Source organism: Triticum urartu, chromosome 3A (assembly GCF_056163025.1).
Source record: "Triticum urartu cultivar PI428250 chromosome 3A, HENAU_Tu73, whole genome shotgun sequence".
NCBI lineage: Eukaryota > Viridiplantae > Streptophyta > Magnoliopsida > Poales > Poaceae > Triticum > Triticum urartu.
In genome coordinates, this window is record NC_141875.1 from 58,938,684 (window position 1) to 59,010,772 (window position 72,089).

At 44.1% G+C, this 72,089-nt stretch overlaps 3 protein-coding genes across 23 annotated transcripts; 2 read left to right on the forward strand and 1 right to left on the reverse strand.

The window, feature by feature from the left end:
* Window positions 1-29,053: 29,053 nt before the first annotated feature.
* Window positions 29,054-29,554, forward strand: LOC147978525 (uncharacterized). The gene has a single exon (XM_087514779.1). The coding sequence runs from the start codon at window positions 29,054-29,056 to the stop codon at window positions 29,552-29,554; it is 501 nt and encodes a 166-aa protein (XP_087370905.1).
* Window positions 29,555-30,374: 820 nt separating this feature from the next.
* LOC125542804 (uncharacterized) lies at window positions 30,375-35,816 on the reverse strand. Of its 21 annotated transcripts, XM_048705983.2 has the most exons (13): window positions 35,454-35,813; window positions 34,967-35,093; window positions 34,416-34,531; window positions 34,167-34,314; window positions 33,756-33,871; window positions 33,567-33,662; window positions 33,394-33,476; window positions 33,176-33,234; window positions 32,175-32,296; window positions 31,758-31,927; window positions 31,536-31,697; window positions 31,066-31,271; window positions 30,375-30,762 (listed from the first exon to the last, which is right to left on the reverse strand). In XM_048705983.2, the coding sequence occupies exons 6-12, from the start codon at window positions 33,576-33,578 to the stop codon at window positions 31,241-31,243; spliced, it is 639 nt and encodes a 212-aa protein (XP_048561940.2). In that variant the 5' UTR covers window positions 33,579-33,662; window positions 33,756-33,871; window positions 34,167-34,314; window positions 34,416-34,531; window positions 34,967-35,093; window positions 35,454-35,813; the 3' UTR covers window positions 30,375-30,762; window positions 31,066-31,240. The 21 variants fall into 21 exon arrangements, 13 of the variants coding, with proteins under 13 accessions (XP_048561940.2, XP_048561942.2, XP_087402470.1 ...); XM_048705985.2 differs by lacking the exon at window positions 34,416-34,531 and having other exon boundaries at window positions 33,756-33,875; window positions 34,167-34,268; XM_087546344.1 differs by lacking the exon at window positions 34,416-34,531 and having other exon boundaries at window positions 33,567-33,591; window positions 33,756-33,875.
* An 805-nt stretch (window positions 35,817-36,621) lies between these two features.
* Window positions 36,622-41,711, forward strand: LOC125546648 (putative disease resistance RPP13-like protein 3). Its single transcript, XM_048710825.2, has 2 exons — window positions 36,622-37,225; window positions 38,999-41,711. Exons 1-2 carry the CDS (start codon window positions 36,732-36,734, stop codon window positions 41,397-41,399), a joined length of 2,895 nt encoding a protein of 964 aa, XP_048566782.2. The 5' UTR covers window positions 36,622-36,731; the 3' UTR covers window positions 41,400-41,711.
* The last annotated feature ends 30,378 nt before the right edge of the window (window positions 41,712-72,089 follow it).

Consider the following 72,089-nt stretch of genomic DNA (forward strand, 5'->3'; position numbering starts at 1 on the left):
GGGCCTGGCTCGCCAATCCGGCCGATGAAGACGTGGATTCCGCCGAAGGGGACTCGGTACCCGTACTTGATTGCACCGGCCTCAGGGCCCCAGCCTGCGTCGTCGATGTAGAGCTTGCCGCGATGACTCTTGGTCATCCGGCCCACAGCGTATCCCTTGAGCCCTTCGAAGCTGCCCTTCAAGAACTCAAATCCATCGTGCGCTGGCCCCATGGTGGGTGCCAACTGTCGTGGAATTTTCACGGCAGATGTCCTAGTGAAAGGACTTAGTCGTGGAGCCATCGCAACTAGGAAGCTTAAAGGGGTTAATCGGGACAAAGGACACGAGAGGTTTATACTGGTTCGGCCCCTTGCGGTGAAGGCAAAGCCTAGTCCAGTTGTTGTGGTATTGCTAGGTTTCGATGACCAAGGAGCGAAATACGCTAGCTTGGCCCTCGATCTGTTGTTTCTTGCCCTAAGCCGCCATCGAGTCGTCCCCTTATATACACGGGTTGACGCCTGGCGGCCTACAGAGTCCCGGCCGGCTCATATAACGTGTCCGGCTCGGTGACTTCTTTTACATGCCTTACTTCACAAGTCTTACTAATACATGGCGGTTTATCATTATGGGCTTTAATCCGCCTCTGTGCTTGGGCCCGCTACAAGTCTTATAATGAACCGCCGCCTTGTATACTCGTCGGGCTTCTTTGAGTAACCTGCCATTAAGATTGACCCGGCCCCTCCTGGGCGGGTCATACCTGGTAGTCATATCCCCAACAAGTAGTTTTTTTTCAACAAAGGGTAAATTTTATTGACTCAAAATAAAAGTGTAAGCATGTGTAGATCTTTTAATCGGCAACAAGAGTCGACCGTAGGCTTTGTGCTGCAGAATGGCTCAACCAGCATGTCAGGGACAACACCAACGTGGATCATTAAATGGACGACGCTAAATGTCTGGGACCACATCCAAACATTGTGCAGACAGCTGCAGACGAAGGTCATCCAACCGTATTCACTAAATTCAAACAGTGCCCTATGATTGACAGTGGACCAAGCGGACAGAAAGAAAAAAAATAGATGAGTGGAGTATATGGGTTGTGAAGGTGCGTCCAACTAATATTGACCTGACGGACGTCCGGACTACCTCAAACCTCCTCTAGATTTGGTGCCAATTTGAACAAATTCAGATGTCCAGATGGCCTAGTCCACTGTCCACAAACATTTGGTGACTAACATTGGATGGCAAAATGTGTTTGGACCATCAGATTCGGATATTTAGGGGAGATTTGGTGACCCGCGTTGGAGTTGCCCTCATAAATCACACCACATGCACTAGCCACACATTGAATAAGCCAATAATGCCATGAGGCCACCAGATGTTGGTGTACGTCTTTGAGATGAACATGTCACTGTCAATATCGATGATCCCAATGAATACGAAAAACATGCTACTGGTGTCAATGACCTGATGTTAGCTTCATTTTCTTCATAATAGAAATATCTTATAATATCAAGAGGATATTATTCACACCCGGCCTCTACATCACATCAATGCCATGAGCTAGTAAAAATATTAGGGATCCACACATCCAAATTATTTTAAAAGGAAAAAGATGAAACAATTGCATCAGGCATAAACATAAACCACTACCCGTGGTAACCCGGGAGGTGCTCCAAGAACGAGGCCTCCAGAAAGGGACCGATGTCGCGTCATCATCACTAGAGCCAACCACCGAGGTCAAATCATGGGGTTTCACCCACGAAGAAAAGTCTATGCAAACTCTAGGCAAATGCCTGCAACAAGGGATCACCGCTTGAATAATGTCATTGCCAAGCAAGTCAGACCACATTTTCACCACTAAAACTCGAGCGCCGTTACCCAAGGAGTGCCACATAACTAAAGCCGCATTGTGTTGCTACCATTTCCCGGATCATCATCACACAGTAGCAGGCTTCGCCACTCAACCATCTGGTGTGAGCTGGGACTCAAAGCCTAGCCAGCTTCATGGCTCAATCGGTTTCTCTTCACTATTGAGGCATGAACCAGAATGACTCCACGCCCAAATCCAAAGGGAAAAGGTTCACGTAGGAACATAACTCCTAGCAGTAGTCGGCAGCAACAACACAGTTGTGGAGGTATGCGACACTTCTATAGCCTACATGTCACCATCTCGCATGCAGGGAGACGCATGCAGGTGGCTTAGAGACTGTCCCCTGACCGGGCAGGCAAGATGATTGCCTATGTGGGAGTGTGACGATGCCGCAGTCACCACCGCCATTTCTTAGTGTATTGATCCAACAATAAATTATATGGGGGTAGGGTGCGAGCAACCGATCGGGATGGGTGCACACAAGATACAGAGATTTACCCAGGTCCGGGCTCTCATAGAGAGGTAACACCCTACTCCCGCTTGAGTCGATTGGATTTCTCGTATGAGGGAAAGATGAAGGATTAGGTGTGAAATCGTCAGGTGTGATACTCTAGATCTATCTTGCTACAGTTGTCTTGTGTGTGAACTAAAAGATGTGGGCTTTGGTTTTCACGCCGGCCCCGTTCATCGACTTAGAAATCCCATGTGCGATGGTGCATTCCGAATCCAGTGGATCTCCATAGTACGCCTCGGCGTCGCTGAAGTTTCGGTGGTTAGTAGTTTCATTGGCATCTCCAAGGATCTACACAGACTGAGCACACTTTTCCTTTACTCGGAGTGTCTTCTGCAAAATTTCAGCACATTTTGTATTCTCTCGTGCTTGATGCAATCTTATGAAGAAAAACTTGAGTTGAAAGTTTCTATCCCTAGAAAACTCTATGATGAGTGGGAACCAACTATTAAAATTAAAACTAAAGATTATGAGTTTTATGCTTTGTGTGATTTGGGTGCTAGTGTCTCTACTATTCCCAAGACTTTGTGTGATTTGCTAGATTTCCGTAATTTTGATGATTGCTCTCTAAACTTGCATCTTGCGGATTCCACTATTAAGAAACCTATGGGAAGAATTAATGATGTTCTTATTGTTGCAAATAGGAATTATGTGCCCATAGATTTCATTGTTCTTGATATAGATTGCAATCCTTCTTGCCCTATTATTCTTGGTAGACCTTTTCTTAGAACGGTTGGTGCGATTATTGATATGAAGGAAGGGAATATTAGATTTCAATTTCCATTAAAAAAGGGCATGGAACACTTACCTAGAAAGAAAATAAAATTACCATATGAAACTATCATGAGAGCCACTTATGGATTGCCTACCAAACATGGCAATACCTAGATCTATCCTCGCTTTTATGCCTAGCTAGGGGCGTTAAACGATAGCGCTTGTTGGGAGGCAACCCAATTTTATTTTTATTCCTTGCTTTTTGCTCCTGTCTAGTAATAAATAAATTATTTAGCCTCTGTTTTGGTTGTGTTTTTTTGTGTTTAATTAGTGTTTGTGCCAAGTAGAACCGTTGGGAAGACTTGGGGAAAGTCTTGTTGAACTTGCTGTAAAAAACAGAAACTTTAGCGCTCACGAGAACTGCTGTAATTTTTATTTGAAGAGCAATATTTAGTTAATTCTTTTTGCATATGATTAATAGATAAATTCCTCACGTCCAGAAATTTATTTTAGAATTTTTGGGGTTCCATATCTTGCGATAGCTACAGATTACTACAGACTGTTCTTTTTTTGACAGATTCTGTTTTTGGTGTGTTGTTTGCTTATTTTGATGAATCTATGGCTAGTAAAATAGTTTATAATCCATAGAGAAGTTTGAATACAGTAGGTTTAATACCAATATAAATAAATAATGAGTTCATTACAGTACCTTGAAGTGGCCTTTTGTTTTCTTTCGCTAACGGAGCTCACAAGTTTTCTATTTTGAGTTTTGTATTGTGAAGTTTTCAAGTTTTGGGTGAATTATTTTGATGGATCATCGAACAAGGAGTGGCAAGAGCCTAAGCTTGGGGATGCCCATGGCACCCCCAAGATAATCCAAGGACATCAAAACGTCAAAGCTTGGGGATGCCCCGGAAGGCATCCCCTCTTTCGTCCACTTCCATTGGTAATTTACTTGGTGCAATATTTTTATTCACCAACATGATATGTGTTTTGCTTGGAGTGTCTTGTATCATTTGTGTCTTTGTGTCTTAGTACGCCACAATCATCCTTGCTGTACACACCTTTCGAGAGAGCCATACTTGAATTAAAATTTGATAGAATACTCTATGTGCTTCACTTATATCTTTTGAGCTAGATAATTTTGCTCTGTGTGCTTCACTTAGATCTTTTAGAGCATGGTGGTGGATTTGTTTTAAAGAAACTATTGATCTCTCATGATTCACTTAAATTAATTTGAGAGTCTCTTAATAGCATGGTAATTTGCTTAATAATAATATGCTTGGTATTCAAGATTTGTGAAACTTTCTTTTGAGTGTGTTGAATACTAAGAAAAGATTGAAGCATGATAATTGTTTTGAGATATGGAGGTGATAATATTAAAGTCATGCTAGTTGAGTAGTTGTGAATTTAAAGAATACTTGTGTTAAGGTTTGTGATTCCCGTAGCATGCATGTATGGTGAACCGTTATGTAACGAAGTCGGAGCATGATTTATTTATTGATTGTCTTCCTTATGAGTGGCGGTCGGGGACGAGCGATGGTCTTTTCCTACCAATCTATCCCCCTAGGAGCATGCGCGTAATACTTTGCTTTGATAACTTCTAGATTTTTGCAATAAGTATATGAGTTCTTTATGACTAATGTTGAGTCCATGGATTATACGCACTCTCACCCTTCCACCTTTGCTAGCCTCTCTAATACCGCGCACCTTTCGCCGGTATCATACACCTACCATATACCTTCCTCAAAATAGCCACCATACCTACCTGTTATGGCATTTCCATAGCCATTCCGAGATATATTGCCATGCGACTTTCCACCATCTAGTTCATCATGGCATATTCATCATTGTCATATCGCTTAGCATGATCATGTAGTTGACATAAGTATTTGTGGCAAAGCCACCGTTTATAATTTATTCATACTTGTCACTCTTGATTCATTGCATATCCCGGTACACCGCTGGAGGCATCCATATAGAGTCATACTTTGTTTTAGAATCGAGTTGTAATCATTGAGTTGTAAATAAATAAAAGTGTGATGATGATCATTCAATAGAGCATTGTCCCAATAAAAAAAGAGAAAGGCCAAAGAAAAAAAGAAGGCCCAAAAAAAGAAAAAAAGGGGCAATGCTACTATCCTTTTACCACACTTGTGCTTCAAAGTAGCACCATGATATAGCGAGTCTCATATATTATGCTTCAAAGTAGCACCATGTTCTTCATATAGAGAGTCTCATATGTTGTCACTTTCATATACTAGTGGGAATTTTACATTATTGAACTTGGCTTGTATATTCCAATAATGGGCTTCCTCCAATTGCCCTAGGTCTTCGTGAGCAAGCAAGTTGGATGCACACCCACTAGTTTCTTTTGTTGAGCTTTCATACATTTATAGCTCTAGTGCATCCGTTGCATGGCAATCCCTACTCACTCACATTGATATCTATTGATGGGCATCTCCATAGCCCGTTGATACGCCTAGTTGATGTGAGACTATCTTCCCCTACTTTTTGTCTTCTCCACAACCACCATTCTATTCCACCTATAGTGCTATATCCATGGCTCACGCTCATGTATTGCGTGAAGATTGAAAAAGTTTTGAAAAAGTTAGAGTATGAAACAATTGCTTGGCTTGTCATCGGGGTTGTGCATGATTTGAATACTTTGTGTGGTGAAGATGGAGCATAGCCAGACTATATGATTTTGTAGGGATAACTTTCTTTGGCCATGTTATTTTGAGAATACATAATTGCTTTATTAGTATGCTTGAAGTATTATTATTTTTTATGTCAATATAAACTTTTGTCTTGAATCTTTCTAATCTGAATATTTATACCACAATTAAGAAGATTTGCATTGAAATTATGCCAAGTAGCACTCCGCATCAAAAATTCTCTTTTTATCATTTACCTACTCGATGACGAGCAGGAATTAAGCTTGGGGATGCCTGATACGTCTCCAACGTATCTATAATTTTTGATTGCTCCATGCTATATTATCTACTGTTTTGGACTATATTGGGCTTTATTTTCCACTTTTATATTATTTTTGGGACTAACCTATTAACCGGAGGCCCAGCCCAGAATTGCTGTTTTTTTGCCTATTTCAGTGTTTCAGATAAACGGAATATCAAACGGAGTCCAAACGGAATAAAATCTTCCGGAACGTGATTTTCTCACCGAACGTGATCCAGGAGACTTGGACCCTGCTCCAAGGAACAAAAGAGGCGGTCACGAGGGTGGGGGGCGCGCCCCCCTGCCTCATGGGCCCCTCGTTGCTCCTCCGGCATAATTCTTCCTCCTATATATACACACGTACCCCCAAACGATCAGAACAGGAGCCAAAAACCTAATTCCACTGCCGCAATTTTCTGTATCCACGAGATCCCATCTTGGGGCCTATTCCGAAGCTCCGCCGGAAGAGGGCCGTCATCACGGAGGGCTTCTACATCATCCTAGCCCCTCCGATGAAGTGTGAGTAGTTTACCTCAGACCTTTGGGTCCATAGTTAGTAGTTGATGGCTTCTTCTCTCTCTTTGAATCTCAATACAAAGTTCTCCCCCTCTCTTGTGGAAATCTATTCGATGTAATCTTCTTTTTGCGGTGTGTTTGTTGAGATCGATGAATTGTGGGTTTATGATCAAGTCTATCTATGAATAATATTTGAATCTTCTCTGAATTCTTTTATGTATGATTGGTTATCTTTGCAAGTCTCTTCGAATTATCCGTTTGGTTTGGCCAACTAGATTGGTAGTTGTTGCCATGGGAGAAGTGCTTAGCTTTGGGTTCGATCTTGCGGTGTCCTTACCCAGTGACAGAAGGGGCAGCAAGGCACATATTGTATCGTTGCCATCGAGGATAACAAGATGGGGTTTATTTCATATTGCATGAATTTATCTCTCTACATCATGTCATCTTGCTTAAGGCGTTACTCTGTTTTTAACTTAATATCTAGATGCATGCTGGATAGCGGTCGATGAGTGGAGTAATAGTAGTAGATGCAGAATCATTTCGATCTACTTGTCACAGACGTGGTGCCTATATACATGATCATGCCTAGATATTCTCATAACTATGCTCAATTCTGTCAATTGCTCAACAGTAATTTGTTCACCCACCGTATAATACTTATGCTCTTGAGAGAAGCCACTAGTGAAACCTATGGCCCCCGGGTCTATTCTCATCATATCAATCACCATCACTTTAATCTTGCTTTTATTTTTTACTTTGCCCTTACTTTTTACTTTGCATCTTTATACCAAAAATACCAAAAATATTATATCTATCAGATCTCACTCTCGTAAGTGACCGTGAAGGGATTGACAACCCCTAATCGCGTTGGTTGCGAGTAGCTATCGCTTTGTGCAGGTACGAGGGACTTGAGCGTGGGCTCCTACTGGATTGATACCTTGGTTCTTAAAAACTGAGGGAAATACTTACGCTACTCTGCTGCATCATCCCTTCCTCTTCGGGGAAAACCAATGCAAGATCAAGACGTAGCAGTGCTCTCTTGTTGTATCCACGTGGATCACTTGTAGCCTTGTTGCTTTATGAATATATACGTGGTTAACCTAAAAAAGGTTACATGGTCATTGTCATGTGTTAAGGTTACATGGGTACGGGTCGGTTTGCTAGTAGGTGCAAGCCCGGTTCGATCGGACACGGAAGTGCAGATGGCTTGCCTTGTACGAATCTTCTAGGAGGACTCCGATTCCTGAGCTTGGCCATCCCATGGCTGTTGGGCCTATGTCATCATCAGTCATCACCATCCTTCATGATGTATTCTACACATATTGCTCCCATTTATCGGATGCTCCATGTTTGCTTAGATATCACATTTATGGAGATAAATCCTAAACTATTTTTTTCATTTTTTTCTTGTTAAAAATGCTAAACTTCTGCACATCTATTGAACCTTCCTTTCTTTTATTATTGATTTTGTTGTAATAATGTCGTAGTTGGACTGACAAATAGAATACACTTTGAGTTATATAATTGAGCAAAAATATGTTCCAATGATATTACAGTCATATATGAAATTTAAATTTCAAGGTTCAAATTTGGATTTTGCCCGGGCCCTGAATTCCTGAGATGGCCCTGAGCATCAACATGTCACCCATGGTTGTATCATATATATTTGCTCACTTTTATGACTTCTCCAACAAAAACAAACAAGCAATGCTGATTATCGAGCGAGCCTACCTAGTGTTGGAGTAATTATGCATCTCCGGGATGCCATTAGCAGGAACTGATTGCATCTAGATCACACAATAATGAAAAACAGAGATGGGTTTAGGGATCTTTACATGTCACAGGAGTGGACATGATCGCCTGATTGGTGCAGGATTGAGGCAGGGGTGATGTAGTCGAAGTAGAGGTTCTCCTCGACATCCTATTTCCTTCAGGACGCCACCGGCACTGGCCGGGGACAACATCGGCGGCTGGCTTAGGTCTTCCCGTCGCTGCAGCGCTCCCCCTGATCGGATGGGGTGATAATATCGGGAGGAGAGTAAACCTTACGTGAATTGTGATCTCGCAGGTTGCCAGCTCTCTCCCGTATCCTTTTAATATGGCGCTGGCGACAGGGGACCCAAAATCTGAGTTGGTTTTTGGGCGCCCTCGGTCAGGGCGCGTTAGTTCTGATCGAGGCTCACGTACATTGGTACTTGGACCCCTTCATTTATCGTTATCCCTTTATTTTCTTTCTGTTAGTCTAATAGATCTAACTGGCCTGTTTAAGCTGCCAGATCAAAACTAACATTCTCCCCTTGATCGTTAGGCTTAACTTCATTTGCCCATTCTACATAGAAATGATGTACCAAAGTGAGGTGTTACAACAGCTCGAAACGCCATAGAACCTCAACACTTATAGCACACCCGCCTATTTCAAAATGGAAAACATTTTGCTAATTGGGGAGTGGTTTATTTAGTTGGTCCTCTTATTCATGAATCATAAGGCTTCTAGTAGTCCCATGCCGGCAACATGCTCATGAAAAATACTGGGTGGTAAGCCTTTTGTTAGCGGATCCGCAAGCATATGTTTCGTTCTTATATGTTTAACATCAATTGTTTGATCCTGGACTCTATCTTTCACAACACGATACTTTATGTCAATGTGTTTGGCAGCACCACTTGACCTGTTGTTACTCATATAGAAAACTGCGGGTTCATTATCACAGTACAATAAAATTGGTTTAGATATGTTGTCAACCACTTTAATTCCGGGAATAAAATTCTTTAGCCATACAGCCTGCCCGATGGCCTCATAACATGCTACAAATTCTGCTTGCATCATAGATCCAGCAGTTAATGTTTGTTTGGAGCTTTTCCACGATATAGCTCCTCCCGTGAGTGTGAATATATAACCTAACGTGGATCTCTTACTAGCCACACACCGGGCAAAATCAGAGTCTAAATAACCAACAATTTCTAGGTTATCAGTTCTTTTATATGTAAGCATGAAATCCTTAGTTCCTTGCATATAACGCAAGACTTTCTTTACGGCCTTCCAGTGGTCCGGTCCTGGATTTGATTGGTATCTGCCAAGCATCCCGGTTATAAAACATAAATCTGGGCGTGTACACACTTGAGCATGCATGATGCTTCCGATAGCTGAAGCATAAGGAACCGACTTCATCTGATCAGTTTCATATTGGTTCCTCGAACATTGAAATGTCCCAAACTTATCGCCCTTAACTATAGGAGCAGGTGAGGGTGAGCACTTATGCATATTGAATATTTCCAGTACTCTCGCAAAGTATGCCTTTTGAGATAGTCCTAACGTTCCTCTGGACCTATCTCAATGAATCTCGATGCCGAGGACATACGAGGCTTCACCAAGATCTTTCATATCAAAACTGGATGAAATAAAATTCTTGGTCTCATGCAGCGTATCCTTATCGCTACATGCCAACAATATGTCATTAACGTATAGGACTAAAAATGTGAACCTACTACCTTTAAACTTAATGTATATGCAGTTGTCCACAACATTTTTGGTGAAACCAGAAGTTTTGATAATTTTATCAAACTTGAGGTACCACTATATTGAAGCTTGCTTCAAGCCATAAATTGATTTCTTTAGACGACATGCTAAATGTTCCTTCCCTTCTACAACAAAGCCTTCTGGCTGAGCCATGTAAACCTGTTCTTTTAAGTCGCCATTCAGAAATGCCGTTTTAACATCCATTTGGTGTAGTTCTAGGTCGTAATGAGCTACTAATGCCATTATGATTCTAAAAGAATCCTTGATTGACACATGAGAGAAGGTTTACTTATAATCAATGCCTTCTCTCTGTGTATACCCTTTTTCCACTAGCCTTGCCTTGAACCGTTCGACATTCCCTTTGGAATCATACTTGGTTTTGTAGACCCACTTGCAGCCTACTTTCTTAGCTCCATCGGGAACTTCTACTAAGTCCCAAACATCGTTTTAGCCCATAGACTGCAACTTGTCTTTCATGGCAACCAACCACTTGGATATATTTTCACTTTTAATGGCTTCCTTATAAGAGGTTGGATCCTCCACCTTTCCTAGACCATTCATATCCTCAATCATGTATGTGATATAATCATCTGATATGGCTTCCTTTCTCTCACGCCGTGGCCTGCCCACAGGAGGAGGTGGTGGAGGAGCATCATTGTTCTGAGGGTCATCTTCATTACCCGACTGGTGATCCTCTTCACCTTCTCGATTGACATTAGTTTCAGGATCACCATCAGCCTCAGCACCTGAAGTACTAGATTGAGGATTAGCATGAGACGTCACTATACTTTGTAGTGGCAATACAATCTCTTGGATAGTCGGGGATGGAACACATACCCGTTTCTCCTCAAGATTGATCTCCCTTATTTCGGTGGCTTTGTTATCCTAAAAAAATACTGCTTGTCAAGTCTCCACATACTTGGTGGTGTGACCCGGACAATAGAAATGATATCCCTTTTCCCCTATGAGGGTATCCAATGAAGAAACAAATAACTGTCCTTGGATCTAATTTCTTAAGTTGTGGATTGAAAATTCTAGCCTCAGCGGGACAGCCCCATACACGTGAGTAATTCAAGCTCGGTTTCTTTCTTGTCCACATCTCGTAAGGTGTGTTCGGTGCTGCTTTAGTAGGAGCGAGATTTAGCACATGTGCGGCCGTCTTTAATGCCTCCATCCATAGGCTGACTGGTAAACTTGCATGACTGAGCATGCTTTGCACCATGTCCATAAGTGTGTGGTTTCGGTGTTCAGCCATGCCATTTTGTTGAGGTTCACCAGGCATTGAATACTGGGCAACAATTCCATTCTTAGAGAGAAACTTAGCAAAAGGTCCTGAAATTTTCCCATAAGGGGCATGCCTACCATAATACTCTCCCCCATGATCTGATCGTACAACTTTTATTTTAGTATTTAGTTGGTTCTCAACTTTGGCTTTGAACACTTTGAATTTGTCCAAAGCTTCTGATCGATCACGTATAGGATAAATATATCCGTATCGAGAAAAGTCGTCTGTGAAGGTAATGAACGAATCAAAACCATCCATAGACTTAACATTAAGGGGTCCACATATGTCAGTGTGTATGAGTTCAAGGACACCCGTGGCTAATCGTTTTTGCGTATTTACCTTTTATACAATCAATGCATTTGTCTGCATCAGAGAAGTCTAATGAAAGGAGTACGTCATTTGTAATAAGTCTTTCAATTCTCCCCCTCGAAATGTTGCCTAAACAACGGTGCCACAATTTTGAAGAGGTACTCACACCCTTCCATTTCTTCTCAATATTACATACATCACTCACATGCAGGATAGATCATTCAATGATAACATATATAATTGGCCTCGTCTGACGCCGAGGCCTACGTTCTTATTACAATAATTCAAAATGAATTGTTTGTTCCCAAACTTGCTCTCAAACATGTTATCATCTAGGCAAGAGACCGAAATCAAATTCCTACTTAAGGTAGGGACATAAAGAATATTATTTAAATGAAGACGGAAGCCAGTGTGGAGTTCTAAGGTGATTGACCCTATGGCTTCAACATCAAGTCATGGTTTGGTTTATTTGAGTCCTGCATAGAATTAGCAACATGAGAGGTTGCACCTGAATCAATCCACCAAGAGGTAGTAGAGTAATCAACATATAACATTTCATCAATGAAAGTAATTTCATCAGTACCTTTCTTCATCAACCATTTGAGGAATTCTGGACAGTCTTTCTGATAATGAACCTCATTCTTATCGTCCACCTTCTCCTTTGATTTATATGCGTTTGATGATTTTTTTTCTTAAAGAACTTCTTTTGTGGCTGTTGCTTAGAAGAGCTTGCTCCATCGTGTTTTCTCTTGGAGGAGCCAACCAAAAAGGCTTGGTCCTTTCCTTGCCTCTTAATCCTCTCTTCTTCCTCGACAATTCTTGGAGATATCTCTGTGATTGTCCATTTCACTTTAAGAGAGTTATAGTTAATCTTAAATTGATCAAACTCTTCAGGGAGGGAGTACAAGATCATGATGACAAGGAGATTGTCATTGATCTCACATTGTAATGCCTTCAATTTCTTACAAGAATTCACCATCTTTAAAATGTGAGCCCTGACATCACCATCATTATTATACTTCCCAAGGATCTTGTGAAAAAGTTCTTGCGCATAAACCTTGTCGGAGCCTTTGAATTGCTCATCTAGGCCTGCCATGAATTCCTTAGGAGTATCTTTCTTGGGTAGTGCCCCAATTATGTCAGGTGATATGGATGATCTCATCACAAGCATATCAATATGATTTGACTTTTCCCATATCTCCATCTTGGAATCATAAGTTTTCTTTAGTTCATCATACCCCGTGACACCAGCAGCGGGAGCCATTGGTTTGTCTTCCCGTAAAGCATAATCAAACTGATGGACGGCTAGGCATAATTCCATCGAGTTCTTCCAACGAGGGAAGTTACTACCTGTCAATGGTTTGACAGTAAATGCAGCGGAAGCTGTAATGGACATGAAAGAGTTTATGAGTAATTGACATGAATATGAAATTTTACGTTGGCAAAATAAAATAGACATGCCATGTAATTAATTTCAACTCCATTTCAAAACACCATTGGGCAGAAAAAACATGAAATGAAAATATCATAAGTGATGACTCATAATAATAAAACAACGTTGGTCCGAATTAAAATCAGAGTCATTTCATTCTCAATTTAGACATCAACATAAGAAAAAATATCATTATTTTTGATGTCTAAAAAAATTCATCATGCAAACACATAATAAATCCTGAACAAAATATCTCGTTAGTTCAATTTACCCAGAATAATAATGTGTTCATTATATTTTTAGGCATTTTCTGCTTTAAACAGTGCAAAACATAAAAGATATTAACTTACAGTGCACTAGAAAACACAGAAAAACACGACCGTGATTTTGGCCCAAAATCCCCATGGCTACACGTAAAAGAGCCCAGCCCGGCAGCAAAAACACGTTGAAAAACAAAAAAAACTTTTCAATGAACCGTCACAACCTGGGCCGCAGCCCATGGTCGAAAATGGCCCATTAGCGCCCGCTGGCCCAGCAGGGAGCCGCACGATGCTCTCAGTCGTCGGATCGAGCCGACGACTCGGATCGCCCCGCAACTGAGCAAAACCAGTGGCCCGGTCAAACCCTAGACCATTTCCTCCCCTCCTTCCCGATTCTCACTCTCTCTTCAGAGCGACGGCGTTCGACGGCGGCTCGAGGTGCGCCGGCCATGGTCGCGCTGTGGCTGCGCTCACCGGAGGAGCGTGCAGCAGGATGAATCACGTGCGCTCCCTGATACGTCTCCGTCGTATCTATAATTTTTGATTGTTCCATGTCAATATTATACAACTTTCATATACTTTTAGCAACTTTTTATACAATTTTTGGGACTAACATATTGATCCAGTGCCCAGTGCCAGTTCCTGTTTGTTGCATGTTTTATGTTTCGCAGAAAACCCATATCAAACGGAGTCCAAACGGGATAAAAATGGACGGAGAATATTTTTGGAATATTTGGAGAATATGGGAAGAAAATCAACGCGATACGGTGCCCGAGGGAGGCACGAGGCAGGGGGGCGCGCCCCTGACCCTCGTGGGCGCCCCGTAAGGCGGTTAATGCCCTTCTTCGGCCGCAAGAAAGCTAATTTTTAGGAAAAAATCACGGTGAAAGGGCAGAATACCAGAACACAGAAACAGAGAGAGATAGGGAGATAGATCCAATCTCGGAGGGGCTCTCGCCCCTCCCATGCCATGGAGACCAAGGACCAGAGGGGAAACCCTTCTCCCATCCAGTGAGGAGGTCAAGGAAGAAGAAAAAGGAGGGGGCTCTCTCCCCTCGCTTCCGGTGGCGCCGGAGTGCCACCGGGGGCCATCATCATCACCACAATCTTCACCAACAACTTCACCGCCATCATCACCAACTCTTCCCCCCTCTATGCAGCGGTGTAACCTCTCTCTTACTCGCTGTAATTTCTACATAAACATGGTGCTCAACGCTATATATTATTTCCCAATGATGTATGGCTATCCTATGATGTTTGAGTAGATCTGTTTTGTCCAATGGGTTATTTGATGATCGTGATTGGTTTGAGTTGCATGTTTTATTATTGGTGCTGTCCTATGGTGCTCTCTGTGTCGCGCAAGCGTGAGGGATTCCCGCTGTAGGGTTTGTAATATGTTCATGATTTGCTTACGGTGGGTGGCGTGAGTGACAGAAGTATATAACCGAGTAAGTAGGTTGTTTGTGTATGGGATAAAGAGGACTTGATGCTTTAATGCTATGGTTGGGTTTTACCTTAATGACCTTTAGTAGTTGCGGATGCTTGCTAGAGTTCCAATCATAAGTGCATATGATCCAAGTAGAGAAAGTATGTTAGCTTATGCCTCTCCCTCAAATAAAATTGCAATAATGATTACCGGTCTAGTTATCGATTGCCTAGGGACAAATAACTTTCTTGTGACAAAAAGCTCTCTACTAAACCTAACTTAGTTGTGTCTTTATCTAAACATCCCCTACTTTTTATTTACGTGCTCTTTATTATCTTGCAAACCTATCTTATCACACCTACAAAGTACTTCTAGTTTCATACTTGTTCTAGGTAAAGCGAAAGTCAAGCGTGTGTAGAGTTGTATCGGTGGTCGATAGAACTTGAGGGAATATTTGTTCTACCTTTAGCTCCTCGTTGGGTTCGACACTCTTACTTATCGAAAACTGTTGCGATCCCCTATACTTGTGGGTTATCAAGACCTTTTTCTGGCACCATTGTCGGTGAGTCATAGCGTGGGGGTGAATATTCTCGTATGTGCTTGGTTGCTTTATCACTAAGTAATTTTTATTTGTTGTTCTTTGTTGTTTTCTATCTTTAGTTATGGGTAGGAAACGCAAAATACCAAAAAAAATAGTTGTACCTACTGTACCAATGGTTGAAGAACCACTCAAAATCTATCACACTCCTGAAGCTTATTACTTGGATCATCTTCGATCCCTATGTGCTCGTGCTGAAACCCCAACTAGCTTAGTTGAGGGAAAATCTTTAGATGAGCATGCTTGTTATTTGTGACACCTAAGAAACACCTTCATCGTTTACTGGATCAAAGGGAACGCAAAATACCCAAAATACCCAAAAAAGGGAAACGCTTACTGGATCAAATTCATCGTTTGCAATGCTATGCTTGAAATTTATGCGAAATCTGTGATTATACTTGTTGTTCTGAAGACCCTAAGAAACACCTTCCCTACCAATGTTCGTTTAGTGATAATGGAATCGTATCTTCTTATGCTAAGGGTGTTTATAATTACTATGATGTTCAACAAATTGAAGAATTTGTTGCTTTTAAGGGTGCTTATGAAATTGCTTCTTTGATTGAAAAGTATGATGCTACTCTTTACAAGTCTGAAAATATTGCCATACTTGAATATTGTTATGATAATTATGCTTCTAATGCCTATGTTAAACCATATATTGAGGACTCCTCCGCTATCCAAGAAGAGACTAATATTTTGCAGGAGTATATGGAAGAAGAAATTGATGAAACTGTGAGCTCATTGGATGAAAAAGATGATGAGGAGAGCGAAGAACAAAAGGAGGAAGAGGGGATTAGCTACCCATGCCCACCATCTAATGAGAGTAACTCTTCAACTTATACATTGTTTAACTTCCCTTCATGCTTACCGAAGGATGATTGCTCCGATGAATGTCATGATCCTGTTAATTCTCTTGAAATATCCCTTTTTGATGATGCTTGCTTTGCTTGTGGCCAAGATGCCAATACAAATTATGCCCATGGAGATGAACTTGCTATAGTTCCTTATGTTAAACATTAAATTGTTCCTATTGCACCCACACATGATAGTCCTATTATCATTTTGAATTCTCCCGACTACACTATATCGGAGAAATTTACCCTTATTAAGGATTATATTGATGGGTTGCGTTTTACTATTACACATGATGATTTTGTTGGGGAACGTAGTAATTTCAAAATTTTCCTATGCACGCGCAAGATCATGGTGATGCATAGCAACGAGAGGGGAGAGTGTTGTCCACGTACCCTCGTAGACCGAAAGCGGAAGCGTTATGACAACGCGGTTGATGTAGTCGTACGTCTTCACGGCCCGACCGATCAAGCACCGAAACTACGACACCTCCGAGTTCTAGCACACATTCAGCTCGATGATGATCCCCAGACTCCGATCCAACAGAATGTCGGGGAAGAGTTCCATCAGCACGACGGCGTGGTGACGATCTTGATGTTCTACCGTCGCAGGGCTTCGCCTAAGCACTGCTACAATATGATCGAGGTGGATTATGATGGAGGGGGGCACCGCACACGGCTAAGAGATCAATGATCAATTGTTGTGTCTATGGGGTGCCCCCCTGCCCCCATATATAAAGGAGCAAGGGGGGGGAGGTGGCCGGCCTAGGAGGAGGACGCGCCAAGGGGGGAGTCCTACTCCCACAGGGAGTAGGACTCCTCCTTCCCTTGTTGGAGTAGGAGAGAAGGAAAGAGGAGGAGAGGAACAAGGAAAGTGGGCTGCACCCCTTGTCCAATTCGGACCAGAGGGGGGGCGCGCGCCTCCTTCCTTTTGGCCTCTCTCCTCTATTCCCGTATGGCCCAATAAGGCCCATATACTCCCCCGCGAATTCCCCTAACTCTCCGGTACTTCGAAAAATACCCGAATCACTCGGAACCTTTCCGATATCCAAATATAGTCGCCCAATATATCGATCTTTACGTCTCGACCATTTCGAGACTCCTCGTCATGTCCCCGATCTCATCCGGGACTCCGAACTCCTTCGGTACATCAAAACTCATAAACTCATAATATAACTGTCATCGAAACCTTAAGCGTGCGGGCCCTACGGGTTCGAGAACAATGTAGACATGACCGAGACACATCTCCGGCCAATAACCAATAGCGGAACCTGGATGCTCATATTGGCTCCCACATATTCTACGAAGATCTTTATCGGTCAGACCGCATAACAACATACGTTGTTCCCTTTGTCATCGGTATGTTACTTGCCCGAGATTCGATCATCGGTATCTCAATACCTAGTTCAATCTCGTTACCGGCAAGTCTCTTTACTCGTTCCGTAATACATCATCCCGCAACTAACTCATTAGTTGCAATGCTTGCAAGGCTTAAGTGATGTGCATTACCGAGAGGGCCCAGAGATACCTCTCCGACAATTGGAGTGACAAATCCTAATCTCGAAATACGCCAACCCAACAAGTACCTTCAGAGACACCTGTAGAGCACCTTTATAATCACCCAGTTACGTTGTGACGTTTGGTAGCACACAAAGTGTTCCTCCAGTAAACGGGAGTTGCATAATCTCATAGTCATAGGAACATGTATAAGTCATGAAGAAAGCAATAGCAACAAACTAAACGATCAAGTGCTATGCTAACGGAATGGGTCAAGTCAATCACATCCTCCTCCTAATGATGTGATCCCGTTAATCAAATGACAACTCGTGTCTATGGTTAGGAAACATAACCATCTTTGATCAACGAGCTAGTCAAGTAGAGGCATACTAGTGACATTCTGTTTGTCTATGTATTCACACATGTATTATGTTTCTGGTTAATACAATTCTAGCATGAATAATAAACATTTATCATGATATAAGGAAATAAATAATAACTTTATAATTGCCTCTAGGGCATATTTCCTTCAGTCTCCCACTTGCACTAGATTCAATAATCTAGTTCACATCGCCATGTGATTTAATACCAATAGTTCACATCACCATGTGATTAACATCCATAGTTCACATCGACATGCGACCAACACCCAAAGGGTTTACTAGAGTCAATAATCTAGTTCACATTGCTATGTGATTAACACCCAAAGAGTACTAAGGTGTGATCATGTTTTGCTTGTGAGAGAAGTTTAGTCAACGGGTCTGCCACATTCAGATCCGTAAGTATTTTGCAAATTTCTATGTCAACAATGTTCTGCACGTAGCTACTTTAGCTAATTGCTCCCACTTTCAATATGTGTCCAGATTGAGACTTTAAGTCATCTGGATCAGTGTCAAAACTTGCATTGACGTAACCCTTTACGATGAACCTTTTGTCACCTCCATAATCGAGAAACATATCCTTATTCCACTAAGGATAATTTTGACCAATGTCCAGTGATCTACTCCTAGATCACTATTGTACTCCCTTGCCAAACACAGGGCAGGGTATACAATAGGTCTGGTACACAACATGGCATACTTTATAGAACCTATGGCTAAGGCATAGGGAATGACTTTCATTCTCTCTCTATCTTCTTCCCCGGAAGGCATCCCCTCAAGCGTCTAAGCTTGGGGATGCCCCGGAAGGCATCCCCTCTTTCTTCAACAAGTATTGGTATGTTTTCGAATTCGTTTCGTTCACGCGATATGTGCAATCTTGGAGCGTCTTTTGCATTTAGTTTTCATTTTTCTTTTATGCACCATGCTGGTATGAGATAGTACTTGGTTGATTTATAGAATGCTCTATGCACTTCACTTATATCTTTTGAGTATGGCTTTATAGAATGCTTCATGTGCTTCGCTTATATCATTTGAAGTTTGGATTGCCTGTTTCTCTTTACATAGAAAACCGCCATTTATAGAATGCTCTTTTGCTTCACTTATATTTTTTAGAGCGTGGGCATATATTTTGTAGAAAGAATTAAACTCTCTTGCTTCACTTATATCTATTTAGAGAGATGACAGGAACTGGTCATTCACATGGTTAGTCATAAAATCCTACATAAAACTTGTAGATCACTGAATATGATATGTTTGATTCCTTGCAATAGTTTTGCGATATAAAGATGGTGATATTAGAGTCATGCTAGTGAGGAGTTGTGGATTGTAGAAATACTTGTGTTGAGGTTTGTGATTCCTGTAGCATGCACGTATGGTGAACCGTTATGTGATGAAGTCGGAGCATGATTTATTTATTTATTGTCTTCCTTATGAGTGGCGGTCGGGGACGAGCGATGGTATTTTCCTACCAATCTATCCCCCTAGGAGCATGCGCGTAGTACTTTGTTTCGATAGCTAATAGACTTTTGCAATAAGTATGTGAGTTCTTTATGACTAATGTTGAGTCCATGGATTATACACACTCTCACCCTTCCACCATTGCTAGCCTCTCTAGTACCGCGTAACTTTCGCCGGTACCATAAACCCACCATATGTCTTCCTCAAAACAGCCACCATACCTACCTATCATGGCATTTCCATAGCCATTCCGAGATATATTGCCATGCAACTTCCATCATCATCATATACATGACTTGAGCATTCATTGTCATATTTCTTTGCATGATTGTAAGATAGCTAGCATGATGTTTTCATGGCTTGTCCATTTTTTGATGTCATTTCTACGCTAGATCATTGCACATCCAGGCACACCACTAGAGGCATTCATATAGAGTCATGTCTTCGCTAGTATCGAGTTGTAAGTAAATAAAACTGTGATGATCATCATTATTAGAGCATTGCCCCAGTGAGGAAAGGATGATGGAGACTATGATCCCCCCACAAGTCAGGATGAGACTCCGGACGAAAAAAAGGGAGGCCCAAAAAATGAGAGAAAAAGAGAGAAGGGGCAATGTTACTATCCTTTTACCACACTTGTGCTTCAGAGTAGCACCATGTTCTCCATATAGAAAGACTCTTGAGTTATCACTTTCATATACTAGTGGGAATTTTCATTATAGAACTTGGCTTGTATATTCCGATGATGGGCTTCCTCAAACACCTGAGGTCTTCATGAGAAAGGAAGTTGGATGCACACCCACTTAGTTTTCAGTTTGAGCTTTTATACACTTATAGCTCTTAGTGCATCCGTTGCATGGAAATCCCTACTCACTCACATTGATATCTATTGATGGGCATCTCCATAGCCCGTTGATACGCCTAGTTGATGTGAGTCTATCTTCTCCTTTTTGTCTTCTCCACAACCACCATTCTATTCCACCTATAGTGCTATGTCCATGGCTCACGCTTATGTATTGTCTGAAAGTTGAAAAGGCTTGAGAATGTCAAAAGTATGAAACAATTGCTTGGCTTGTCATCGGGGTTGTGCATGATGTGAATATTTTGTGTGGTGAAGATGGAGCATAGCCAGACTATATGAATTTGTAGGGATAACTTTCTTTGGCCATGTTATTTTGAAAAGACATTATTGCTTTATTAGTAGGCTTGAAGTATTATTGCTTTTATGTCAAATGATAGACTATTGCTTTGAATCACTCGTGTCTTAATATTCATGCCATGATTAGATTACATGATCAAGATTGTGCTAGGTAGCATTCCACATCAAAAATTATCTTTTTTATCATTTACCTACTCGAGGACGAGCAGGAATTAAGCTCGGGGATGCTGATACGTCTCCGTCGTATCTATAATTTTTGATTGTTCCATGCCAATATTATACAACTTTCATATACTTTTGGCAACTTTCTATACTATTTTTGGGACTAACATATTGATCTAGTGCCCAGTGCCAGTTCCTGTTTGTTGCATGTTTTATGTTTCGCAGAAAACCCATATCAAACGGAATCCAAATAGGATAAAAACGGACAGAGAATATTTTTGGAATATTTGGAGAATATGGGAAGAAAATCAACGCGAGACGGTGCCCGAGGGAGGCACGAGGCAGGGGGCGCTCCCCTAGGCGCGCCCCTGACCCTCGTGCCCGCCCGCAAGGCGGTTAATGCCCTTCTTCGGCCGCAAGAAAGCTAATTTTTAGGAAAAAAATCACGGCAAAGATTTCAGTCCAATCGAAGTTACGGATCTCCATATATATACGAAACAGTGAAAGGGCAGAATACCAGAACGCAGAAACAGAGAGAGAGAGAGAGACAGAGAGATAGATCCAATCTCGGAGGGGCTCTCACCCCTCCCATGCCATGGAGACCAAGGACCAGAGGGGAAACCCTTCCCCCATCTAGGGAGGAGGTCAAGGAAGAAGAAGAAGGAGGGGGATCTCTCCCCCTCGCTTCCGGTGGCGTCGGAGTGCCACCGAGGGCCATCATCATCACCGCAATCTTCACCAACAACTTCACCGCCATCATCACCAACTCTTCCCCCCTCTATGCAGCGGTGTAACCTCTCTCTTACCCGCTGTAATTTCTACTTAAACATGGTGCTCAACGCTATATATTATTTGCCAATGATGTATGGCTATCCTATGATGTTTGAGTAGATCCGTTTTGTCCTATGGGTTATTTGATGATCGTGATTGGTTTGAGTTGCATGTTTTATTATTGGTGTTGTCCTATGGTGCTCTCCGTGTCGCGCAAGCGTGAGGGATCCCCTCTGTAGGGTTTGCAATATGTTCATGTTTGCTTATGGTGGGTGGCGTGAGTGACAGAAGCATAAATCCGAGTAAGTAGGTTGTTTGCATATGGGATAAAGAGGACTTGATGCTTTAATGTTATGGTTGGGTTTTACCTTGATGATCTTTAGTAGCTGCGTATGCTTGCTAGAGTTCCAATCATAAGTGCATATGATCCAAGTAGAGAAAGTATGTTAGCTTATGCCTCTCCCTCAAATAAAATTGCAATAATAATTACCGGTCTAGTTATCGATTGCCTAGGGACAAATAACTTTCTTGTGACAAAAAGCTCTCTACTAAACATAACTCAGTTGTGTCTTTATCTAAACAGCCCCTACTTTTTATTTACGTGCTCTTTATTATCTTGCAAACCTATCCTATCACACCTACAAAGTACTTCTAGTTTCATACTTGTTCTAGGTAAAGCAAAAGTCAAGCGTGCGTAGAGTTGTATCGGTGGTCGATAGAACTTGAGGGAATATTTGTTCTACCTATAGCTCCTCGTTGGGTTCGACACTCTTACTTATCGAAAACTGTTGCAATCCCCTATACTTGTGTGTTATCACTCCCCCATCGAGCGTGGCTCCGGCGCACACGCATATGGCGCTTCTTCGATGGGTGAGGGGTGCGCCGGCCTCCGCGGCTGTTGGGGTCGACGGCAACGTGCAGGGCGACGACCCGTACACCCGCGCGTCCGTAAGAGCGGCGGCAAGGCGCAGGAGCATTCCGCGCATCGGCCAGGGCACGACGGCGTCGCAGCGTCTCCGCCCTCGCGCAACGGTGGGCGATGTGCGGGCCCCGAAGGGAAAAGGCGGCTACGCGGCGCATTTGGTGAGCATTTCTTCTCATTCTCGCCCAAAATCGCATTCGTTAGTGCTTAGTTGGTGAAAAAACTAGGCCTAATTGAAGAATTAGGGTTCTACCAAAATTGGGGATTTATTCTAGGGTTCTTGATTTGGGGATTCTACTGTTTGTATACTGTTTAGACCTCTGCCTTCTAATTTGCTTATCAAAAAAGGAATCAGTACTTAAACATGACTGATTCTAATTAACCGTGAAAAGGAACTAACATTAATAGTAATGATCTGAAGCAAAATTAGGGTATCACATAATTATTTGCAGACGGCAATTGTCATGAATATCAAACAGTAGCATGATCATGGGGCTAAAACTTTCAATTTTGACCATAAAATCCTAAACCTGACTTGATCTAAACTTGTGTCGATCTACAGATCAATAATATAGGGACCTATTGCAATCAAAATTGGCGACTGATACCATTGTTGGAGTAATTATGCATCTCTGGGATGCCATTAGCAGGAACTGATTGCGTCTAGATCACAGAATAATCAAAAACAGAGATGTCTTTAGGGATTCTTTACATGTCACATGAGTGGACATGATCGCCTGCTTGGTGCAGGCTTGAGGCAGGGGTGATGTAGTTGAAGTAGAGGTTCTCCTCGACGTCCTGTTTCCTTCAAGACGCCACCGGCACTGGCCAGGGACAGCAGTGACGGCTGGCTTAGGTCTTCCCCTCGCTGCAGCGCTCTCCGTAATCGGATGGGGTGAGAATATCGGGAGGAGAGTAAACCTTACCTGAATTGTGATCTCGCAGGTTGCCAGCTCTCTCCAATATCCTTTTAATATGGCGCTGGCGATAGGGGACCCAAAACCCGATTTGGTTTTTGGGCGCCCCCGATCAAGGCGCGTTTGTTCTGATTGAGGCTCACGTACGTTGATACGTGGACCCCTTCACTTATCGTTATCCCTTTATTTATTTATTTCTATTAATCTTAATAGATCTAATTGGCCTGTTTAAGCCATCAGATCATCCTGTACTCTAGGGTGAGGGTGTAGTTGGGTCCGCCCCATGAGTGGCAGTTCGTTTGTCCCCTGGCGATTGTGGGGCGATCTAGGGTTCATGGTGCCGCCGTCATCCCTCCGCCAAGATCTCTTTGTCCCTCATCGACTCCAAGTGGTGGTCGGGCTGAGCTCCCCCGGCAGGTCACCCCCCGTGCTGTCGCCTCCCGTAGTGTCTCCCGTTCCCTCACCCAAACCATCCACCAAAAGGCCTTTTGCGAGTACTAGGGCTCGCGATCGTACACCACCGTGTCACCTAGTGTCAGTTCTCGATCTACTGTAGAGGATGGAGAGGGTGGAGGGTTTGCTGCAGAATTTGAGGTTGTCAGAGGAGAGGAAAAGCGTCAAGATCGGATGGGCTGGGTCTGGAAAGGCGGGGGTGGTAGAGCCACAAGCGCTGGCAAAATTGTTCTCAGAGAAACCGGTGTTCGTCGAGGCAATGGCGGAGACACTTGGCAGGATCTGGTGCCCCATCAAAGGCTTGGACCGCAAGGAGGTTGGGGAGAATAAGTTTATGTTTACCTTTGGCCAGGAGTCTGGGAAAAGAATGGCACTGGAGGGAGGACTGTGGGAATTTGGCAACGATCTGCTAGTCCTAGAGGACTTTGATGCATGGAAGAGGCTGGAGGATTATGCCTTCGAGACGATCCCCATCTGGGTGAGAGTGCACCGTCTTCCACTGGGTTTAATGTGCAGGGAGGTAGGAGAGAAGGTAGGGACGGAGATCGGAGAAGTACTGGAGGTGGATGCGAGGGCGGATGGCAGGGCGGTCGGAAAGTTTCTGAGGATTAAAGTGCGTATGAACATCAACGGCCCACTCATGCGAGGTTTCTTCCTGGACGATGAATCGAGTGCAACCAATGTGAAGCGGGGTCAAGCAGAAGTAGGGGAGGAGAAGGAGGATAAAAATTGGTGTCCGTTTGAATATGAATACCTCCCGGATTTCTTTTATGTATGTGGTATCGTTGGCCATACGAAGAAGCTGTGTAGCCTGAAACGAAAGAAGGGGGAACAACAGTAGTTTGGGCCTTGACTGCGGGTGTTCATGCCGAGGAGAGGAGGTTCAGAAGGGAGAGGCAAATGGGGGGGGGATAGCCGGGACTCTATTGGTGGTCGTGTAGCGAGCAGTAAAGGTATGGGTGCCTGGAAGGGGAGATCGCTGTCAGCAAGTGATGCCCTGTCGTGGAGAAAGAATAGTAAGAACTGGGTAGATAGGGTGGAGGAGGAGGAGCGTGGACAAGAGGTCACCCGGCCCCTCAAGAAGAACCTGGGGACAATGCGGGAGGGAACGCCTAAGCGCCTAATGTTTCCGGCGGTGGAGGAGAGTGAGACTGATCGGAGGGTGGAGCAGGGTGGAGCTAAACACGGCGATGTAGCCCCTAGAGCGGACTCAGCACACACTGTACCGAGTAGTGGGCAAGAAGAGGAGGAAGGAAGGGGTCAAACCCAGATGGCCAATCCTTTGACGCAGGCTCAGTCGCTGAATGGTGCTAGGGGTGGTAGTCAGGAAGTAGATGAGGGGAGCCAAGACGGTGCAGTAGTAGTGCATGGGAAGGGCGGTACTGAAACCGAGGCCATGCAGGTGGTGTCCATGCAGATCGACGTACCAGCAAACCTGTGGGACAGACCAGCTGACCAGTTGGAGGAGAAGAAAGGGAGGACGCCGGGGCGCTACAAAAGGACTAAATCTAGAGGAGAGAAGGGGGAGGCGAAGGAAGACACGGATGTGGCGGAGAAGGACAAGGAGGAGGGAAGGAAGAGGGCTGCTGAGGACATGGTGAGTGGGGAGGCAGTTGTGGGCAAAAAACTGAAACTGGCAGTAGACAGAATGGGGGGCACCGAGACAGAAGAACTGAACACTGGGCTGCTAGGACAGCTTGGCACATCCAAATGAAGCTCATCGCATGGAACTGCCGGGGATTGGGGAATAGGCCGACAGTTCGTGGTCTTCTGGATCTCCAGAGGAGGGAGGACCCCGAGATCCTGTTTTTGTCTGAAACAAGGCTGGATAAGAACAAGATGGGAAATTTTAGACACCTTTTGGGACTGCATAACATGGAAGTCAGGAATAATGATGGTAAAAGTGGTGGTTTAGCGCTGTTCTGGAGACGGGGAATAAAGTTGACGGTGAGATGGAAGGGTAGGATGCACATTGATGCAATCATTCAGGAGGAAGATGGCTTCAAATGGCGTCTGACGGGCATCTATGGGGAGTCACACATGGAGAGGAAGGTGGAGACTTGGCAATTACTGCAGACACTCAAACAACAAAGTAACCTACCATGGATTTGCATGGGCGACTTTAACAAAGTTCTTTTTAACCATGAGAAGCAAGGAGGTGTACCACGAGCCCATAGATATATGCAAAACTTCCGGGATACCCTTGATTTTTGTAATCTTCATGACCTCGGTTTCGAGGGGGATATTTTTACTTGGAGAAATAAAAATTACGGTGTTGATGGATATATTCGTGAGCGTTTGGATCGGGTGGTGGCCTCACCGGAGTGGTCTCAATGCTTCCCAGCATACAAAATTGTTAATGGGGATCCCAGGCATTCGGACCATCGCCCCGTGGTGCTTATGAGGGATACCAGTCCAAGGGTTCAAAGGGCGGCCACGGGGTAGCGCCTGGTGCGTTTTGAAGCAAGATGGCTGCTAGAGGAGGGGTGCGACGGGATCGTCCAGGAGGCGTGGGAGGGGGCGCAGGGATCGGAGGTCAAGGGTAAACTGCGACAGGTGATGAGGGCTTTGGACTCATGGAGTAGGGAGGTTTTGGGTGATCTGGGGAGGAGAATAAAAAAGTAAAAAAGGAGCTGGAGGAGGTAAGAAGATGCCGTCTGTCGGACAGCCAAGTGAGAAGGAACAAACTTTGTGCTTCAAGCTAAGAAGCTTGAGGAGCAGGAGGACCTAGTGTGGCGACAGCGGGCGCATGCAAATTGGTTGGTGAAGGGAGACAGAAACACAAGTTACTTTCAGGCATACATGTCAGAGAGGAAGAGGAAGAACTCTATTAAGAAGTTGAGGAGGGAGGACGGGGTGGTAGTGGAAGACGAAGAGGGAATGAAGGCTATTATTACTAACTATTATTCTTGTTTACCCCTGTGGCAGGTGTGGACGCCCCTGAAATCTTATCCCGGATCGCACCTAAGGTGACAGCCCAAATGAACGATTTCCTCACTGCTGAATACACCAGGGAAGAGGTGAAACAAGCCCTTGATGATATTGGTGACCTAAAGGCTCCGGGCATGGAAGGTCTCCCGGCTGTTTTTTGCAAGCACTATTGGAATCTGGTAGGTGATGATGTGGTACATGAGGTTTCACACGTGTTGTGAGGCGGTAGTATGCCGGAGGGATGTAACGACACTCTTGTAGTGCATATCCCAAAGGTGCAGAACCCAGACACTCTAAAGAATCTTCGCCCTATTAGCCTATGCAACGTGGTGTATAAATTAGTGTCCAAAGTCATTGCCAACAGATTAAAGTGCATTCTTGAGGAGGTTATCTCACCAAACCAAAGTGCCTTTGTACCAGGTCGACTCATTTCAGATAACACAATGCTGGCCTATGAGACGACACATTTTCTGAAGAGGAAGAGAACCGGGAAGAAATCATACGCCGCCTTAAAACTTGACATGAGCAAAGCATATGACCGGGTCGAATGGTGTTTCCTTGAGAAAGTTATGATCCAGCTGGGTTTTAGCAATGAGTTTATTCAGCTGATCAACATGTGTACCCAGACGGTGAAGTACAGGTTCAAAATCAACGGGGCTTACATGGACCAGATCATACCGGGAAGAGGATTGCGGCAGGGGGACCCCATCTCGCCGTACCTATTCCTGTTGTGTGCAGAGGGGCTATCGGCACTTCTTCAACATGCAGAAAGCACAAATCAGATCAATGGGATTGTTGTGGCAGAGGGAGCGCCTGCAGTTAGTCGCCTTCTCTTCGCTGACGACTCACTATTGCTGTTTGAGGCTACACCGGACAGTGTGCAGGCTGTCAACCACATTCTGCACGTCTATGAGCTGGGGTCGGGACAAATGATCAATAGGGATAAATTCGCTGTTTTGTTCAGTAAAAACATCTCGAGTCAAATGAAGACCCAGCTCCTGTCCCTCCTCGGTTTACGCTCGGAAAGTCTGCAAGGAAAATACCTTGGCCTACCAAGTTACGTCGGGCAGTCAAGACAGAAATGTTTTGAGTATCTACGTGATAGGATATGGGAGATCCTGAAAGGCTGGAAAATCAAGCTCTTATCAAAGGCAGGCAAGGAGATCCTAATCAAGGCGGTCATCCAAGCCGTGCCCACATATGCCATGTCTTGCTTTGATCTAACAAAATCTCTATGTGAGAGTATTAGCCAAATGGTGTGTAATTTCTGGTGGGCTAATCAAGACGAGGAGGAGCGACACCACTGGGTGGGATGGGAAAGAATGTGCCTGCCGAAGGAGCAGGGAGGCCTCGGCTTTGGCGACTTACACGCCTTTAACATTGCAATGCTATCACGGCAAGCCTGGAGGCTCATCTAGTGCCCGGAGTCCCTGTGTGCACGAGTCCTATGAGGCAAATATTTCCCACACGGAGAGGTGTTGAATTCTGTAGCAACACCAGGGATGAGCTATGTATGGTGTAGTCTGCTCCAGGGTATTGAGGTCATTAAGGCTGGCATGATTTGGAGGGTAGGCACAGGTGATATGATCAATATTTGGCGGGATCCATGGCTGCCCTCAAATGACACAAGAAGACCAAGGACACTCCAAGGTGCCCATCTACTAACGAGGGTGTCGGAGCTTATTGACCCGGCTACAAGTACGTGGGATGGAGAACTAGTGCAGCAAACTTTCTGTCAGGAAGATGCGAGGACAATCATAAGCATTCCCATTCGCGACCACTTTGAGGATTTTGTGGCCTAGTATTTTGACGCCAAGGGTCTCTTCTCGGTGAGATCAGCCTACAGGGTTTATGTGCACCTGTTGGACCAGCAGAAAAACCACCAAAGGGGGGAGAACTCGTCCGGCCTGGAGGATAAATCAAAGTTTTGGCAGGCACTCTGGAAACTGCTGTGCCCCCCTAAAGTTCATCATTTCCTCTGGAGATTTGCCCATAACAGCCACCCCCTCCGGCATAATGTCGAACGAATTGGAGTGGAGCTGGACGTGCGATGCCATCTATGCGGTCGACAAGCTGAGGATGGATGCCATCTCTTTCTGCGTTGCAAGGAAGTTAAGTGCATGTGGCGACACGGTGGTCTTGAGTATACTAGACAGCGACTCCTGCTGTGTGAAACCCCTATGGACTTGCTCGTGACCATGTTCAAACTGCCAAGCGAGATCAAGATGCGTACAATCTGCCTCTTATGGTCCTGGTGGGCGGAGCGAAACAACGCCAACCATCAGAAGAAGCGACAGAGCCCAGAGGCTTTCAGTGCGCGGGTAGGATGCCTGTCGAAGGAATGGGAAGTACTCGCCACGGACAAACAGCCGCGACACCCAGAGGGCTCACACCCACCACCTAAATGGAGCGCCCCTCCGACAGAAGTTGTTAAGATCAACCTTGACGCTGCGTTCAACCATACGACAGGAGAAGGAGGATGGGGCCTCCTGGTTCAGGACAGCACAGGGGACTGCATAGTGGCGGCAGCGGGTAGACTCCTGAATTTAAGTAGTGCCATGCACGCGGAAACGGAAGCTTTGGTGAAGGCCATTCAGTTCGCAGAGCTACAAGGCATGGGTTGGGTGTTCTTTGAAACCGATTGCCAACTCTTGCAGCTAGCCGTTGACGGCACATCCTAGGATCGTAGCTCTCTTGGAGTGCTAATCCGCGAGGCGAAGTTCCTCCTCCAGCTAGGGTTTATAGAGCACAAAGTCTTGTTCTGTCCGAGGGCATGTAATAACCCAGCACACTTGTTAGCTGCTGTGGGTGCGAGGGCTGAGCCCGATAGTCAGCTGCTCTGGCAGTCCGATCTGCCACCGGATGTAACCCCTGCTGTGGCCGCCAATCTGGTCGGTCCACCGTAAACTTTTTGGAATGCAAGGTGTTCCACTTAAAAAAAACAATTTTATTCCTGAAATTACGTACGTTAGCGAATCGAGTCAAGCTGAATCCTAGAGCGAATCCCATGCACTGCAAAGAAAGAAAAAAGTCGAACGACGATGAATCGGGCATTTTCCATCCCGCATGTCACCCCTGCTCGAGCCGACGAGCGAAGCATTACGTGTCGGACACTACGCCACTAGTGGTTGGGGCCCGCCATTGCGGGCCTCCTGAGTGTGTGTTTGTGGCGCACTTGCCTGGCTGAAGCACCTAATTGCGCCTTCCGTGCGTCCATTTCACACAAATTCACAAACATTTGTTCTCCTATAACAATGAACTAATGATTGTTAGCCTCAATTTTTCTTGACAAGGACAAATAACCACCATCAGTTAGCACAACACCACAATATTTCTGCATTAGAGATGCTCAGATATCATAACCAAGCAACACAATCAATTCTACTGTCCCAAAGGTTTGCAAAGCAATGTTGCGGACACTAAAGGATTAAATTTTGCGCCATCTAAGAAGCAAGATGAGCATTAGCTAAACATCAAACTAATATTTAGAAGCCACTGACATGATCTTGAAATATCAACATGTAAATTCTAAAAATCAAATTAACAGTTAAGAATAGCTGCACAAAATGAAAATTATAGATTCTTACATGGATGATATATATTCTAACATCTAGTTAGCATAAGGATGAAAATCCATTTGTCCGACAAATATTTCCAGACTATAATACGTCTAGATGCATCCATTTCTCTGACAAGTATTTCTGGACGGAGGGAGTATATTCTAACATCCAGTTAGGATAAGTTCTACAGCAAAAATATCCATCACAGGAGGTGGACACCCTTTTAGTTAGCAGCTTCTGTAAGTACTAATAATAGTGCTTCATGCAAATAGCTTAGTGCGGCATGCACATTTCTTGTACCATCTTCCAACATAGGAGAGTGCTGCAATCTGTAAGTTCCAAATGTTTGCATGGAGCTAGTCAGAAGTAGGCTTGATGCATGGGATGGTTAACAGAAAGGAAGAGATGTCACCTATTAGTATGAAAGGGACTCATATAAAAAGCTCACCAACCAAAACCCTATTTTAGCTTTGCCTACCATGGCGGCAATTTCATACTCTTCTACAACTAGATATTCTTATCTCATCACATATATCGGCATACACAAAGAAAGCTATAGTCCTAGAATAAGGCTAGTATGGTGCAACCGAGATGCTATTGTTAAATGTGATTAGTTCGACAAGAAGGCATACCTGATGAATTGGAGGATACATGTGAACCAAACACACAGGGCATTCCAATAGTTCACGCACATTGGTAGAAACTATGACATTTGGTTTCCGTGAATGCTCGATAACATCACCGACGAGTTCTGCGACATCTAACATCTCATTCTTTGGAGGGTCGATAAATTCAGCGTCAATGTCGTCAAGATAGGCAGTTAACGGCACGACCAAACCTATAGATGCAGAATCATGTATGGATGATAAATATTTAGGCTTGAAAGTAATGAGAAAGATTATCATCATTTTAAAAGACAGGAAACAAATGGCACAAGCAATCGGCCATTTCACCAAATATCCAGCCAAAGACGACCCTTCTTTATTATAGGATCCACACCATCTATAGACCACATAGGACCCATATGATAAATTGCTAGAATGCATGTACCGTCAGCTTGTTCAAAGATCTGAAGAGGAAAAATTTGCCGTGGGGGGCTTACCATGTAGCTGCAGGCTGGCATTTCTTGGTGTGAAGGAGATGATTGTTGCAGATCTTGAGGGCCTTGGCCTGTTTCACGATGAGGCGGAATTTGGCAGTCTCCATGGGATTGAGCATTTTGACGGTAGTACAACCTCGCTTTCGTATGGACACAAGAAGAAGCCTAGATCAAAGCCAAGAATGATCGGATCGGGTCGGATCGAGTGAAGTAACAATGGCTTACATATCAAGGAGGACGTATGCATCCTCTTCGCCGGTTGTGATGGCGACCTCCTCCATACCATTCCACAAAGTGATATGATACCATGTTGACAACACATATACAATTACTTCCAAATCTATTTCAGCCATCCACTTAAATACGATGTCAATAATGGTGACGCTGCTCTGCTCCTAATCGCAAAGCAAAGATCAAACTACTGCAACCAAAGAATCTCTTCTAACTATCAAACTCATTTCAAATGCCAAAGGATCTGGGCAGTGGGCCTTTTCTTTGTGAAGAACAACACTGAATCAATGAACAGACCACAATAAGGAAAAAAGAGGACCAAAAGAAAAAGGAAAGGAAGGCACAACCCAAACAGAGGCACCCAAACTCCTGAATGGAGGCATGCCGCTATTGCCTGGGTGCAATCCATACCTGATGACAACACCAGCCGTTGATGCATCTGACAAAGAGCCACCACATGCCACGACACTCAAATCCACACAAGAACGGTGCATGTCCACTGACATCAGAGCCGGGAATAACGCAGGCCCCACCTGCAAACACCCATACCCAACACCCAATCAATATCTCGAAACAGAACGCCGGTGAGCATACAACAAACCGAAAAATAACGTGAGATGAGATGAGCCTGAAAATTATTGAGCTTGTGTATAAATACCAACTACAAACGCCTTATCCCAGCTTATAAGGAAATCATTTCGTCAACCAAGTAGTACAAAAAACAAATACTCTGTAGAAGCTTCTAAGATTGGAACAGCTTCGCTGTGTTGTATAGCATTTGAACTGGATAATTTGGAACAACTGGTTCAGCTTCTATAATTTGGCCCTGCTAACAAATGATTTAATGGATAATTTGGAAGACTGGTGTATCAAATTTAAGAGTGGAACAAATTAAATTTTGTCAAGACCAGCACCAAAAGATAAATATGACATCATGTACAGGTGTATCAAATTTAACAGTGGGACAAATTATTTTTTTCATAATGATGATACTATAGAATAATCATGACATGATGTATATATTAGCATATGATGTCCACACAGGATAATCTCTGGAATTAAACATGGCAATGCTATACAACACAACAAAGCAATAGACTGGAAATCTGATCGGTCTACACGAACACAGTCCAAACTGGACCTATATAGGTAGCTTATATGTACATAGCACATCATTTTCAGAAGGCAGGTGGCACGAACTCTGTATTCTCATGACATCTCCAATAGTAAGACACCTTAATCTTTTATCCCCTGTTTTAGGGAGCTTTATGTGTTAACCAAACTTTTGTTAGTACTAAATGCAGATATGAGATTGGTCTTCATGGATGATTGTAACTACGCTCTTATTTGTACTTTGTACTAAATCTAGATATAAAAAGGTTCCGCTGGATAATGCTCTTGCAATAACTTACATGTACCATTTGTAGAAAATCTGATATTTTGTAAGGTTAGGTGGTCACATGAATATTTTCTCCAGGAGAGTACTGTCAAGAAATTTTTGTTCCAGAAAAAAGGTAGTGATATTTTAACTACGCAATAACAAGATCAAATCTATAGATGACAATATCAATGAATTATGACAATTTTCCTCTGTGGGTCTGCTATTAATAATGAACTGTGTAGAGGATACATCTGAATTGTACTGACAAGCAGTCCAAATAGTCCAAGTATTGCGATAAGCTCTACCCGATCGTTCTTCTTGATGTAGTATTCCTACATATTCAAGGAACATGCTTATGAGAATTTTGAGAAAATATAATTGATAGTAGCAAGATACATACTAACCATTGTTTAGGCAAATACCGGGAGGTCCATGAGAAGCCAGGTTCTACTTGATAAAATATTCAAACAACAAACAACTCAATGTAGACAAAACTGAAAATTCAAATTTAGCGAAACCTACACCAAAACAGATAGATATAAATAATTGAAGAGAAGGTGGTTGCCCATCCTGCTGGACGGAGCTAAAATATATCAAACAAAGGAGCTTACCTATGCCTTGGGACTGCTTGTCTCTGCCATCGATGAACTATCTAGCAGGGCCGTCACCAAGGCCACATCGAGTCATTCGAAACGAAGATCCGGAAGCTAAATAATGTTTCTTCCTCCTAGCTTGTCCCAATTAAGAACACAAATCAAATAATCAAGAATGCAAAACAAATAATCATAACAAGAAATATTTATGGTGGGTATAAAAGGCTAGGTAAGAACAACCAAAGCTATATATACGCGAAATTGGGAATCAAGCAAAAGAGGTTGTGGTTGTTTTCTTGAGACAGAATCAAAAAAATGGTAGTACCTGCAGCACAACCGGGAGAGAAGAACAGAGAGAAATTTTACTTCCATCCAACAATAATTAATAGCATACCTAGAAGCCTACAAATTTTTCATGCCAAATCGTACCTGATGATGGTCATTGGGCAGCCACCGTTGTCCACCCGGCCGCCGGCCAGTCCACCAGCCGTGCCCATGCCCATAATAATTAGTAGCATACCCAATATACACCTTCAAGTTTGACATTTATCAAGAAGCCTTGTGCAACATGCTTGTACTATAAGGAAACAAGAAACGACCAAAACCTCAGGTTCCTAAGTTCCAAGAAAAAAAATAACAAAAGTGTAGACAAGCCAAACTAAATTTGGTGTCGCATACCTAGGCATTTTCCGTTCTATGTATATATGCAGATAAAAGGCTCTAATAATAAACCCAAGAACCAATATATTCAATTGGTACATTCTCCCACATTTGTCTGCTAAAAACAAGAACAGCTGGAACAAAGAGAATCAATCTCTCGATACTTAGCAGCTTCAAAGCAATATGAGATGATTCAACTGGCACATGGACACAATACACATAGCACAGCACTATCCATATATTTTGAGCATCAAGTATTCTCAGACAGTCACCTAACTAATGTTCTGGGGTAACACATGAGAATACAAGCATGTTTCTTGATTACATTTGTACGTGGGCAATACCATATTTCAATTAATATCAATGAACCATCAGTCAAAAATAAAGAAATTTTACTCAATGCATGTATAGATTAATAAAGCATAGATGGGGGCAAAGAACCACATGGAGTACCCTACTTCCAATAGTAAAAGCCTAGGCACCAAAAAACTATAGATGTTTCTGTTTCTGTTTCTGTGATGCTTAACAACATGAACTTCATGGACTGCTGCAACTAATTTTATTGATACCTTATGACAGATCCATATGAACTGTGGGCGAATTCCATAGACTCATCCTTGAAGTAGGAGTGCTGCTTCAGAATCCACCTCCAGCCGGACAATGTATTTGTTTGTCCACATCGTACATCCGCAGCCCCTGCAGAACAAAATTCCACAGGAAACCCTATTAGGCCTCTAATCTTAGGTCCTGCTCCTGAAGCAGAGCATTGCAGTTAGATGCCTTTGTTTCTGCATTCAAAAATCAAATACCACGTATGCAAATTCACATCAAAGTATCTAAATTTCATATCACTTGACCCATAATTCCTGCTCCCTGAAGCACATACATATGAAATCGCTTCAGACTAACTGAAAACGAGAAAATCCCACCTCGCACAGAATAATATGCCTGTTCCAAAATTTGAGGAAGAAATCGATCTGCTTTCGGAGCATACGGGAAATGGATCGAGACCCAAAGAGAGAGAGAGGGGGGGTGGAGCGGGAGGGGAGCACGCACCGGACGGTGGAGGCCATGGCAGCTGCCGCGAGCAGCACCTGTGTGAGACAGGTCCCGAGCCCCCAGCGCGTTCCCGGCTCCCCCAGCAGGTCGACCATCAGCACCCCGTTCGGCGGCAGGTTTGCTTTCTCCCCCTGCGCTGCTGCGGCTGGGCCGGGCCCGGTCCATGTGCCTGCGCCACCGCAGCCAGAGTGGCAGCCGCTGAGGGAGAGGAGGGCGCCTTCTCCGGTAGCGGGCACTGGAGGAGCTGGGATGCGCGCGGCGGCGGCAACCCTGGCTTGTGTGATGCTATTTTTTGGGAGAGAAAGAAAAGGCGTGTGGAAGGAGAAGAGATGGCTTCGTGAAGAAGGGAAAAGCCAGGGGAGGTGTTATCTGGCACGACAAATCACTGCTCTCGGTCTGTATTCTTTTTGTCCTTCCCGCCCAATCATTTTCCCAATCGTCGTTTTTGTCTCGTAGCCAGTCCGACGTGGACACAACCAGAGCCCGCCCCTTTTGCGCAGCTGAATGTGTTTAATGTGCATGCAATGCATGTATTGACATTTTGCATGAAGCAGACAAACAACTCGTGATGGCATATGATTAGCACGCCCACTACTTTATCGGACAATGTATGTGTGAACAGCCAAGACTGACTATATCTCTACTACTACTGTACTTACCGTGTCTGCCAACAAGTCGTTATTGTATATACGAAGTAAACGTCATGTATCGACCAACCGATGAAGAATGCACGCACCGTGTACAGAAGCAATGAGCTGGAGTGCATGCATGCTTACTAGTTACTCCCAGTACTAGCTAACTATACTGGCTGATGGCTAGCTTGCAATCAGAGGCAAAGCTAGCTCGCAGATTAAGCCACCTTAGTTTTCTTGACCAGCAACTACTCCTAGCTAGCACATGCAACTTGCCATATTTTTCTTGACGGAATCAAACTCTGTTACACACATACTAGTATGCATGTGTTATTTATCTATATGTACAAGTATCAATCATGCATGAGCCATATAGATACCGTGTGTTAGTTCCTGGAGCCAGGGAATTAATGCCAGCGCTCAGTTCTGACTTTTGAACAAGCTAGCGGACTTTTGACAAGCTCACTCCTAGCTTATATACGGAAGGGAATGGAAGCATACATCTTGCCACCATAAGCCAAATATATGCCTTAGCTAATGTACATGCATGCATTGAGCCTAGCTAGCTAGCCAGGACGCTCCGGCCAGCTGAGCTGGTACGTACGTGTGGTAGAAGAAGAAGGCAAGGAGATCTCGATCGAGCATGGCGTCTGCTTCGATCACGTTCGTGCTGAACCGGCTGGGGGAGCTGGCGGTGAAGGAGGCGGCGCTGCTGAGCGGCGTGGGCGACCACATCCGGCTGCTCCGGGACAAGCTCGAGTGGCTGCAGACCTTCATCCAGGACGCCGACCAGGAGCGGCGCGATGGCGCCAACCAGTACGTGGGCCTCTGGATCCGCCAGACCCGCGACGTGGCGCACGAAGTGGAGGACGTCCTGGACGACTTCCTCCGCCGCGTCGACCTCAGCACGCTGCGGCAGGGGGTCCCCGCCTGGAGGAGGTGGCTTGACCTCGCCGCCTCCTGCACCACACAGGTCTCCGTCCGCCATGACCTCAGCGGACGGATGGAAGGCATCAAGGAGAGGCTCATGGAGATCTCCGAGAACGTCGACAAGTACAATATCAGGACGCTCCGACCCTCCGCCTCCGGCGCTTCCTCGTCCGCCCACAACTCCACCATCAACACCGTCCCAGCATGGTACGCGTACGTATACAGTCTCTCCCATCTCTACCTCTTACGTTTTATTCCAATCTGCATGTAGCAAATAATCTGCATAGTTTATACCGTATGAACAAAGTTCACCATCCACCCGTGAAACCCAACTTAAGTAGGATCGATATTATTGGTCATGTAACCATGTTGATATATATTGTTTGATATGTGATATTCATATTCATATCGTTTGATTGACACTTCAAATTCTTGTTCAAAACATGACTTTCAGTACAGAAACAAATGTAAAATGTCAGTGCGAGCATTACAAATAGGGGTAGGGTGTGCATGCGTGCGTTAATAGGAATGAGTGTCTGTGTGTACGTATGAGCATCTGCGTCTGCACTGTGTTCAAAAAAAGATTTTGTTTCAGTTATTTACGAAATAATTAACAAAGGCCCACAAAACCTCATGTTAATTATTCCTTTTTTGTGAAACTGAGTTAATTATTCGGGGTGAATTTTGAGTTTGCTAAACACATGTCCCATGCGGTTTATTGAGTTAATTATTCTTTTTTTTTGTGAAACTGAGTTAATTATTCTACACACATAGAGAACCACTAGCATATTTAGAATGCTCTAAGGCCGATACAGTTTCATCTATGATGATACAAATATTTTTATTACTTTCCCAATTTATGTTGAGAGGTTATCCATGGCTACGATCACGTCTTTATGCATCTATGAGAGAGAGAGAGAGAGAGAGAGAGAGAGAGAGAGGATATATTATCTTTTAGAGAGACGGTAAGTCTCCAAAGTTGTATCTTCATAACCAGGACATCACTATGCATGATATATAGCTAAACAAATAAGGATTCTCTATTCGGGTGCACATTCTAGAGAATTCATGCCCCTTGTGATATTGTTAATAAGACACGGGAGCATATAATTCTACTCCACTAATTGAGGTTAGACTAAAATTCTACTCCACTAATCATTTCATATCCCAGATCACACCACAAATCATTACTGTTTAAATATACACAATGAGAATTATTTTCCAAAATTTATGAAACTTATGAACCCTTCAGTAACTGCGAAGGGAGCTCAAGCTCTCATGAAGCATACCACTTTTTTTTGCATATCTATGCACAAGAAAACAATGCATATACATTATACGGGAAATTATTTTCTCTGAGTATCAAGATCTTTCCAGAGTGTATTTTATGGGACACACGGAAAACATTAACTTTCATGAGTGTACAAAGGTACACTCGGTAATTTCTTTTCCCAAATACCTTTTCCATGACACCTAGTAAATTTATAGATAGTCAGTAAAAAAATGGACGCATGTCCTTGTTGACCACAGTTGACGGATTTTCCTGTAGTGAGATTCCTGAGTGTTTTAAGACACTCGGTAAAGTGACTTTTTTTAGCTTATCATCACTTTTACTAAATATATGTACATCCAAGATATTCTTTCTGTTTCTTTAACTTTTTAGAGAAAAAGCACGAAGGCTTGACTTCATATGAATGAAGCCAATTTTTTTTTAACTTCCGGAAACACTTGTCTTTTCTTCAAAATTAAAGAGACGCGCTTGCTCTGTCGCGTTTCACTTTAGTTGTATGCTATTGGCTTAAAATACTACTCCCTCAGTTCCATAATATAAGAGCGATTAGTGTTAAAAATGCTCTTATATTATGGGATGGAGGGAGTAGTTAACGTATGCAAAAATTGCACTTGATGTTACATTGCCCCATACTTATTTATTTATTTATTTTACTAAATGTGCTTCCCTTTGAAATCAAACATATGCAGGGATGAGGGTAACGAAGTGGTTGGCTTTAAAGATGAACGTGCAGAGCTGCAACGTTATCTTCTCGCTGGTGATGATACTAGCAGATCTGTCATGTCACTAGTTGGGGAGAGTGGCACTGGCAAATCCACACTTGCATGGGAAGTGTATGACAGTCCTATTATCCGGAAGCATTTTGATGTCCGAGCCTGGATCAATGTCCCACCACAAATAAGAGATGATGACATCTTGTACTTCATCTACAAGCGTTTGTGTCCCGAGAGTGAGGCCTGTGAACAAAAAAATTCGATCACAGAAAAAGTTCATAAAGCCCTCTCGCTGTACCTGAAGAATAAACGCTACCTGGTGATGCTTGATGGCCTGGTCAATTTCAGCAACTGGCACTCCATACTCCATAGCCTACCACAGAATGAGAAAGGCAGTAGAGTGATGGTCATTACTCGCCTCGATGACAAAGAAGCTACATATGCTAACCCAAAAGTTAGCACCCTCAAGATAGGCAAGCTTGACGAAAAAGATAGCTCAGCGCTATTTTGTCGCAGAGTCTTTGGGGCCAACAACCAATTTAAAGAGAAGATCTTTGGTAGCAAAATCTCAGAACCCAATGCACAAATGGAAAAGGCATGCGAGAACATGTTCAAGATAACCCACGGACTACCCTTGGCTATTGTGGTGCTGGCTGGGCTTCTTCGGACAAAGAGCATATCAGAGTGGGAAGAGGTGTTGAAGAAGCTCGAGTCGAATAATGAGCCAAAGCAAGTGAAAATGATCTTGGCTTTGAGCTTTGACGATCTCCCAAGTCGGCTCAAGTCTTGCTTCCTATATTTTGCAGGAATGCCAGAGAACCTGATCTACAATGCGCGGCGCCTCGTGCGGCTATGGGCCGCCGAGGGGTTTCTGAAGCCAAAGAAGGGGAAAACCATGGAGGACATTGGTCAGAACTACCTGAAGGAGCTGATCTCAAGGGAGATGATCCGCCTGGTGAAGAGGGACATGAATGGAGGTGTTTGGCTTGTTGCTATCCATGATCGTCTCCATGCTTTTGCACAGGCAGAAGCACATGAGGCGAGTTTCCTTGAGGCACATGACAATGCTGATCTCCTTGCACCCGGTGCAGTTCGCCGTCTGCACCTCCAGAACTACACAGAGACATATATACCAATGGGCACCGCATTCCCTAAGATGCGGTCCATCTTGGGTGATTTTGCTGAGGAAAGATCACAGAATGGGAAACGATCGCTTAGCTCCAAAGTAAGAGCGCATGGCCAATTGAAGAAGCAAGGTAACAATAGTGATTTACGCTACCATGCTCTTCGTTTTCTGCCGGCATCCAAGTTCCTCCGTGTAATTGATCTCCGGGGGTTAAGGATAAAAAAGGTGCCTGGTGCAATTGGGGATATGATCCATGTAAGGTACCTAGGGCTCCGGAGTCGCTCCCTTACCAAACTCCCTTCTTCCATTGCTCGTCTCATCAACCTTCAGACACTTGACATAAAGAGAACTGAGGTGAAGAAGGTGGCACAAGCATTCTGGGAGATTCCAACGCTGCGACATGTTGTGGCCAACATGCTAGGACTGCCAAAGTCAGCTGGCGTGCTCAACAACATGCAAACACTCACAGGCTTGCTTTGCTCTGATCCTTTAGGCAAGGACATCAAGCCTTTAGAAAACATGGTTTATCTTCGCAACTTGCATATTTCAGGTCTGGATAAGCCGCACTGGGAAGCACTTAGAGAAGTGTTCAAAAAGCTCGAGTCACTCATGTACATGCACCTTGCTGGGAAAGATATTCCATTCGAACTCTTCACAAACTTCACACTCCGCCGCCTGCAGATCCTAGAGCTGCTCGGGGAAATCGACACATCAAGGGTTAAAGAGGAGGACCAGTACACACTACCCAATGTCACTAGGCTAGTGCTCAAGCTATCATTGGCAGATCAGAAGTTCATTGACAAGATAGGTGAGCTGCCAAGCCTCATGGAGCTAGTATTGTCCGAGGATTCCTGCCGTGAAGAAAATCTCTTGTTTTCTGATAAAGGATTCAACAATGTCACAAGCTTGGTGATGGCCAACCTAACAAGAGTGAAAAAGTGGACAATACGACCCAGGTCCATTCCGAAGATTCAAAAGATCGTTCTATCTGGTTGCCCCAAGATGGAGATCAAGCTTGAAGGGAAAGAAGGGGAAGAAAGCCTACAAGGTTTGATGGCAGATCTCAAGGAAGTAGTGGTCTGCAACATGCTGCAAGAGGGCTCCATCATCGTCAAGCCTGCAAATTCCGCCTTTGAGGAGAAGATCAATCATGTGGCCATCAAAACAAAGAGTGAAGACATAACAGATGCAACGCAACGAGATGGAAGGTGGAGGGCAGGTATGATAGCTGGCAACATGTACCAGAACTAGAACTCTTCTCACATGCATGACCTTGCTTGCACTGGACTTGGCCGTGTGAAATTTCTAGTACAATTTTTAATTCGTGTGTTTATTAAACTCATCATCTTGATTAATTAAGCTTTCCTTTGGGAGTGTTTATGTATTTCTGTATTGTAATATTACCAATAAAGCAGGTATCTGCGTGTAGAGCATTCTTAAATTCAGCAATGCTATATTATATAGTGATTGTGTTCAATTAATCGGTACATGTTATTTATCGTGTTACATGCACAACAGACAATGTAAGGATTAGCATTATGTATACAATATATGCAAGTGTAATGACACTGTGTTGTAAAATAAAAGTCATGTCTTAATTAATTTTAGTGCAGGTTGCACTTTATATGCGCTAGTTTGATCGTTGTCTAATTTTTTTCTTCCATACTTCATACCTCCATGCATATATTTACTTGTAGCGGGAAGCAGAAAAAAACCCCTGTTGATCGCAACCAAGCAGTGAGAAGAGTCATCCTAGTATACTCAACATAGAAGCCAATATTTGCAACATGGCAAGAACAGGTTTGCAGCATCAACACAACAATTGTGGTGGATGCCCAACATCACCGCAGGGTATCCCTCTTGCGTATCCATCATAACATACATGAGCTCGCAACTTGTCAAGACAACTCATCGAACATATAAATCACGCTAGGTTGCCCGTCCACCAGATGCATCTGCGTCGCAACATAGATCAGGGTCGAACGATTGCGATTAACCTCGCTGGCGATTTTTGACCCTGCTGTTAAACATCCAGCCACTGTTTTTTCTTCACGTTGCTATTTGGTGCTGAAACGGATGACGAGTGGGGCTTCTTTCATTACGGGCCCGGCTTTGTAGTGTCCCTCTTATGTGCGCGTCGCGTGTGTCTCTGGTCAAAAAAGGCTGACTGCTGCGAGCGTGGGCGATGTGGGATTGGCCAACCCTATCTACCAATCACCCGTCCACCTCGAGCCTCGCATCCCTCCCCTGCTCGCTCGCCACATGTGCGGTCGTCGCCTCCTCTCCATGATGATGAGCGGTAGGGCCACGTCCATGAGAGGAGCATATGGCCCGTTGCAGCTGCCGTGCGTCGTGGCTCCGGATCGACACAGGTCGCCGCTTTGGCAGATGCACGTCGTGGTTCCGGATCGGCGCAGGTTGCCGCTGTGGGAGAGCAAGGGTGGCCTGGTCTTCCAGTGCTTGTGGAGGAGCAGGGGGCAGCTGATGAGGTGGCGATGGTAGGGGAGGAGGAGGTCCTTTCCTCGGTCACCACATCGAGGAGGAGGAGGTCCTCTTCATCCACCACAACCGTCAGGTTCGTAGTCGTCGCCTAGGTCCAGTGCTCCGGTTTGGCTTTTTTCCTGTTGATTTATTCCCAATTTTTCTGTGGTGCTTGATTTTGTTTTCCCTGTGTTAATCATCTCAGGGACTTGTTGGCACTGGATCTAATGGGGAGGAGATCCTTTAGGCATTTGATTCTTGTGGGATTCCACACATCTTGCAGGATCAAAAAGCCTTTGTTTTTCACACACACACACACACATGCTTTGATGATTTGATTTCGAGCGCACCGAGTTGTGTTGATGTACAAAGAGCCTCTCATTTTCGGTGGTGCCATGGTGTTCCTCTCCAGTCTAGCTGCAACCTTCTTCCCCATCCTTCTCCAAATTTTCTCTTCCAAATTTTACACAGGAACCAATAGGTTGGTCGGATCTGTTGTATGAGGGAGAACAAGAATGAGAACAATTGTCAGTTTTTTGTGTGCAGGTTTGTGATTGTATTAGAGATCTTAGAGTCTTCCTGTACGTGCTATTTCAGGAGCTCATATTATGCATTACCTGCAATGAGTCAAGTGATTGATTATTTTCTGTATTATTTGGGCCTTATTTGGTGTGGTTAAGTTTAGTCATTGACGAGCTTGTCATGCATGTCAGATTTGGATATGCCAAGCATAAAAAGTGCTGATCATGTAATAAAAATATGCTTACATTGGAAAGCTGATTAAAGATGAATCAGTAGTATCGTATGAAAGGTTAAGCATTTCATTCCTCCTTTTGTCTGATGTTGATGCTTTGCTTATGTGGTTGCAGATCGACTTGTGATATGTTGAGTGGATGTAGGATCGAAAGTATGTCTAGAGGGGGGGGGTGATTAGACTACTTGACCAAATAAAAATCTAGCCTTTTCCCAATTTTAGTTCTTGGCAGATTTTAGCTATCTTAGCACAAGTCAAGCAATCTCCACACAATTCAAGTAAGCATGCAAAAGAGTATATGAGCAGCGGAAAGTAAAGCATGCAACTTGCAAGAATGTAAAGGGAAGGGTTTGGAGGATTCAAACGCAATTGGAGACACGAATGTTTTGTCGTGGTTCCGATAGGTGGTGCTATCGTACATCCACGTTGATGGAGACTTCAACCCACAGAGGGTAACGGTTGCGCGAGTCCACGGAGGGCTCCACCCACGAAGGGTCCACGAAGAAGCAACCTTGTCTATTCCATCACGGCCGTCGCCCACGAAGGACTTGCCTCACTAGCGGTAGATCTTCACGAAGTAGGCGATCTCCTTGCCCTTACAAACTCCTTGGTTCAACTCCACAATCTTGTCGGAGGCTCCCAAGTGACACCTAGCCAATCTAGGAGACACCACTCTCCAAGAAGTAACAAATGGTGTGTTGATGATGAACTCCTTGCTCTTGTGCTTCAAATGATAGTCTCCCCAACACTCAACTCTCTCTCACAGGATTTGGATTTGGTAGAAAGAAGATTTGAGTGGAAAGCAACTTGGGGAAGGCTAGAGATCAAGATTCATATGGTTGGAATGGAATATCTTGACCTCAACACAAGTGTAGGTGGTTCTCTCTCAGAAAATGTGTATTGAAAGTGTAGGTATGTTCTGATGGCTCTCTCCACGAATGAAGAGTGGGTGGAGGGGTATATATAGCCTCCACACAGAATCTAACCGTTACACACAATTTGCCAAACTCGGTGGGACCGAATGGTTAAACTCGGTCGGACCGATTCAGCAAACCTAGTGACCGTTAGGATTTTCGGTGGGACTGAGATGCAACTCGGTAGGACCGATATGGTTAGGGTTAGGGCATAACATAATCTTGGTGTGACCGATTACACAAACTCGGTGGGACCGATTTTGGTAATAAGCTAACCAGAGAGTTGGTCAGGTAAACTCGGTGGGGCCGATTTGCTCATCTCGGTGAGACCGAAATGTTACAAAAGGGAAACATAGAGTTTACATTGCAATCTCGGTGGGACCGATCGCTCATCTCGGTAAGACCGAAATGTTACGAAGGGAAACAGAGAGATTACAATCCCATCTCGGTGAGACCGAGATCCCTATCGGTGAGACCGATTTGCCTAGGGTTTGTGGCAGTGGCTATGACATTTGAAACTCGGTGGCGCCGGATAGAAAGAATCGGTGGGGCCGAGTTTGACTTTTGGTTTAGGTCATATGTGGATGTGGGAAGGTAGTTGAGGATTTTGGAGCATATTACTAAGCACTTTGAGCAAGCAAGCCATTAAGCAACACCTCATCCCTCCTTGATAGTATTGACTTTTCCTATAGACTCAATGTGATCTTGGATCACTAAAATATAAAATGTAGAGTCTTGAGCTTCATGCTTGAGCCAAACTTTTTGTCCTTAGAATTTTGAGGGATTCACTTTCCTCATCCATGCCATGCCATTCATTGAGCTTTTCCTGAAATATTAATCTTGGAATGATGTTAGGTCAATGAGCTATATGTTGTTAGGAATTACCAAAACCACCCAGGGATAGTTGCACTTTCAATCTCCCCCTTTTTGGTAATTGATGACAACATATAGATCAAAGCTTCGACAAATGATAATAAGAGTGAAAGATATTGTCGCTTTGAGAAGTATGTGAAAAGCAAGAGCTCCCCCTAAATTTGTGCATATCTTAAGATTTGCTTTGGACTGCAAATGCACAATGAGTTAGGATCATGGGTTACTCTTCCATGTCACATACATCTTGGTGGAGCGCTCAAAATGATAAGAATTAAATACATGCACTCATCACCAAGCAAAGTGAATGATCATATAAGGATAAGTAAGATAATATCATCTACAAGCATAAGTGTAGCTTATGATCAACCACATGATCATCAATGTCTCACAGATAATAGCATAGTATCTCAAGCAATCAAAAGACAAACAAAGTTTAACCAAGAAGACAAGAGAGAACAAAAGCAAACTCTCTCTCTCTCGAAGCCTATGATCTATACATTTTTCTCCCCCTTTGGCAACAAGTTACCAAAAAGTTCATAAAAAATGCATAGCACTAAAACGTCTCTCAGGCTTGGTCTTCAGGTGGTGGTGTCCGGAGAACTCCAAGAACGAAGGCTTCAGTTGATGTGGATGGAGCTGAAGGAGTTGGTGCTGGAGCTGGTTGCGCTGGAGCTGTAGCTAGTGCAGATGAAGTGACTCTAGTGTCTGGAACAGGCACTACAGCAGACCTCTGAGCTCTAGGCACCCTGACAAATGCATCAGTGGTTGTCTTGCCCTTCCTCTCCTGCATATCATCTTGAAGTTGCTCCACAACAGACTGAATTTCAGTTACCTTCACATCCAAGTCATAGCATTTTTGCCGCACGATTCTTTCGAAGCTCTCCTGGTTTTGAGTTAGGGTGGCCAGTCCCTTCTCAATCCTCAGAGTGGATGCAATCAGGTAGCCAAGCTGATCTTGCTTGCTTTTCAAAAAGTACTCAGATGCCTCCTCTTGAGTTGGCATCTTGGCAGCCTTCTCTTTCTTTGCTTTCTCCTTCTTCTCTTGAGGTTGTACTGATGATGGTTCATTCTCATTCATCACAACTTGATTGTCCTTAAAGTCAGGATAGATAGGAAAGTGTTCCTTATCCAACAAGTATGTGCCTGTGCCCATCTTTGAGTTTATCAACTCCTGGATCTGTGGGGCATATCCACAACTTATTTTCTGGTCAGCTGCAGTCCTCTTGATAGTCTCAACTATAAGGCTCATGACCTTGAACTTCTGTGGCATATCAAATATATGTAGCAAGTTAATTGCATGGCCTCTGATCATTCTGTGATCACCAGACTTGGGCAAGAGAGTGTGCCTAAGGATCCAATTGATTGTAGGCAGCCCTGACAACAAGTGTTTTACTGACCCAAACTGGTGAGTCTCAAGATCATCTTCAGGAATCTCCTTGTACATGTTTGCCATAGAGTTGTGATCCATCTTCTTCTTGGCATAGACATCCAAGTCATCTTCTTCTTCCTTGTTCTGGTGGCAGCTTTGGGCAAGTTACTGGGAGTGCTCCTGCTACCATCATCTGAACTGCTAGAGGGACTAGTGCCCTCACTCAGGTGAACCTGCTCCTCTGACCTATTCTGGTTGTCACTCTGATCAGACATATTGCAAACACTGACAGCAGACCCTGTGGATAGATATAGATGAGATAGAGTGGATGAGCATCACAAAATGCAGAGGTTTTTGCAAAAGAATGAGTCAAAAACTTAGTTTTAGTTTTCCACAGAAAGCATTTTGGATCAGCCAATTTGTAAACTCGGTGATACCGAAGCAGCTGTTGGAACCTAAACTAGTGAACTTGGTCAGACCGAGTCACAGTTCGGTGGCACCGAGACTGCTAGGGTTTCACAAAGTCCTGAACTCGGTCACACCGATTTGCAATTCTCGGTCAGACCGAAAATTACATGTGCAATGGCCTGAGCCGAATCGGTGGTACCGAGTTCCACAACTCGGTGGGTCCGAGATGGTTTCGGCAGAAACCTAACCCTAAATTTTCAATTCAACTCTAATCTACGGAGTGTTTTGACTGGATAGAAGCGTTTCAAACATGGTAAGAATCATAATGAACACAATGTGCTAGGAATCAGACGGGGATAGCACTGTGATCGATTCCATACCCTAGTTCGGCGATGAACTCGCTACGGCGGCAACGACGGGGAAGAATTTCGTTGACGGCGGCGGAGACCAGCGACAGGAGGCGGCTGACGACGAGGAGGACGATCCGGAGACCCAGGAGGCAGAGCGAGCTATGCGCAGGCGAAGGGGTTTCGGAGAAATTTCCAAAATTTTGCCCGTGAGTATATATAGCCCGACCCTGTCGGTGTGACCGAGTGGAACAACTCGGTGGCACCGAGATTCATAACTGCAAGCAGTTACTGAAACTCGGTGTGACCGAAAGGTTCAAATCGGTTGCATCGAGATTGAAAACCTAGATCGACTTAGTGATCTCGGTATGACCGAAATGGATGAATCGGTCACACCGAAACGCACAAAGAAGTTTTGGAAGTTTAAGTCTATGACGAATCGGGGACTCCGAGTGTTCCTCACACAGAGTGGTTCGAATCTGACTTATCAAATTTTGTGATGTAGCATGAACAGAGTTTGAGACGAGAAAAGCATAGATAGCTAGAGAGGGTTCTTAGGCATTCTTGTCCATCCACTTGGCAAAAGAAAAGAAAACCAATCAATCAAAACAACAAGTGGATGTCCTCGAATGAGTAAAATATGCAATCAAAATGCTCACACAATAAAATGGCAATTGAAATATGTGGCAGATCATGCACAACCAATTCTAGCATCTATCAAACAATTGGCGATGACTAGGTCATCTATATATGAGTATATTGACTTAGGAGTCAAATGAGAACATTTGATCATAGGTCATACTCATCGTTTAAGCATAAGTGGGGTTACCACTTTTACATAAAGCATTTGTTGTGTTCACACCATTAGAGTTGATTTAGCTTAATTCTTAGAGTAAAGCTCCCCCTATATGTGAGATCCCCCCTAAGAGGGATGAACTAACCTTGGGTTTTTTCAATGATGACTTCATGTAGATGTTGAATATGTGGATGCTCAATGTTGATGTAGATCATTTGAAGCTATCCATTGGAGTGAGTTGCACTTTCAATACCTACACGGGTTAGTCCCACAAGGAACAAACAAGGATATCCATAGACATAGAGTGATGCACACACAAGATGATGTCTATGAAAGCTTTTAGGTTACCTTGTCCCTTGTCTTACCAACAAGAGGGTTTGTGACTCCTTGAACTAGTGCAAGATGTGGAAGTTGATTGCACTTGTTCTTGCCAAGATGATAAGAGTGAAGTATGTTGGCGGAGTCACCCTCAAAAACTCTCTAGTTCTTCTTCGGGATCCACACCATCTTGATGGGAATCCTCGGTGTTATAGTTGTACTTGATGAAGTGGAACTTGAAGTAGTCTTGGGAACCCACTTGACCAAGGCCTTAGAAGCTTCTTCAAATGCATCAATTTCCTCTTGAAGCTTGTCCTTGCCTTTTTGCTTGTGGTCTTGTGGTGGAAGATCATCTTGAGCTTGTGTCCCTTTGAGAGAAGTAGGATCATACTTCTCTCGTTGAGGAACAAACTTCGTCTTGGGTATTGATGTTCTTCCCACTCAACTCCATTGGCATTGAACTTTTATTCAAAACCAACACCTTGATTCTTCCGGTGCCTTCCTTGCTTGCGTACAATTTCCTCGAATTGCTTACTTCCGGTAAGGCTCTTGTAAACACCTTTCTCTATAATTCCCTTCAATAAGCTATTTTCTTGCTCAAGTGTAACTTGGCTAAGAGAATCATTAGTGGAATCAAGAGAACTACTAGAAGCAACAATATTGGATTTAGCATGATTATTGTTACTACTAGAGGAAGAATCTTTCTTGTTCTTGTTACTAGACTTGACTTGAGGCATGTAAGTGGATAAGAGTAAACGCTTGGCAATGTAAGAAGAACTTTTCTTGCAAAGATCATCATTGATTGCTTTTAAGAACTCATGCTCTTGCTCAAGGTTGAGCTTTTCAAAGCGTAATTTCTCATGAGTCCTTAAAAGTTCTCGATGATCTCCTAAGATAGTTTCATGAGCTAACTTAAGAGTGTTTAGTTCTTTAGTTAGAGACTCAATCTTCTCCTTATCATTGTCATTCGTTTTATCTTTATTAGCATGATTAATTGACGTTTCATCATAGTATTCATCACTAGAGTTGTCAACAAGTAAATCATCATCACGTAACAAGTCATCTTCATCACTATTGAAATCAAGATACTCGGGGTGTGATACCTTTGGGCCTTTAGCCATGAAGCATGTTCCAACTCCTTCATTTGGTGAGTCAAATATGTCGTAGGAGTTGGTTGTCACAAGTGCTAGACCGGCAACACCTTCATCTTGAGTATATTCGGAGTCGGAGTGATAGCTTCTCTCGGAGCGGTTGTCGGAGTCGGAGCCGGATACCCATTCACCAACATGAGCTTGATGTCTTCGTTTTGTGTAGCTCCTTGATGACTTGTCATTTCTTTCCGAATTCTTGCTTCTCCGTGAGGGTCTTCGTTCATAACGATCATCTCTACTCCTTCTTTCTCTAGATGGTGATTCTTCTATTCTACTTCTTCTCTTGGGAGAGTCTTCTCTTCTCTTGTAGGGGGCCGTACACTCATTGGAATAGTGTCCGGGCCTTCCACAATTGTAGCAATTTCGCTCTCGACTAGAAGATCTTTTGTCATTGTAGGACCTTGACTTGGAGCTTCTCTCTTTGCTTCTACTCTTGTAGAACTTGTTGAAGTTCTTCACCATTAAGCTCAATTCTTCATTGAAGGTTTGTTTCTCACTCGATGATGTGGGGGCTTCACATGAGGCTTTGTAAGCACCACTTGATTTGTTGTGAAGTTTCTTTTTATCCTTGAGTGACATCTCATGAGCAACAATTCTTCCGATGTCTTCCATTGGCTTGAGATCCTTGTAATTGGGCATCATTCGGATCACTATGCACACGGTATCATATTTTCCATCCAAGGCTCTTAGGATCTTCTTGATGATGAATCTATCAGTCATCTCTTCACTCCCTAAGCTGGCAATCTCATTTGTGATAAGAGCAAGCCTAGAGTACATTTCAGCGACACCTTCACCATCCTTCATTTTGAACTTGTCAAGTTGACTTTGAAGCACATCCAATTTGGATTCCTTGACGGAGTCGGTACCTTCGTGCATATCAATCAAAGTATCCCAAATTTCCTTTGCATTCTCAAGACGACTGATTTTGTTGAATTCTTTGGGGCACAATCCGTTGAAGAGGATATCACAAGCTTGAGCGTTGTATTGCAGCATCTTCAACTCTTCCGCGGTAGCTTCACGGTTCGGTTCTTTCCCATCAAAGAATTCACCTTGCAAGCCAATACACACAATAGCCCAAATGGCGGGGTTATGTCCAAGAATATGCATTTTCATCTTATGCTTCCAACTAGCAAAATTAGTGCCATCAAAGTAAGGACCTCTACGGTGATAATTTCCCTTGCTAGGCGCCATACTCTCCTAGGTTGTGAAACCAAGGCTATGACCACCAAAAGCTATGGAAATCAAAGCAAATGGAGACCAAAGCTCTGATACCACTTGTAGGATTGAAAGTATGTCTAGAGGGGGGTGATTAGACTACTTGACCAAATAAAAATCTAGCCTTTTTCCCAATTCTAGTTCTTGGCAGATTTTAGCTATCTTAGCACAAGTCAAGCAATCTCCACACAATTCAAGTAAGCATGCAAAAGAGTATATGAGCAGCGGAAAGTAAAGCATGCAACTTGCAAGAATGTAAAGGGAAGGGTTTGGAGGATTCAAACGCAATTGGAGACACAGATGTTTTGTCGTGGTTCCGATAGGTGGTGCTATCGTACATCCACGTTGATGGAGACTTCAACCCACGGAGGGTAACGATTGCGTGAGTCCATGGAGGGCTCCACCCACGAAGGGTCCACGAAGAAGCAACCTTGTCTATTCCATCACGGCCGTCACCCACGAAGGACTTGCCTCACTAGCAGTAGATCTTCACGAAGTAGGCGATCTCCTTGCCCTTACAAACTCCTTGGTTCAACTCCACAATCTTGTCGGAGGCTCCCAAGTGACACCTAGCCAATCTAGGAGACACCACTCTCCAAGAAGTAACAAATGGTGTGTTGATGATGAAATCCTTGCTCTTGTGCTTCAAATGATAGTCTCCCCAACACTCAACTCTCTCTCACAGGATTTGGATTTGGTGGAAAGAAGATTTGAGTGGAAAGCAACTTGGGGAAGGCTAGAGATCAAGATTCATATGGTTGGAATGGAATATCTTGACCTCAACACAAGTGTAGGTGGTTCTCTCTCAGAAAATGTGTATTGGAAGTGTAGGTATGTTCTGATGGCTCTCTCCACGAATGAAGAGTGGGTGGAGGGGTATATATAGCCTCCACACAGAATCTAATGGTTACACACAATTTGCCAAACTCGGTGGGACCGAATGGTTAAACTCGGTCGGACCGATTCAGCAAACCTAGTGACCGTTAGGATTTTCGGTGGGACTGAGATGCAACTCGGTAGGACCGATATGGTTAGGGTTAGGGCATAACGTAATCTTGGTGTGACCGTTTACACAAACTCGGTAGGACCGATTTTGGTAATAAGCTAACCAGAGAGTTGGTCAGGTAAACTCGGTAGGAGCGATTCTGTCAGGACCCCGATTCCAAGTCACATCGATCTAGCCGGTAACACCTCATATCACTTTGCGGCCTCACGCGCGGTATTCCCACGAGTGTCGCCTTACCATGGCCCAGGACCGTTTGCGCCTTTTGGCTCACGTATATGATAGTGTCGCTAGCATCCATATGACAGAGAACCCGGGCCGACATGGCTAGTCGTGAACCCAAAGCGGCACTAACCTATGGGGATAGGCATACATGAATCACATCGAGCATGTCGGTCAGCAGTGTGTGAATCCGGGCTGTAGCACTGGGCTAACAGGACTCCGGGAACTCGGGCTGTAGCAGGCTAGGCTGGACTCCGGATGTCACCGCATGACATTTCCTCGAAGGGACAGACATAGGAACGAAGTGAAACACATGCCGGCCAGTCAAGTGTCCTGAGCAGTAGTGCTGGGCTAACAGGACTCCGGTGAACCGGGCTGTAGCAGACTACTATGGCTCATGGAAGCACTAGACTACATTTCCCCATAAGAGAGGCTGCCAAGGATAAACAACTAGATTGTCGGATCCCACACATACCAAGCATTTCAATCATACACACAATATGCTCGATATGTGTAAATACAACATGGCATCACAACATAACTCTACAACTCAAGTATTTATTCATTAGGCTCTGAGGAGTGAGATATTACAAACATGGGTCTCATGACCCAACAATCATAGCATACAATTCAAGCACATGCGGAAGCTTAACATGTCTGAGTACAGACATCTACAAATGGAAAAGGCTAAGAAGCTTGACTATCTACCAGATCCTGCCGAGGGCACAAGATCGTAGCTGAGGTATCAGGCTAAATGTCGAAGTCCACGCGGAACTACTAGCGAGACTAAAATCTCTCTGCAAAACATAAATTAAGCAAACGTGCGTACAAAGGTACTCAGCAAGACTTACATCAGAACTAGCTACATATGCATCGGTATCAACAAGGGGGGGGTGGTGGAGTTTAACTGCAGCAAGCCAGCTTTGACTTAGTGGCTAACCTGAACTACGACTGCAAGCAACTCTTTTGAGGTGGCGCACACGAGTCCACATATTCACCATTCAATACACCACTATAGATCCGCTCCCGTCTCCCTACGAGAAGGCCATCCATAACACTCACACTTATCTTGCGAGTTTTAGAGTATCCACTTTCACTTGTCTATGAACTATTATAGGCAACCCAGAAGTCCTTTACTGCGGACACGGCTATTCGAATAGATCATTTATAACCCTGCAGGGGTGTACTTCTTCACACATGCTCTCGCCACTTACCACCATGTACACGTCGTGTATCTCGGCAACCTTCAAGCGGAAGCCCGGCGAGGGAGTTGGCCACGACCTGACTAACCACACGAGTCTCTAGTCCAGGTTTATCGCCTATTCGGGTTCCATCCGCGAGGAGATCCGGCCAGAGTTTCGCTCACAGCCCCAAACGATGTGTGCAGGGTTCCCGAGACACCAAACGGGCGCCCAGTACACCACGCCATGGTGTATCTACCGCATCATAGCCCACCCCTAGGGTCAGCACTATGTACGGCCGCCAACCGATATCCTACAAACACCAGAAACTAGTTGCAACTCCTGGACAGAGGACAAGGGCAGTTAATAAGTCGAGATGGTCCATTGGTTTCGGGCCCAATGCGTGGTAGTAGCTGGTCATGGATCACAAACATAGAACTCAGTTCCTAAGAACGGTTTCAATGAGACAACCCACCATGTACTCCTACATGGCCTCTCACTGCTACCTTTACCAAATCGTGTTCACACACTTAGCTCACACACAGTAGGACATGTTCATCACTGTTCCAATTCATCCTCGATGAATCAGACCTGACACAACTCTAAGCAATAGCAGGCATGACAAACAAGCATGAATGAGTAGGCACATCAGGGCTCAAACAACTCCTACTCATGCTAGTGGATTTCATCTATTTATTGTGGCAATGACAGGTCATGCAGAGGATAAGGGTTCAACTACCGCAGCAAGTAACAGTTGAATCGTTGTTGTCCTAATGCAGTAAAAGAGAGCAGGAGCGAGAGAGTGGGATTGTATCAGAATGAACAAGGGGGTTTTGCTTGCCTGGCACTTCTGAAGATAGTAATAGCTCTTCATCGGTGTCATCGAACTCATCGTCGGAACCACGTTTACTGAGAGGGGACTATACCGGCAAACAAGGAAGAAACACAATCAATGCAATGCAACAATATGATGCATGCTCATGACATGGCAAAATGAGTGTGTTTTGGCTAATGCAACTTAGAACAGATTGGTTTGAGTTCATTTGAATCAAGGATTCAAATGCAAACCCAAAATAAGAGGTCATATTAGTGCATTAACTTGTTTCACCTAAACATCAAGGTTGATGTGTTCTAACATGCATGAAAACAACAGAAATGCATAGATTGGATTTTTCTGATAATTTTTCATATATAAATTATTTCATTTGGAGTTATAGATTAATTTCTATGATTTTTTGAAGTTTTAACTATTTTCTGGAATTTTCTGAATTATTTAAAATCCAGAAAATCATTTACTGCGTCAGCATTGTGTCATGCTGACCGCAGCAGGTCAATAGGCACCGTCCAGGTCAAATCTGATGTGTGGGGTCCACACCTCAGTGACACAGTGTCATTTGTGTCGCTGACAGGTGGGCCCAGTCAACGGCCACATCAGCACGGTCAAAACTGACGCGTGGGGCCACTGTGGTTAGTTAATCCTAAGAAGTAACTAAACCAAGTCTAATTAGTCCGCGGGGCCCGGCTATCAGTGTCACTAAGTACTAACTAACTGCGTCATTAACCCTAACTAATCTACCACGTCACCGGATTAACTCCGGCGATAACCGGAGCACGGCGGCGTCGCTCATCCCAGCGATTCAGGCGATGGGAGGAGGAGGGGTTGGGCTCGTTGGAACGCCTGCAAAGCAGCGCGTCCAACGGTGGTGGTGGCAGGTGTTGGGGCGGCCGGAGACGACCGTGGCGAGCTCAAAGGCGGCGGCCGAAGTTCGGGTGACAACTGATTCGTCGCTGCGGTGTGCAAATCGACTGGTTCTTGATGCCTACGATACATACGCGTGCCCACAAACCCTTTGGACACGCTGGCACGACTAAAAAGTTGCCGGAGCAACTCCGGCAATGAGCCCGGGCGGCGGCGGGATTTGGCCACGGTGGGAGTCGCAGCTAGAGGGCGAGAGGAGCAGCAGGGTTAGGGAGGAAAGAGAGAGGAGCTCACGGCGGTTGCTACGGTGGCCTCGGCGAGCTCGGGGAGGGGATGATGAGGTCGTGCGGCCGCCGGCGATCTCAGGGCAGAGACGACGAAGATGGCGGGGTAGAGGGCGAGGCAGGGCGTCCGGCGTCGTGCGAGCTGACAGAGAGACGCAGGAGATGGAGGCGGAGCCCGTGGACTGCTCGGAGAGGTGAGGGGAGCTCAGTGGCCACGGGGACAGCGGGTGGCGGCGACGGTGGTGCTCGAGCGCGAGAGGGAGAGAGGACCAGAGGAGGGGAGAGGCATGGGAGAGAGCTCGAGGGGGCCGGGGAGGTTGCGTGGCGTCGCGGGGAGGGTCTAGAGCGACGAGGGGGCAGCCAGGCAGGGTGGAGGTGGCTGCACTGCGGTGCGCGCGTGTCGGGCACGCGCCCGTCCTTCTGGCAGAGGAGGAAGACGACAGGGAAGGAGGCGGTGGTGGGCTGGGCCGGCCACTTGGGCTGCCAGGTGGGCTGCAGAGGTAAGTCCAGGTAACTCTCTCTCTTTGTTTCTGTTTTTAATTTTGTTTTCTATTATTCTGTAGTCTTTAGGGCTTTATTAAAAATACTTAGACACTTCCAAAAATCATGAAACTACTCATGATCACTGTTGGGAATATATCCTACAGTAAACATTTTAGTTTATGATTATTTGAGCATTTAAAATATTTAATAGCATTTAAATGCCCAAATGCAAATAGAGTATGATTTAATCCAGAGCCCAAATATGTCATGCAAAAATGTGCATCACCTCTGGTTACTGTTTCCAGCTTTTTCCAAGAATGATGAACATTTTTTAAAGCCATTTGGATTTACTGGAAATATTTTGGTTGAACCTAGTGAATTACTTTGATGCTAGGGTTTAGGCAATCCCCATTTCAAGTTTCTTTCAAAGTTTAAACATGATGCACACATGAAGTTACCCTAGTGCAATGCCAGAAGCTAGGGATGTGACAGATTCGCTCATCTCGGTGAGACCGAAATGTTACAAAAGGGAAACATAGAGTTTACATTGCAATCTCGGTGGGACCGATCGCTCATCTCGGTAAGACCGAAACGTTACGAAGGGAAACAGAGAGATTACAATCCCATCTCGGTGAGACCGAGATCCCTATCAGTGAGACCGATTTGCCTAGGGTTTGTGGCAGTGGCTATGACATTTGAAACTCGGTGGCGTCGGATAGAAAGAATCGGTGGGGCCGAGTTTGACTTTTGGTTTAGGTCATATGTGGATGTGGGAAGGTAGTTGAGGATTTTGGAGCATATCACTAAGCACTTTGAGCAAGCAAGCCATTAAGCAACACCTCATCCCTCCTTGATAGTATTGGCTTTTCCTATAGACTCAATGTGATCTTGGATCACTAAAATATAAAATGTAGAGTCTTGAGCTTCATGCTTGAGCCAAACTTTTTGTCCTTAGAATTTTGAGGGATCCACTTTCCTCATCCATGCCATGCCATTCATTGAGCTTTTCCTGAAATATTAATCTTGGAATAATGTTAGCTCAATGAGCTATATGTTGTTAGGAATTACCAAAACCACCCAGGGATAGTTGCACTTTTAGTGGATCACCATGTGACGTAATGAGAGGGGGCTTCATCTTGGTTGGATTAAAATAGATATCATTAATTTCATGTCATAGATATCACATGTTGTGCTTGAGTTTCACTACTGACCTTAGATCGGGCATTCAACATAGACACATTTTGCTCCATCGATGCCACAAACCCTAGGTAAATGGCTCATCCTTTTGATTTCTTCACCATGAATGCAAATATGCATTTCATAAAGTAATTGTGTTACTTGAAACATAATTGCATCAATACTTGTTTTTAACTCTAATCCAGCGGTATGGCTATAGGTCGGCAGTGCTATTTTTGTGAACGTATAGTTATGGACCAATTTGATAAGAGCAACTAACAATAGTTAGCTACTGGCACTTAGTTTCAAACGGCTGTCCTGAACTTCAATTACATGGTTTACACAAATACGCCAAATGTTATATATGCATTCCACTACAAGTTAGGCACCTATGTGTATTTCAATATGTTCTGGTCCCGATGATCTTTGTTCAGCCCATAGTTTTTCTATTAATCTTTTTGTTTCTCTCTTTCTTCCATTTATGCATATGTTGTCTTGTTTTCATTGGCAGAAATCCTGCTAGATAAGGATGTGGAAGTCAAGTTGATTGTTTCCCCTTGCCCCTCTGTAGGATCAAAAGTATGTCTAGAGGGGGGGGGGTGATTAGACTACTTGACCAAATAAAAACTTATCCTTTTCCCAATTTTAGTTCTTGACAGATTTTAGCAACTTTGGACAAGTCAAGAATCTTAACACAATTCAAGCAAGCATGCAAAGAGTATATAAGCAGCAAAAAGTAAAGCATGCAACTTGCAAGCATGTAAAGGGAGGGGTTTGGAAGATTCAAACGCAATAGGAGACATGGATGTTTTGTCGTGGTTCGGATAGGTGGTGCTATCATAGATCCACGTTGATGGAGACTTCAACCCACGAAGGGTAATGGCTGCACGAGTCCACGGAGGGCTCCACCCACGAAGGGTCCATGGAGAAGCAACTGTGTCTATCCCACCATGGCCATCGCCCACAAAGAACTTGCCTCACCAGCGGTAGATCTTCACGAAGTAGACGATCTCCTTGCCCTTACAAACTCCTTGGTTCAACTCCACAATCTTGTCGGAGGCTCCCAAGTGACACCTAGCCAATCTAGGAGACACCACTCTCCAAGAAGTAACAAATGGTGTGTTGACGATGAACTCCTTGCTCTTGTGCTTCAAATGATAGTCTCCCCAACACTCAACTCTCTCTCACAGGATATGGATTTGGTGGAAAGAAGATTTGAGTGGAAAGCAACTTGGGGAAGGCTAGAGATCAAGATTTATTTGGTAAGAATGGAATATCTTGGCCTCAACACAAGTGTAGGTGGTTCTCTCCCAGAAAAAGGTAAGTTGGAAGTGTATGTTCGTTCTGATGGCTCTCTCCACGAATGAAGAGGTGGTGGAGGGGTATATATAGCCTCCACACAAAATCTAACCATTATACACAACTTGCGAATCTCGGTGGGACCGAATTGATAAACTCGGTCGGACCGATTCAGCAAAGCTAGTGACCGTTAGGGTTTTCGGTGGGACCGACATGCAACTCGGTAGGACCGATATGGTTAGGGTTAGGGCATAACGTAATCTCGGTGAGACCGATTACACAAAATCGGTGAGACCGATTTTGGTAATAAGCTAACCAGAGAGTTGGCCAGGTAAACTCGGTGGGACTGATTCGCTCATTTTGGTGAGACCGAAATGTTACAAAAGGGAAACAGAGAGTTTACATTGCAATCTCGGTGGGACCGATCGCTCATCTCGGTGGGACCAAAATGTTACAAAGGGAAACAGAGAGATTACAATCCCATCTCGGTGAGAGCGAGGTCCCTATCGGTGAGACCGATTTGCCTAGGGTTTGTGGCAGTGGCTATGACATTTGAACTCGGTGGCGCCTAATAGAAAGAATCGGTGGGGCCGAGTTTGACTTTTGGTTTAGGTCATATGTGGATGTGAGAAAGTAGTTGAGGGCTTTGGAGCATATCACTAAGCACTTTGAGCAAGAGCCTCATTAAGTAACACCTCATCCCTCCTTGATAGTATTGGCTTTTCCTATAGACTCAATGTGATCTTGGATCACTAAAATAGAAAATGTAGAGTCTTGAGCCAATCCTTTTGTCCTTATCATTTTGAGGGGTCCAATTTTCTCATCCATGCCATGCCAAACATTGAGCTTTCCTGAGATATTAATCTTGAAATGGCATTAGCTCAATGAGCTATATGTTGTTAGGAATTACCAAAACAACCTAGGGATAGTTGCACTTTCAATCTCCCCCTTTTTGGTAATTGATGACAACATATAGATCAAAGCTTCGACAAATGATAACAAGAGTGAAAAACATAGTCGCTTTGAGAAGTATGTGAAAAGCAAGAGCTCCCCCTAAATTTGTGCATAGTTTAAGATTTGCTTTGGACTGCAAATGCACAATGAGTTAGGATCATGGGTTACTCTTCCACGTCACATACATCTTGGTGGAGCGCTCAAAATGATAATGATTAAATACATGCACTCATCACCAAGCAAAGTGAATGATCATATATGGGGATATAAAAGGATAATGTCATCCAACAAGCATTAAGGTAGCAAATGATCAAACACATGATCATCCAAGTATCACACACAATCATAAAGTATCTCAAACAAGCAAATAAGCAAAGTTCAACCACCAAACAATAAGAGAGAATAAAAAGCAACACTCTCTCTTGAAGCCTATGATCTATACATTTTCTCCCCCTTTGGCAACAAGTTATCAAAAAGTTCATAAAAATGCATAGTGCTAGATCGACTCTCAGGCTTGGTCTTCAGGTGGTGGTGTAGATAGCACGCCAAGGACGAAAGCATCGGTTGATGTAGATGGAGCTGGTGGAGTGGGTGCTGGAGCTGGTGGCACTGAAGCTGTAGCTGGTGTAGATGAAGTTGTTCTGGTGTCTGTAACAGGTACTACATCAGATCTCTGTTCTCTGGGCACTCTAGCAAAAGCATCAGTGGTAGACTTGCCCTTCTTCTCCTGCACTTCATCCTGAAGTTGCTCAACAACTGACTGGATCTCAGTGACCTTCACATCTAAGTCATAGAACTTCTGCTCCATGATCCTCTCCATGCTCTCCTGGTTTTGAGTCAGGGTGGCCAATCCCTTCTCAATCCTTAGAGTGGAGGCAATCAAGTAGCCAAGCTGATCTTGCTTGCTCTTCAGAAGATACTGAGATGCCTCATCAGTGGTTGGCATCTTTGCAGCCTTTTCAGCCCTTGCCTTCTCCCTCTTTGCTTGTGCTTGCACAGAAGATGGTTCATTTTCATCCATCACCACAGTGTTGTCCTCAAAGTCCGGGTAGATGGACATGTGTTCCTTGTCCAAGAGATATGTGCCAGTGCCCATCTTGGAGTTGATTAGCTCCTGGATCTGTGGGGCATACCCACAACTTCTCTTTTGATCTGCAGCTGTTCTCTTAATGGTTTCCACAATTAGGCTCATGACTTTGAACTTTTGGGGCACATCAAATATGTGAAGCAGGTTAATTGCATGGCCTCTGATCATCTTGTGATCACCTGACTTTGGCAAGAGAGTGTGCCTGGGGATCCAATTGATGGTTGGCAAGCCTGACAGAAGGTAATGTACTGATCCAAACTTGTGTGTCTCAAGAGCAGCATCTGGGATCTCTTTGTACATATGTGCCATGGTGTTGTGATCCTTCTTGTTCTTGGCATAGAGATCCAAGTCATCTTCATTCTCCTCAGGAGCATTGATCAGTTTTGCCCATTCTGCAACCGTTGACTGGTACCTAGTACCTTCAGACATCCAGACAATCCTGCCATCTGGGTAGAAATGAGCTGTGGAGTAGAATTGCATAATAAGCTCATCATTCCACTTTGTGAGCTTCTGAGCCACAAACTCATCGACTCCACATGCCTTGAAGCTGTCATATACACTAGGGAAGTGATCCTCATTTTCCTCAATGAATTTCCAATCAACCCATCTCATGTCACACACTACGGGCTTCTTGTCAAGTAAAATAGTCTCATAGAAGTCCCGCCGTTCCTTTGTATGGAACCTGTAGTCCACAACAGTCCTTCTCCTGGTGGCATATGGATCAGACTCTCTTCATAGCCTTAAACCTGAATCTTTCCTGATTTTCATGTTCTCTGCAACTGGGTGAGCATCATCGTGATCTGGAATTTTGGGCTTCAACTTCCTCAAAACGACAGAGTCATCATCTTCTTGAGCAGCTTGAGGCACTGGGGCCTTGTTCTTCTCCTCAGCAGGGATGTTCCTGGTGCTCCTCTTGGCTTTTGGATTTGGAGATGGAGCAGCAGTCTTAGGAGAAGTCTTAGGCTTAGATGGAGCAGCCCCTGCCATTATAGCATCTCCCATAAGCTTTTGAGCTTTGGGTGCTGGTGTTGCATCCTCTTCCTCTACCTCTTCTTCAGAATCTCTCATTATTGAAGATCTTCCAAGCACTCTGGCAGTGGTATTCTTGACCCTTTCTTTCCTTTTCTTGCCTTCTTCAACTGCCTCTTCTGATGGCTTGGAGGTTTCAGCAGTGGATGCTCTGGCCTTTGACATAGGCACTCTCTTGGCAGGAACCTTTTGCTTCATTCCTGGCTTAGTGGTAGCAGCTGTGCCATATTCCTTTTTCAGAACTTTCTTCTTTGAGGTGGCCTCTTCCTCAACAGCCACATAGTCCTCATCCTCAGAATCTGAAGTTCTCTTCTTCCTGGTCCTGGTGGCTGCCTTAGGCATGTTGCTGGGTGTACTCCTACTTCCCTCATCAAAGATGCTAGAGGGACTAGTGCCCTCACTCATGTTGACTTGCTCCTCAGACTTGTTCTGGCTGTCACTCTGATATGACATTGATGCAAACACTGACAGTAGACCCTGTGAATAGATTATAGATGAGGTAGATTGGATAAGCATCACAAAGTACAGAGGCTTTTGCAAAAGAATGAGATAAAAACTTAGTCTTAGTTTTCCACAGAAAACATTTCGGATCTACCGATTTCAAAACTCGGTGATACCGAAGCAGCTTTTGGAACCTAAACTAGTGAACTTGGTCAGATCGAGTCACAGTTCGGTGGCACCGAGACTGCTAGGGTTTCACAAAGTAGTGAACTCGGTCACACCAATTTGCAATTCTCGGTTAGACCAAGAATCACATGTGCAATGGCCTTAGCCAAATCGGTGGAATCGATTTCAACAACTCGGTTGGTCCGAGATGATTTCGGTGGAAACCTAACCCTAAATTTTCAATCCACGACTAAACTACGGAGTGATTTCACTAGATAGAGTGATCTCAATCATGGCAAGATACATGGCACAACAATGTGCTAAGAATCGGAGAGGGATTAGCACAATGATCAAGTCCATACCCTAGTGCGGTGATGGACTTGCTACGGCGGCAACGGCGGAGACGATTCCCGTTGACGGCGGCGGAGACCAGCGGCGGGAGGGAGCTGGCGATGAGGAGGACGATCCGGAGACCCAAGGACGCAGAGCAGGCTGAGCGTGGGTCAAGGGATTCGGAAAATTTTCCAAATTTTGGCCCGGGGATATATATAGCCTGACCCTGTCGCTGTGACCGAGTGGAACAACTCGGTGGCACCGATATTCATAACTGCAAGCAGTTACTGAAACTCGGTGTGACCGAAAAGTTCAAATCGGTTGCACCGAGATTGAAAACCTAGATCGACTTAGTGATCTCGGTATGACCAAAATGGATGAATCGGTCAGACCGAAATGCACAAAGAAGTTTTGGAAGTTTAAGTCTATGACGAATCGGGGACTCCGAGTGCTCCTCACACAGAGTGGTTCAAATCTGAGTTGATCAAATTTTGTGATGTAGCATGAATAGAGTTTAAGACGAGAAAAGCATAAATAGCTAGAGAAGGTTCTTAGGCATTCTTGTCCATCCACTTGGCAAAAGAAAAAGGAACCAAACAATCAAAACAACAAGTGGATGTCCTCGAATGAGTAAATTATGCAGCCAACATGCTCACACAATAAAATGGTAAATGAAATATGTGGCAAAGCATGCACAACCAATTCTAGCATTTATCAAGCAATTGGCGATGACTAGGTCATCTATATATGAGTATATTGACTTAGGAGTCAAATGAGAACATTTGATCATAGGTCATACTCATCGTTTAAGCACAAGTGGGGTTACCACTTTTACATAAAGCGTTGTTGTGTTCACACCATTAGAGTTGCATTAGCTCAATTCTTAGAGTAAAGCTCCCCCTAGATGTGAGATCCCCCCTAAGAGGGATGAACTAACCTTGGGTTTTGTCGATGATGACTTCATGTAGGTGTTCAAGATGTGGATGGTCAATGTTGATGTAGATCATTTGGAGCAATCCTTTGGAGTGAGTTTCACTTTCAATACCTACACGGGTTAGTCCCACAAGGAACAAACAAGGATATCCATAGAAAAAAGTGATGCACACACAAGATGATGTCTATGAAAGCATTAGGTTACCTTTTCCCTTGTCTTACCAAAAAGAGGGTTTGTGACTCCTTGAACTAGTGCAAGATGTGGAAGTTGATTGCACTTGTTCTTGCCAAAATGATAAGAGTGAAGTATGTTGGCGAAGTCACCCTCAAGAACTCTCTAGTTCTTCTTCTTCGGGATCCACATCATCTTGATGGGAATCCTTGGAGTTGTAGTCGTACTTGATGAAGTAGAACTTGATGTAGTCTTGGAAACCCACTTGACCAAGGCCTTAGGTGCTTCTTCAAATGCATCAATTTCCTTTTGAAGCTTATCCTTGCCTTTATGCTTGTGGTCTTGTGGTGGAAGATCATCTTGAGCTTGTGTCCCCTTGAAGGAAGTAGGATCATACTTCTCTTGTTGAGGAACAAACTTCGTCTTGGGGTATTGATCTTCTTCCCACTCAACTCCATTGGCATTGAACTTTCGTTCAAAACCAACACCTTGGTTCTTCCGGTGTCTTCCTTGCTTGCGTACAATTTCCTCGAATTGCTTACTCCCGGCAAGGCTCTTGTAAACACCTTTCTCTATAATTCCCTTCAATAAGCTATTTTCTTGCTCAAGTGTAACTTGGCTAAGAGAATCATTAGTGGAATCAAGAGAACTACTAGAAGCAACAACATTGGATTTAGCATGATTATTGTTACTACTAGAGGAAGAATCTTTCTTGTTCTTGTTACTAGACTTGACTTGAGGCATGTAAGTGGGTAAGAGTAAACGCTTGGCAATGTAAGAAGAACTTTTCTTGCGAAGATCATCATTGATTGCCTTTAAGAACTCATGCTCTTGCTCAAGGTTGAACTTTTCAAAACGTAATTTCTCATGAGTCCTTAAAAGTTCTCGATGATCTCCTAAGATAGTTTCATGAGGTAACTTAAGAGTGTTTAGTTCTTTAGTTAGAGACTCAATCTTCTCCTTATCATTGTCATTCATTTTATCTTGATTAGCATGATTAACTGACGTTTCATCATAGTAGTCATCACTAGAGTTGTCAACAAGTAAATCATCATCACCTAACAAGTCATCTTCATCACTATTGAAATCAACATACTCGGGGTGTGATACCTTTGGGCCTTTAGCCATGAAGCATCTTCCAAGTCCTTCATTTGGTGAATCAAATATGTCGTAGGAGTTGGTTGACACAAGTGCTAGATCGGCAACACCTTCATCTTGAGTATATTCGGAGTCGGAGTGATAGATTCTCTCGGAGTGATTGTCGGAGTCGGAGCCGGATACCCATTCACCAACATGAGCTTGATGTCTTCATTTTGTGTAGCTCCTTGATGACTTGTCCTTCCTTTCCGAATCTTTACTTGTCCGGGATGTTCTTCGCTCATAACGATCATCTCTACTCCTTCTCTCTCTTGGTGGTGATTCTTCTCTTCTACTTCTTCTTTTTGGAGAATCTTCTCTTCTTTTGTAGGGTGCCGTACACTCATTGGAATAGTGTCTGGGTCTTCCACAATTGTAACAGTTTCACTCTCGACTAGAAGATCTTTTGTCATTGTAGGACCTTGACTTGGAACTTCTCTCTTTGCTTCTACTCTTGTAGAACTTGTTGAAGTTCTTCACCATTAGGCTCAATTCTTCATTGAAGGAATGTTTCTCACTTGATGATGTGGGAGCTTCACATGAGGCTTTGTAAGCACCACTTGACTTGTTATGGAGCTCCTCCTTATCCTTGAGTGACATCTCATGAGCAACAATTCTTCCAGTGAGTTCCGTTGGCTTGAGATCTTTGTAATTGGGCATCATTTGGATCAATGTGCATACAATATCATATTTTCCGTCCAAAGCTCTTAGGATCTTCTTGATGATGAATTTGTCGGTCATTTCTTCACTTCCTAAGCCGGCGATCTCATTTGTGATAAGAGCAAGCCTACAGTACATTTCAGCAACACCTTCACCATCCTTCATTTTGAACTTGTCAAGCTGACTTTGAAGCACATCCAACTTGGATTCCTTGACGGAGTTGGTACCTTCGTGCATATCAATCAAAGTATCCCAAATTTCCTTTGCATTCTCAAGACGGCTGATTTTGTTGAATTCTTCGGGGTACAATCCATTGAAGAGGATATCACAAGCTTGAGCATTGTATTGCAGCATCTTCAACTCTTCCACGGTAGCTTCACGGTTCGGTTCTCTCCCATCGAAGAATTCACCTTGGAAACCAATACACACAATAGCCCATACGGCGGGGTTATGTCCAAGAATATGCATTTTCATCTTATGCTTCCAACTAGCAAAATTAGTACAATCAAAGTAAGGACCTCTACGATGGTAATTTCCCTCGCTAGACGCCATACTCTCCTAGGTTGTGAAACAAAGGCTATGACAACCAAAAGCTATGGAAATCAAAGCAAATGGAGACCAAAGCTCTGATACCACTTGTAGGATCAAAAGTATGTCTAGAGGGGGGGGGGTGATTAGACTACTTGACTAAATAAAAACTTATCCTTTTCCCAATTTTAGTTCTGGACAGATTTTAGCAACTTTGGACAAGTCAAGCAATCTTAACACAATTCAAGCGAGAATGCAAAGAGTATATAAGCAGTGGAAAGTAGGGTAACGGCTGCGTGAGTCCACAGAGGGCTCCACCCACGAAGGGTCCACGAAGAAGCAACCTTGTCTATCCCACCATGGCCATCGCCCACGAAGGACTTGCCTCACTGGCGGTAGATCTTCACGAAGTAGGCGATCTCCTTGCCCTTACAAACTCCTTGGTTCAACTCTACAATCTTGTCGGAGGCTCCCAAGTGACACCTAGCCAATCTATGAGACACCACTCTCCAAGAAGTAACAAATGGTGTGTTAATGATGAACTCCTTGCTCTTGTGCTTCAAATGATAGTCTCCCCAACACTCAACTCTTTCTCACAGGATATGGATTTGGTGGAAAGAATATTTGAGTGGAAAGCAACTTGGGGAAGGCTAGAGATCAAGATTTATATGGTAAGAAAGGAATATCTTGGCCTCAACACAAGTGTAGGTGGTTCTCTCTCAGAAAAAGGTAAGTTGGAAGTGTATGTTCGTTCTGATGGCTCTCTCCACGAATGAAGAGGTGGTTGATGGGTATATATAGCCTACACACAAAATCTAACCGTTACACACAACTTGTCAATCTCGGTGGGACCGAATTGATAAACTCGGTCGGACCGATTCAGCAAAGCTAGTGACCGTTAGGGTTTTCGGTGGGATCGACATGCAACTCGGTAGGACCGATATGGTTAGGGTTAGGGCATAACGTAATCTCGGTGAGACCGATTACACAAACTCGGTGAGACTGATTTTGGTAATAGGCTAACCAGAGAGTTGGTCAGGTAAACTCAGTGGGACCGATTCACTCATTTCGGTGAGACTGAAATGTTACAAAAGGGAAACAGAGAGTTTTCATTGCAATCTCGGTGGGACCGATCGCTCATCTCGGTGGGACCGAAATGTTACGAAGGGAAATAGAGAGATTACAATCCCATCTCGGTGAGACCGAGATCCCTATCGGTGAGACCGATTTGCCTAGGGTTTGTGGCAGTGGCTATGCCATTTGAACTCGGTGGCGCCGGATAGAAAGAAACGGTGGGGCCGAGTTTGACTTTTGGTTTAGGTCATATGTGGATGTGAGAAAGTAGTTGAGGGCTTTGGAGCATATCACTAAGCACTTTGAGTAAGAGCCTCATTAAGCAATACCTCATCCCTCCTTGATAGTATTGGCTTTTCCTATGGACTCAATGTGATCTTGGATCACTAAAATAGAAAATGTAGAGTCTTGAGCCAATCCTTTTGTCCTTATCATTTTGAGGGGTCCACTTTTCTCATCCATGCCATGCCAAACATTAAGCTTTCCTGAGATATTAATCTTGAAATGGCATTAGCTCAATGAGCTATATGTTATTAGGAATTACCAAAACCACCTAGGGATAGTTGCACTTTCACCCTCTCTGACTGTTCGATTTGCATTGCAGTATCTACTCTAGGTGTCCTGGGGCAGGCTATGATTGTTGCTTCTAGACACGCCGCCAGGTATATATGGTCCCTGTTTTCCATTTCCCCTTTGCTTTCTTTGTTTATTTTTGTACGTAGAAAAGCTCATGTAGGAATCTGACTTCAATATGCAGTCTCACACAAAGGAAGAAAGAAGATAACTTCATGTCAACGACTCTAGAGGTATGGAAATAAAAACACCAGAGTGAACTCCTTTTCCTCGCTTAAGTTATTAATTCAGATGACAACTCCTCCTATCATTCTGATTTTCACCCTTATGGTCTTGCCAGAAGTTCCATTATTTGGTGCTTTGCTTACCAAAACTCAGGAGTGAACTACACCATTCTATATTACGGTTGTAACCAAAGATGTATTGTTCGATGAAACACTGATATTTCCTTGTAGGTTGTTGCAGAATAAAGGTATTGTTGACAATTAGCTTTGGGCATAACCCAATTACACTTTCCAAGAAGAATATTATTTTAAGTCTACACTTTTTTAAGCAGATGTAGCTTAACACCTTCAAATTATTAATGTGCTCTTACTTTTCTTTAGGTGATGGATCATACTGAAAACCAAGTTGAGTGCATTAGCTACTGTCATGGCAATGGATTTAAGGAGTGCAAACTAACAAGGCACATCATCTAACTAGTATAAACTTATCAATGTTTTTTTTACATTTTTATGCAGTTTTCCTTGACGATTATCGATGACATCTTAGTAGAAAGAATATAGATGTGAGATTTACTGCAAATGTAAGCCTTGGAGTTTTAGACTCACCTTGAAGTATTCCTCAAATGGAAGATAGGCTTTGTTGGCATCTCAATTTGGAGAACTAGAGTTATGTTGGTATGTGTTTCGGTATTGAAACTATTTGTGTTCGTGATCAGCTCATAGATACTTTTTAGATTTGTATGATTCCTAAATATATGACAGTCTTTGATTCAACCTTTTTCCAGAAAGAAGTATCTATCCTGTTTAGAGGGATTCATATTGCGGGATATCAAAATTAGTCATTACTCAATGCATCCATACAAATAACTGCTCAGCAAAATTTTCATATCATAAACTATGATTAATACATAGTTATGAACATTTTTTTCTTCTGCTTTACCACAGATTGCCATGGTACATGTGTTGAAACATAGAATTTGTGAATATATATTATCTTTTTTGACTATGAACGACAGTGGAGAGGCTCCCACTGACTTTGTATTACTCACAAAACTAGTTACATCAAGTGTTACAAGTGGGTGTTTAGGCCATAGCCTTAGACTAAACAAACGACTCACAAGCCTTGTATATAGGTAGTTAAGAAAGGACAAATGCCCTCTTTACAATTGTGCACTAGAAGACCCAAAAGGTCTCTGAATCTAGCCAACCATGAACGAAAAGAATGTGGGATCCCTCTGAAGTGCTCATTGTTTCTCTCTATCCACAGGCTTCACGCAGCCATCAAGAAAAGGTCCATGAAAAGTGGTTGGCTCCAAATTTCCTCTCCATCATGTAGCAGTGAAAGTCTGTCCCCTGATGCTGGCCATCGCATGCCAACCTTCTCCCAGCAGCTCTGGCTAAAAGGGCAGGAGAAAAAGAGGTGCTCGATGGTTTCCTCCAGAGGTTTTGGCAGAACATACAAGCGTATTTATTGCCCGCAACGACATAGTGCCTAAGCCTCAGCATGCCTCTCGTGTTTAAGCGGTCCACTAGCAGCAACCACCCAAACATTTTGAATTTGATTGGACTTTTAGCCTTCCAAAGCCAAGAAAAGGCAGCGTCAACGGTCGTCTCTCTGAAGCAGTGATCGTAGAATTTCTTGGAGGAGAAGCCACCCCCAAGAGTGCATTCCCAAGTGTCCTTGCAATCCCTCTCCAGTAGCACATGCATTGATCCTTGTTGGATCTCTCTAACCTCATCCCTTGCCTGAGCAGATAGAGGCATATGAAAGAGCACGCCCGGGTCCATAGAAGTGAGGACATTAGCTACAGACTCATCCTCATCTAGGCAGTAGGAGAAGGCCCTAGGGAAGAGTTCCACAAGGGGGGCATCCCGCTCATTGACAAACTAGGCATCTTTCCAGAAGAGCGAGGAGGATCCGTCCCCAAGGGTGACTCTGGTGATCCGTCGAAACACGTCGTCACTACTAGGAAAAGGCCTACTAATGGCGCACCGGTTTTGCCTACTAATGGCGCACTACCGGTGCGCCATTAGTATCACGCCACTAGAATTTTTTACTAATGGTGCACCACTGGTGCGCCATTAGTATCTGGTATGCTAATGGCGCACCAGGAAGTGCGCCATTAGTATGTAACACCATGCGCCATTAGTATGCCTCCCAGGGGGCCATATGTAACCATCTGCTTTGTCATACTAATGGCGCACTCTGTCTTGATGTGCCATTAGTATCCTTTGGCGTACTAATGGCGCACCTTGTGGTGAGGCGCCATTAGTATGAATATTTGGTTTTTTTACTTTTCTGATTTTTGCACAGGTTACAAAATATATTATTTGACAGAATATAGACAGTAGCACACAGCAACAGCAGATTCATTGAATACAATAGAAGATTAGTCTCCGAATACAATTCATCATATTAGTCTCCGAATTCAAAAGACCGAACAAAGATAAAACATTACAAGTCTCGAGACCGCGAGTATCGAGTTTGTCTTCACATTACAAGTCGATATCAATCATCTAAACTACCATCACATAGAAGAGAGCTGCGGTCATCACGATGAGCATCATCGCGATCAAACTGGTCTTCATCCGGTTCCTCCAACGCTCCCTCCTCTCTCCCGCTAGATAGCGGGCATATCTAGATTCGGCCTCTGCCCTAGTGGTGTACCCTTTGTAACTGTTACCCCTGAAACGGTGAACCTGTCTCCGACACTCCTCCCAGTCGTCGTAGACTCCGGGAACCTTACCCTTGTACACGACATACGACGGCATCTCTATGCACAAGCCAAACAACAGACAATACATACATAAGCAATATATAAGTATGCAACAAAAGGATCGGAAGAGAAAAGCAAGACATTAATAGCACGATTCATGGTCCTACTAATAAATAGCATCGATTATCTAAGTTGAACGACTGTCCAAACCAAAGAGACATACAATTCATTAAAGTTTAATTACAACATGAGCCAATCAATGTTTCAGAACTACACATCACTACTTTCGAGTCGACTCATGGACATGAGCGTGGATGAAGCCGCCGTCTGTCCTGATGGTCATGAAATCGCGAGCGTTGTCAGCCTGCATTTGTAGCATTCCGTCTATCTCAATGTTGGACGGTTGGAGGTATGAAGGACATCTTGATGGATGATGTCCGCAAACTCCGACTGGATGCGAAAGAATTCTTGTCTGATGTCCGCGTCCTGGATTGCCGACAAGCTCGCGGCCCAATCTTTGAGATTATTTGGTAGCAGAAGGTGATGATGGTCCCTTACGATCGCCCGCATGTGATGGAGGGCGTAGTAGGCATCCTTCTGACCGCCAGGCGGCTGCTTGACGCAGCAGAACATCGTATTGTGGGCGAACACATGCTTGCCATACTTACGAACTGCCCTGATGAAGGTGCCTCCAGATTTGGCGTAGCCAGGGAGAACATCATCAAGAACTTTCTTGATATTTGTGTAGTCTATCTTGGAGTTACGGTTCGTGTCGAAATACGTGGCCATGGAATATTTCGGGCTTAAGAGGATGAGTGTGCAATGTGTGTCACTGCACAGAACACGGAATGTTAGAAAAAAAAAGAACGATCGAAATCTAAGAAATCATATGTTACGGGGCGGTTAAGGGATGACTTACTCGGGAAAGTAAGGCACAAGGAAGTTATCCTTATCTGGGTTTGCCAGAATGATGTCTTCGAGGTGCGAACTCGCGACTTGGCGGTCCCCAGCGCTGCTCAAGAGCTTGGCACGCATGTAGAAGGGGTCGACGATCACGATGTCCGGGGTCTTGTCTCTAATGATCCGCATCTTCATACTCAGCGAAAACAGCCGAACGAAGGTGTAGTGCAGCAGATGAAGGTTGAACATAGCAAAGATGTCATCAAACCGCAGGACGATCATACCCCCGATGGCGCCATCCACAAAGCCCTTGCCCTCTGGCACCTTGGCCACGAAAACCGGGTATGCCAGATCATTCTCTCTGAGACGCCGCTTCTCCAAAGAAAGAACACTGTCGTGTAGACTCCGCATACTACCGGTTGCAGCATTGAGCATATTTGTCGGTAGCATCGCCCTACCCGCCACATGCACCCTCCTCGAGATATCCTTAGGTGAAGGTGACCCGTCCTGAGCACGGATCGTACTCGGTGCCGGCTGGCTTGCACCGGCGGCCTTTTTAGTCGGTCGTTTCCGGCCCTTCTTCTTGATCTGCTATAATGGGACCGAGTTCTGCTCACAGACCGCCTTCTTGAGCGTGTTGGGGCTGATAATATTTGGCACCTCCGCTATCTGAGGCTCGACGAAGGCGGCAGCTGGAGGCGTCTCCTGAGAACTGAACGCCAGACGACGCCTGTTGCAATTGGGTTTCTCCGCCGTACCAGCTAGATCGCGGTCATCTTGTTTGGGTTCTTGAGAAGGAGGCCCGCAGAACTCGTCACCGTACCCATGTTCGGCAAAGTACTTATCGATGTTGGTAAATGTACCATCATCGTTGTCGTCGTCGTCCGGATCCTGTGCCATATGCATGTCCGGATCCTGTGCCATAGGGATGTCCGGCATGTCCGGTAGCGTTGCGGCGTTCTTACCATGGCTTGGCGCCGGCACGACTGGCGGTCTTGTCTGTGGGGTGGTGTCCCCCGCCCCAAACGAATCTGGCTCTTC

What these genes read in the sequence shown, in the direction of transcription:
- LOC125542804 (XM_048705986.2), bottom strand. An exon ending in CTTGTCAGTACAATTCAGAT is followed by an intron (nt 33,235 to 33,393) that starts GTATCCTCTACA and finishes ACTCTCCTGGAG; the next exon opens with AAAATATTCATGTGACCACC. An exon ending in TGCCAGCCTGCAGCTACATG is followed by an intron (nt 31,272 to 31,535) that starts GTAAGCCCCCCA and finishes CTGCATCTATAG; the next exon opens with GTTTGGTCGTGCCGTTAACT.
- LOC147978525 (XM_087514779.1), top strand. Translation starts at nt 29,054, where the DNA reads ATGGACTTGCTCGTGACCATGTTCAAACTGCCAAGCGAGATCAAGATG.
- LOC125546648 (XM_048710825.2), top strand. Translation starts at nt 36,732, where the DNA reads ATGGCGTCTGCTTCGATCACGTTCGTGCTGAACCGGCTGGGGGAGCTG. An exon ending in ATCAACACCGTCCCAGCATG is followed by an intron (nt 37,226 to 38,998) that starts GTACGCGTACGT and finishes AAACATATGCAG; the next exon opens with GGATGAGGGTAACGAAGTGG.